The sequence below is a fragment of the Anser brachyrhynchus genome (assembly GCF_964034855.1).
Source record: "Anser brachyrhynchus genome assembly, chromosome: 1".
Lineage (NCBI taxonomy): Eukaryota > Metazoa > Chordata > Aves > Anseriformes > Anatidae > Anser > Anser brachyrhynchus.
In genome coordinates, this window is record NC_137694.1 from 26,391,105 (window position 1) to 26,459,065 (window position 67,961).

Here is a 67,961-nt window from a genome sequence, read left to right on the forward strand (position 1 = left end):
GATCCATAAAGATTGTTGCATCCTCTCAGTGAAAAACCTTTTCCCAACTCCCAGCCTGACCCTCCCCTGTCCCAGCTCCATGCCATTCCCTCGGGTCCTGTCACTGTCCCCAGAGAGCAGAGCTCAGCGCCTGCCCCTCCACTCCCCTTGTGAGGGAGATGCAGGCTTCCCCTCAGCCTCCCCTCCTCTCGTCTGAACAAACTAAGTGACTTCAGCCACTCCTCATACATCTTCCTCTCTGGACCCTTTGCCATCTTTGTAGTCCTCCTTTCTACACTCTCTGATAGTTTTATGTCCTTCTTATATGGAGGTGCCCAAAGCTGCACACAGTGCTTGAGTTAAGTCCGCGCCAGCACAGAGCAGAGTGGAACAATCCCTTCCCTTGACCAGCTAGCAGTGCTGTGCCTGATGCACTCCACGGTACAGTTGGCTGCCAAGGCATACTGTTGGCTCATATGCAATTTGCTGTTGACCAAAACCCCCAATCTCTTTCTGTGGGGCTGCTCTCCAACCTATCATCTCCCAGTCTATACATATAGCCAGGGTTGCCCCTTCCCAGGTGCAGAATCCAGCCCATGCTCTTGTTAAACTTCTTATTGTTGGTGATTGCCAAGATGTCTAATTTGTCAAGATCTTTCTGCAAAGCCTCTCTACCCTAGACAATTATATTATATACTTGTCAAGATGGACCTTTTGCCCAAAATGAATGGTGAGAAACCATACCAAAATCTTTAATGGAATAAATATATAGATATATCAACTGGCTTCCTGTGATCAGTTAGGTGGGTGACCTTGTCATAAAAGGAAATAAAGTTAATTTTAAGAAGGACCTTTCCCTCATGAACCCCTGTTGACTGTGACCAGTGACCACATTGTCCTTCAGAAGTTTTTCAATAACTCACAAAATAGTTTTCTTCATAATTACCTGGCACTGAATTGAGACTGACAGGCCTGTAACTACCAGGATCTTCTTTCTTGCCCGTCTTGAAAACCGGAAAAACGTTTGCCATCTTCAGACAACTGGGACCTCTCCATATTCTGAAGACAGTTGAAAAATAATTGAGAGAACTCTCGCAATGACGTCGACCAGCTCTCTGAGTACCCTCAGATGAATCAATCGGGCCCCATGGGCTTATATGCATTTAGATGGCACAGCAAATTCCATGCAAGTTTGGAGTTGGCTGAGAGTTTATCGTTACCACAGTCATGGTCCTCCAACTCAGAGCCCATCACTGATGTTGAAGACAGAGGCAAAGAAGGCATTAAACAACTTTTTTACCTATGTCCCTCTTTGTAAGGTGACCACCCTCATCAAGTAAAGGACCAATGTTTTCTCAGGTCCTCCTCTTGCTGTTAACATATTAAAAAAAAAAAAAAACTTTTTTATTGTCTTCCATAGTACTGGCCAGCTTCACCTCTAATTGAGTTTTGGCTGCATGAATTTTCTTCCTACAAAGGCGAAGAGCATCTCTGTAGTCCTCCAGTGTCACCTGACCTCACTTCCTGCAGTCATACACTTTCTTTTTCCACCTAAGCTCTAGATGAAGATCCCTAATCAGCCTGCTTGACTTCCAACAATTTGGAATTGCCTGAACCTGTGCTCTTAAGAGGCGGTACTTGAGAAGTGACCAGTACTGATGGACCTTCAAAAACAGGTTTCTTGGAGACTTTACTAACTAGTTCCCTGAGTAGCCTGAAGTCTATTCTCCTCAGTGCATTGAATTTTTGGTGGCAGCTTTCCTGTTATCATTAAAGACTTTAAATTCAACTACTTCATGGTCACTATGGCCAAGATGGCCACCAATCACCATTTCACCCATGAGACCCTTTCTGTTCACAAGCAGAAGATCTAGGAGGGCTACAGTTTGTATTCTAATGCTAGTTAACACATTTTAAACAGCCTAACATTTTATATATACATGCTTATTCAACTATATATGTGCATATGTGTGTATATAAAGAAAGCAACAAATAGAATAATAGAATCATAGAATACTGCAAGGCATTTACAGAGGACCACTGTATTTTGAAATACATAGAAAAGAAGCTCCAATCTTTGAAATTGAGAAAAACATGACTGATTTGTGACTACTCCCTTAAAAACCTCCCTAGTGGAAACTAAACAGACAAAAAAGTAAATATATGGCATAGCAATGGTACCCAGAGATAGAACAAAGAAATGCAAACAATTATTTCATATAATTTAAATGTTATTATTCTTAGACTATTAATATTTTTATTACCAAAATTAATCCTTTCATTAGCTCATGTAAGATTCATACCCCATATTTTTTTTTCTTTCTTTAGCATAAGATTTTTCTGAGTTATCTGCAACTACAGAAATCAATACTTTTAAACACCTAATGCTGCAAAACAAATTTAACCTACACTTTCCAGTCTTTATATTGCATGGATGATTATTTGCTTACCTGCCTTTTAATTACATTAAAAATGCAATGACCAATGGCAATCCTGCATTTTAGGGAGATGTTGCAATTTCATTAAACACCTTAAAATTTATTGCTTATTTGCCTCTTACTGTAGTTACTGAAAAGATAGTTGTTCTTCAGTAATTACTGGTAGGCCAATAAAAGCCTGTTTTTCCTCTAGTTATGGGTCAAAGTTTTATACAGAAAATTAAAAAAAATAATAATAAAAAAAAGTTATATATGCAGTACAACTCTCCCTGCCTTTTGCAGAAAGATCTGTACAGACACTGCAAGCCAATTTGCTATTTAAATGTGAGATGAGAAACAAGTGCTTGTAACAACTGCCAGGTGCCAGAATAGGGAAGGGTGGTAAAAAAGAGCTAACTGCATTCAGCAAACTGTTCAATACCAACCCTATCCACTCACCACCACCACCCAAAAAAAAAAAAAAAAAAAAAAAGAGTAACTGGCTTGTTCTGTAAATAACAGATGCAGCCAGTCAACCACCAGCCGCAGAGAAAGTGTTACCTTACCATTTCTAGCTACTCATTTTAATTAGTTATAAAAAGGCCTCACTTGAAGAGAATAGTTTCTTTAGATCACTCTTCTTTATGTCACTCTTATAGCTACCTGGCAGTTTCTCAGCTTCTCTCAGATGTTTAAAGGACCATTATTATGGGCAATAGCAATAACAGAAGGCTGAGTCTTAAACCACTACAAGGCTTAATTATTAAATGAGCCTTTTACTTTCATTCTATGATATTAAAATTTTAAACTAAGCACACTGAAAATTATTTGTAAGGGAAGATGGTCTCAAGAGTACTGGAAACCACAACCCTTAGACCCAAGACACAACTGAATTTCAAACCTTCCCCCCACCCCCACTGCCAAATTAAAACAAAACAAACAAACAAACAAACAAAACCATTAGAGCATTGTTCCTTAATAATATTACACCACTTAAAGATAAGGAAAGGGTTCTCTCCCCAGCTTGGTACAGTACATAACCCTGTTCTACAGTAAAAAGCAGGTAAAATGGGGTTCATGAGATGTTGCAGGCAATCTGGCTTACTTGCTGGGACTACTTATGTGGGTTTACATATATCATTTATATTTGTTGGATTCATTATGTATTAGCAAATTAACTCTTCAATTTATTATGATTCTATGATTATGAAAGATTTAGTACCTCAGTAATAAAATATACATTCAGATTATCTTTGTTATTGGAATCCTTTTTCTTCCTCTCTTTTCTAGCTTTTTAAAAATTCAAATCCAGTTCTTGTCTTGGAGCAATAGATTTTTAAAAATAAAATGCATACCCCAAGAAGGAGCACAGAAAAGACACAAAATTCTTCATGTTGTATTGCATTCAGGCTATGACTATTCACTCCTCTTGGATTCTACTGGAGTGAAGACTTGCCACTTTCAAGTTCTGGTTACTGACTCTATCTCGGAATTACTATCCTACAGCTCCATGTAATCAGAGAGTACTTTTGCAAACAACAGCCAAGTATCTCCACCTAAAGTTATTACAGAGTATGTGAATTATTTTGTGTAGTGCTTCCTCATCAGCTTCAGGCAAAAAAAGCAGTTGATCACTTTAAAAGGCAAAGCCCATAGAGAATGCTTACATGAACCTCAGAAGTGAAAGCCAGCCCCTTTTAGTCTGAGTAGAAGGCAGTAACAAGCAGCTGGTGGCAAAATCATCCTAAATCACCACAGATGCTTACTAAATAAACATGTATCAACTAGACATCTGGAAGTGGTGTAACAATTGGGCAGCAGCCATTTGTGAAGTTTCCATGAGGGGAAAGCAATTTAGCAGGTTTCACACATGTTCCGTGAGAGAGGTGAGCCACTGGAGCTCAGTGGGAAAACTGCTCTGTAGACACAACAAATGAGGTGGGATTAAGGGTCTGTTCTTATGGCATATTTATGAATAGGGTGAAAATACTGCTAAACAAGCTCACTTCCTTATAAGAGCAAATCTAGCTATGGGAACATAATCTAATTGTGCTAAGAAAGCTGTACTACCATGCAAGGTAGTACCTTTGTTCGCTATCTCTGGTGCAGTGCTACTTTGAGCTGGGATTTTAATAGTGCCTCTGACTAGACTGTCTACTGCACAGTGCTTATATACCTTGGGAAACAAAACCTGCTATTTTCTTAGAAAAATGCATTATCGGAAAAGCCTGATTATCAAAGGTAAGCATTGCGTAGCATTTTATCAGATGCTATAACCTACTGGAAAATAGTTGGCTATTTCAGTGCTGTTCTGCAAGATTGCTCCTGAGGGTTGCTCCAGTAAAGCTGCTTTGATAAAAGTCTGCTCTGAGGTAACTTTTTCGGGAAATCAGGACATTTCTGAAACACTCCATGAACATATATACTTTATGGCATGTCTACTCCTGTGTGTGAAATCAGTCCCACTTAGGACGTGTGCTATAGCCTTTTAGCACATACCATCCATGCCGATACTTACTAATGGGAGGATCATAACATTTTTCAGATGTGAGGTGACCAACATCAGACATCTAATTTATGGATACAAAAAGACACTTATCATAGCCTCACAACAGAAACTAGAATAAGCCATCAACAAAGACAAAATAATTTCCAAGATATATATACTGTTTCAAAAGTGGGTGAAAGCTCAGGAAGGTGGCTACATATGATCCTCTAAAACTACCTGAAAGAAAGTTGTAGCAAGGTGGGTGTCTCTCTTATCAGGTGACAAGTGATAGGGTAGAAGGAAGTAGCCTCAAGTTGCACCAGGGGAGGATTAGATTGGGTATTAGGAAGAACTTCTTAATGGAAATGGTGGTTAGGCATTGGAATGGGCTGACCAGGGAAGTGGTGAAGTCCCTGTCTCTGCAGGTATTTAAGAGATGTGTAAATATGATGCTTAGGGGCATGGCATAGAGGTGGACTTGGTAGTGTTATGTGATGGTTTGAGTTGATGATTTTAGAGGTCTTTTCGAACCTAAATGATTCCATGCCAGGAGGACTGGAACTAGATGATCATTAAGGTCCCTTCCACCCCAAGCAATTTTTATGGATTTTATGAATCTCTTAAATTCTTGTAAAGCAATTTGGCATCAGTTCCCTGGAGCTGGTTTAGCTACCTGCACAACATAGGTGCTGCATTTCAGAGATGCAGCATGCCTAACTGTTCTGGGGCTCATCTATGGAATAAACAATGGAATTTTGAGTATCCCTGTGGTTTTGACAGAGGATATTTTCCCAGACTGACCGTTCAAGAAAACCTAGTCTCCTGAACCCTTCTTCACAGCAGTACGGTTAGTACCCTGAATGGATAGATGCACCTTGCTGCTTGATGAAGGACTCCAACAGCAAGGACAGATTATTTTTTATTGTATAAACAAGGTGTAATCTTTAGAGGCAAATGGTAAAGCAACATGCTGTGCCACTAGGTGGCAAAAAGTGCACATGGAAAGCAGCAACACGTTTCTGAGAGGACAGCTACTCTCTTTACTGAAAGGAATTCATTCCTTCTTGGGCAGCACAGGCTGAAAGGAAACAAGGCGGTGTGAAAGTCCTGTCCAAGCATGAACTGGTCTTTTGAAAAATCTCTGCCTAATTATGCACCTCTCTCTGCACAGAGCTGGGTTTCTCTTGACTAAGGACCTTGTTCTAATCTTAACAGAAACATTGAACATGGGAAGTATAAAACAACTCATGTTGTAAAACTATCTACCACAAAAGTTTAAAAAAGCCTGCAGGTGGACCTGCCACGGAGGTCATGGTGAAGCTTCAAAGACAGGGCACAGCAGAGATAGAGAAACTGTAAGAGACTGTGAAACTCTATGGAGGGAGCAAAAGAAGGGGGCAGGGGGAAGTTCTCATCCCCTGTGAAGGAGTTACTTTGCAAGACCCCTTGTTTGCCTATGGAGTGACTGTGGGACACACCTCTGTGGTGGTTTTACTCTGGTGGGCAGCTGAGCTCCATCACAACCGCTCACTCACTCCCACTCCTCAAAGGGAAAAGGGGGAGAAAATACGATGAAAAGGGCTCAAGGGTTGAGACAAGAACAGGGAGTTCACTCAACAGTTATTGTGAAGGGCAAAACAAACTCAGAGTATGGAAATTAGTAAAATCTATTGGCTATTACTAACAAGCCAGAGAAGTGAGAAACAAAGGAAAGAAACAAAACCAACTTCGTCCCACCCACCCTCTTCCACCTCCTCCCCCTGAGCGGCAGGGGGGAATGGGGGCTGCAATCAGTCCCTGATACTTCGTCTCTGCCGCTCCTTCACCGTCACTCTCTGCCCCTGCTCCATGCGGGGTCCCTCCCATGGGATGCCGTCCTTCTGTCCTGGTTTCAGTTAGAATAATTTTCCTCCTTGTACGTGGTATATTGCTGTGTTTTGGATTTAGGATGAGAATAATGTTGATAACACACTGATGTTTTAATTGTTGCAGAGCAGTGCTTACACTAAGCCAAGGACTTTTCAGCTTCTCGCTCTGTCCTGCCAGCGGGCAGGCTGGGGGTGCAGCAGGAGCTGGGAGGGGACAGACCCAGGACAGCTGACCCCAACTGGCCAAAGGGGTATTCCATACCATCTGATGTCATGCTAAACAATATATAGGGGTGGCTGGCCGGGGTGGGGGGACCAGCTGCTTGGGGATAGGCTGGGCATCGGTCAGTGGCTGGTGAGCAATTTCATTTGAATCACTTGTTTTGTATACATTAGTAGTACTACTACTATTACCATTACTATTTTCCTTTCTTTTCTGTCCTAATAAACTGTCTCAATCTCAACCCACAGGCTTCATTTTTTTCTGATTCTCTCCCCTATCCCATGGAGGGAAGGGCATAGGGTGAGTGAATGGCTGTGTGGTGCTTGGGTGCTGGCCAGGTTTCAACACAACACCTTCCCAAACTGAGGCCACAGCTTCCTCCAGGCCACATCCACCTGCTCCACCGGGGGCTCCTCCACCCATGGGCTACAGGGGGACAGCCTGCTCCGTCGGGGGCCTCTCCATAGGCCACAGGGGAACTTCAGCTCTGGCACCTGCAGCACCTCCTGCCCTCCTTCTGCACTGAGTTTGGTGTCTGCAGGGCTGGTTCTCACTCCTCCCTCTCCCAGCTGATGTTGTTCCACAGTTTTGTTTGTTTGTCTTCCCTTTCTTAAATATGCTTTCACAGATGCACAAACAGCAATTTTTGGCTCATCTCTGGCCAGCATCAGGTCCCTTTGGAGCCAACGGAATCTGGCCCTTATCTAACATGGGGCATCTTCTGGACTCTTCTCACAGAGGCTACCCCTGCAGCGCCCTGCAAATAAAACCTTGCTATGTAAACCCAATACTCCTATAGGAAGAGATCTTCTGCCATTCCTCTGGCAAATTCGGGGAGGGCCCTCTGCACCCAGACGGTCTGGAGCACGGGGACACCTTCAGCCGCTGTCACCAACCCAGCGACAGCACTGTGGCAGCACAAGTGAAGAATGGCCCCGCAGGAGCTGGACGTCAGGGGGCACCTGTCCCTGGATGTGGGTACGGTGCTGCCCTGTGCCCGGGAGAGTGTGGGGGTGAGCTAGGACAGCTGCCAGATCAACCACAGCCATGCGGAAGTAATGCTGTGCCCCTGCCAGCGGCGGGAATTAGAGGGAACGGTTAAATGAGTAGGGGAGGGGAGAAGCAAAGCCCCGAAGGGAGAAGAAGACAAAGACCTGCACTACATGACATGGTTTATTAAATACCAAGGAGGGTGACAGAACTTGGAATTAAAGGCAGGCTGTTATCTGCACAGAACCGCCGCATTCATGCCGGCATGGCGGGGCCAATGACTGCTCTTGCTCACTGCCTGGAAACTGCCCGAATTACGGGGCAGAAGGCAAGTGCTCGCAGTCTACTGCCATCTTGGTAGAACTATGGCTTGTTTTCTGGACTGGGACTTCGTCTGCTCCACCTTCATCTGATCAGTAATAATGTTCAGCTGTGAAAATAGGGAAACGCACAATAAGAGGGGAATGCTTAAGGAAGGAACACGTTTTCACCTCCAACTACAAGCATTTCAGAAGTTACTGAAAGAAATTCCACAGGCTACACACAGAACATCTAAAGGGAACCTGCAAAGGACTATTGCACACCAGTGTTAGACTTAGTCCTCTGCAGCCCTCTTCATCCTCAAGTGTCCCTACTCCCTAAACATTCAAACTAGGCATTTTTTTGAAAACTACTCCTAAAATACAGCTAAAACTACTCCTAAAATACAGAAGGCCCTGCAGAGTGACCTGGACAGGATGGTTCGATGGGCAGAGGCCGATGGGATGAGGTTCAACATGGCTAAGTGCCGGGTCCTGCATTTTGGCCACAACAACCCCATGCAGCACTACAGGCTTGGGGGAGAGTGGCTCAAGAGCTGTGCAGAGGAAAAGGATCTGGGGGTGTTGGTCGATGCTCGCCTGAACGTGAGCCAGCAGTGTGCCCAGGTGTCCAAGAAGGCCAACGGCATCCTGGCTTGTATCAGGAAAAGTGTAGCCAGCAGCACCAGGGAGGTGATTTTTCCCCTGTACTCTGCTCTGGTGAGGCTGCACCTTGAGTACTGTGTTCAGCTTTGGGCTCCTCAGTGCAAGAAGGACATCAAGGCCCTGGAACGTGTCCAGAAAAGGGCTATAAAGCTGGTGAGACCTCAGGGGAGACCTTATTGCTGTCTACAACTACCTGAAAGGAAGGTGTGGGGAGCTGGGGGTCCACCTCTTCTCCCAGGTAACTAGTGACAGGATTGGAGGGAATGGCCTCAAGTTGCACCAGGGGAGGATAAGGTTATAAATGAGGAGACATTTCTTCTCAGAAAGAGCAGTCAGACATTGGAGCTGGTTGCCCAGGGAGGTGGTGGCGTCACCGTCCCTGGAGGTGTTCAAGGCAAGGTTGGACCTGGCGCTTAGGGACGTGGGTTAGTGAGTGACATTGGTAGTAGGGTGATGGTTGGACCAGTGATCTTGAAGGTCTCTTCCAGCCTTAATGATTCTATGATTCTATGATTCTGTACCAGTGCAGAGAACAACACTATATGGGCTGCCGCAGGGAATGTTAACTCCATCCCAGACAGACCCAGTACAACTGGGGCAGGTGCCAGCTCAACCATGGCCACAGGGAAGTAATGCAGTGCCCCTGCCAGCCAAGCACGTTCTCGATGCCTGCTGAGGAGCCCTGCCCCATCGCATGGCCCGAGATCCCCATCCACGCTGCGGAAGAACGTCAACTGAGGCACAAAGAGCTCTTAAGGCAGGAGCCAGAAAGTGCCGCAGTCACTGCTGGACTGTGGGGGGGTGTGGCCCTCCAACTTAAGAGGACACTTGTGACGCCCCTGGTGATGCCCATTGTGACACAATGTGCCACCATCGCTGAGACGCAGTGTATGTGCACCCCTGCCAGCAGGAGTGCTCAGTGCTGTTGCCTCTGCTGTGGGAGCAACAGCGCTGCCCTGGCTGGGAGCCTCGGTGCGTCCCTGCCCTGCCTGGGAGCACCAGGCCACAGCCGCTGCTCGGGGCTCGGCTCCCCTGCCCCTGCGCCTGTCCGTGTCGGACCCAAGCAGGGCCCGCAGGGCTCTGGTGGCCCCAGGTGGGCTTGTGCCCACATCCTTGCTGCAGCATGCAGAGGCTCCTGGGGCTCCTCCACCGGGGCCAGGAGCATCCGATGCCCAGCAGCACTTCCCTGTCCAGAGACAGCGATGCCCACCAGCTGCCAGAGGAGGGCCTGCACGGGCTGCACCGCGCGGCCGCCCGTGGCGACCTGGCCCGGCTGAGGCGGCACTGGTGGCTGAGGAAACGAGGCAAAAACCGTCGAGACCAGGCAAAGCGGTGAGGGGCTGGGGGGTGCGCTTAAAGGCTTGGGGTGGGATCGCTCTCCCGTGGCGTGCGAGCTTCAGCCTGGTGCCGCTGCGTACGCGGCTCTGGCACCAACCCTCCTTCTGCAGCAGGTGTCAGCAAGAGCTGAGGCGATGGAGGGCTGAGGCTGGGCGTTGTCCGGCCAGGCAGCCTCTCGCCCTGAAGTCACTGGCACTGGACATAGTCGGGAGCACATGCTCCTACCAGCCCTTGGCAAAGCCTTCAGCCCCGTGCAGAGAGACGGCTGAAGCCCAGGGCAGAGTCAGGAGCACGGCAGCAAGGGCACCGCCTCCTCTGGAACCCTGGGTCAGAGCTTATGGGTGTGACCCGTTCAGTGACAAACTGGATCTGATTGATACAGCAGTGCGCGACGGGTTAAGAAGAAGGTTACTCAGAGGCATAGAGTGGTAACCAGGCTAGAGTAAGAGAAAGTGGGAACCACTAAGGAGGAGTTGTTAGGCTCGGACGGGCCTATAGAGGGCTACGCGTGATCAAAAGGAATGCACCAACCAGAAGTCTGTAACTATGTTTGCCAGCCACGTGCAGCGCGTGGAGGGGCTCAGAAAAACTATGTAAGATCTGGCATTGGGACAATAAAGGGTCTCCATTTCTCGACTATCTTGGAGCCCGTGTCGTCATTCCCTTCAAGAGCTGATCACTGAGAGGGCTTTTCCCTCTCAGCTGGCAGAGGGGAACAATCCAGCTTTGCTTGGAATTGCTGGGGCGGCTCGAGCGCTGCTTGAAGGGTGTGCTGCCGACCGCCACTGCCCTGTCCTCTCCCTGTGGGGTTGTTTAGCAGCCGCTCGGGCATTAGCAGTTCTCTCCTGTCCTGTGGGTGATCAGCGTCAGGGCATTCACCGCCCTTCTGCCGCTCGAGTGATTGTGGAAAAACTTGGAGACTTACACTGACTTCGCACTCTTCATGGAGTTCCACAGCCTCCAAAGCTTACGTTCTGCTTGGCATTGGCAAGTGGAGACTTGTGGCCCTGCGCGTGTTCCACAGCCAGAAGTGATTTGGGGCATTGCCTGCCTGTGGAAAGCTAATTTATTTTGGTTTTAGGACACCGCTGCACCTTGCTTGTGCGAACGGCCATGCAGACGTTGTTCGATTCCTGGTGCAAGAGAAGTGCCTGCTGAACCTTTGTGACAACACTGGCAGATCGCCACTCATGATGGTATGTGGAACACGTTACTCTGCTCTAAGTGGGGCTTTATCAATTGTGCTTCCAATGACAAGTGTCTTGCCGCATTCTTCACACCGACCTGTAGAGAAACATGAAAGTTGTAATCGGCACGTAATAGGCATACACTAGCTCATCTCGGAAGACGCTCTTATCTTCCAGCACTGGGAAGCTGCTGTAGCTGTGACAGAGTGAAACATGGCACAAGTCCTTCCTTTTCTTTGTGTTGTTTGCAGGCAGTGGAGAGCCAGCATGAAGAATGCGTGGCGATTCTGCTAGAGCACCGTGCCGACCCAAACCTGGAAGGTTACAGAGGCAAGTCTGCCCTTCACCTGGCTGCCGCAGCTCCTAACACGTCTCTAGCAGAGATGTTAGTTGAGCATGGTGCACACCTTGAAGCAAAGGACTGGGTAAGTTTTGAATTTGGGCAGCACTGCTCTTTGGGAAAGGCACTTAATTCGTCTGGGTTGTTCTGACGGGCATTCTTTATCCTTTCAGGAGGGAAATACCCCGCTTCTTCTTGCCATCTCCAGCCATCATAAAGAGATGGTAAAGTTTCTTCTTCAAAAAGGAGCGAAGTCGTGTGATAAAAATGAGTTTGGAAGGTGAGGCATTGCTCCAAAGTGCATGTGGCTCTCCTTAGCATTGTCACTGGAATGAACAGGAGAAGGAGAGTCAGTGTTGTCCAAGAGACAATGGGCATCAAGTGAAACAAGAGGCCTTCCCACAGCTGCTTAGGAGAAACCCTCTCAGCATGAGGAAGGTTAATCAGGGGAGCAGGTGGCACCAGGGGTTTGAGCAGCCTCCATCCTATGAGGCTTTGAAGAGCAGAGTGGAAGAAGCCTTGAGCAACGTGCTCTGGCCTCGTGGCTGAGTCTGCTCTGGGGAGGCGGTTGGCCAGGAGGCGTCTGGAGGTGTCTTCCAGCCTCAGTCCTCCAGCACTCCCCTGTGTGTGGCTTTGCTTTCCCTGTGCCTGTAGGAATCGGGGAGGGAATTGTTTGGGGAGGAAACAGGGATTAGAATAACAACAACACAGAGCCTGCAAATGCTGCTATGTTTCATACCATCTTTTGGATGCTTTAGGACTGCTCTTATGCTTGCCGCTTCTGCTGGGGAAATGGATGTAATAGAGCTACTTCTTTCCTACGGTGCCAACATTACTTGCAAAGATATCGCTGGCTACACGGCGGTGGATTATGCTCTCCAGTCAGGACACGTTGGGTGAGTGTTTTGTCTTTCGCTGTTAGAGCGGCTGAGTTGTCAGAGTGTCCGTGCTGATTTGTCACCCTCTGCGGTAGCTGCAGAAATTTTAATGAAAAGAAAATTAGAAATCCTGCTTGTGTTACTACACCCAGTTCCACACCACTGAAAAGGAAAGAGGCACTTTTTCTTTCAGTGTTACGTCACTGTTAGAGCGGCTGAGTTGTCACAGTGTCCGTGCTGATTTGTCACCCTTTGTGATAGATGCACAAAGGCTTAACGATATCTTCAGACCTTTCTTGAAGCTGGGCTCGGTGATGTCTTCTCATAAATCACCTTCCCAAGTCAAGAGAGGATTTGGAAGTAGAGGAGAACTTCCACCCACAAGGCTTTCTTAGAAATCCCGCTTGTGTTGCTAAGCCCGATTCCGCTCCACTGACCAGGAAAGAGGCACCTTTTCTTTCAGTGGGGATCTTACCAGTGTCCCTTTAGATAAACCCTCAAAGAGATCCTGGTGGTGTAGCAGGTCCACCATCATGGGGAGACTGACACCGCACACAGACAGTTCTGAACTGGTTCCAAGTCAGTTGCTGTCCTAGGCAAGAGCAAGGATACTAGGCAAGGATGTTTTGGATCTGACTGCCTGTATGTTCTCTCTTTCTGCGTGTAGCCTTTGCAAGAAACTGGTAGAACATGCACGCTGTGAAAAGACGGGAGAAGCTTCTGCTGGCGCTGCACAAGACACAGCAGTCCCCAGCAGATTCTGCTCTCCGAGGACTGAGCGCTTTGCACTGGCCACACTTGCTTTGGATGGAGAAGGTAGGATCCTGAAGTGTGGAAGAGCTGATGAAGACAACTAATGTGGCCTGATGTCAGACCGCTTCCCGTATTTGGGGGCAGGGCTTGACTGGCAGGGAAAAGCAGAGTGCCAGGAATGCTCACACTGTCTCGCTTCGTCCATCCCTTGTAGGTGCCCTGCCAGCTGTAGGAGCAGAGCAGGAGGAAGAGGCTGAATTGCCCTGGGATCGCAAGGTACTTTCTGTGAAGGACCCACTGGGCTCCCATTTGGCTCGCTTACTTTGGGGCAAGTTTACCTCTGGGCTCGCTTACCTCTGTTGCTGCCTCTGCCACTTGTTTGTGACTGGGGCCCTTGAACTACTTGTGCTCCAGCCCAGCTGCTCAGTTTGCACTGGGTTGGTGAAACTGCTGGGAGAACTGGGTCTCGCTGCAGCTGGCCTTTCAGTTAGAGTTCCAGTCTAGGGAAAGCATATTCTACATAATGAAGCAGCAAAGATTATTCCTGCTGCTTAAAATCTTCTGAGCTTCTCAAAGGAACTGGCCTTGAGTGGATTATTGCTTTTGACCATATGCCACCAGCCTTCCAATAACCTTTAGATGGACGATTTTTAGGCCAACAACCAAGGGATACTAGAGAATAGCTCATACAAAGAGCTGCTGATAGTTGAAGCTAAGAAAGATGGGGAGGGTTTCCCAGCTGTGCAGATGCCTGGTACTGGTGTGCTTCCGACCCTTCATTTCACTCAGAAGACTAACCTAATAGTAGAACGAAAACTAAAAGCATGGCTCATATTCTCATGTTCTCACTGACTTTTTTACACCCACGGAACCCCCTTTCTTTAGGATCAAGACAGACAGCTGCAGCTAGAGCTTCCTGATGTTCTTCAGAGACTATTCATGTCAGAAGCCACACCTGAATATCCTGAGAGCCAGCACAGTGATATGGAGAAAGGCATACAATGCTTGCGAGCGCAACTGAACAGACTTAAAGCTGAGGTATGGAAAGACTGCACTATAGGGATAAATCTCAGCGTGGTTGCCCTTTCTCTTCCCTTCTTCCCCTCTCTGCTGGTGACCAACACAATGGGCTCTTTGGGGAGCTTTTCACAAGCAGGAGGGGCAAGGCCGTGCATTAGGAGCCACCTTCTGGTGGGTAGGTATGACCAGAGTAGTTTACTGTCTGTAAAAACTGGCTTCTAACAAAGGTTGGTCAAGCTCCTAGGAGACCTGGGCCTCGCTGCAGCTGGCCTTTCAGTTAGAGTTCCAGTCTAGGGGAAGCATATTCTACATAATGAAGCAGCAAAGATTATTCCTGCTGCTTAAAATCTTCTGAGCTTCTCAAAAGGGCTGGCCGGGAGTGGACTGTTGCTTTTCACCATACTTCACCAGTGCTCCGGTAACCTTTATGTGGCAATTTTTAACGCCAACAACGAAGAGATACCAGAGAATAGCATTGAGGGCTTGCAGCTCTGCTTTCAGCGTGCATTCCTTGGCCGCGAGCATGTTCTCAGAAGCAGCAGGGAGATTCCAGGCCATGCTTAAGCTCTGGCAGAACGAAGTCTGGCTTCTGCTTTACAACTGCTGAAATGCCATTGGAGGCAACAATAGTTCTGCAGATTCCATTCTCCACTGCCCGCCTTTTTGCGTAGGTAGAAAGCCCCTGCCCAGTCTCTCAGGCTATGTTCCAAGAAGAGAAAAAACGTTAAGCCTTCCCTCTGTTTTAAGAAACAGAAACCCTCACAAAGAGCTGCTGATAGTTGAGGCTAAGAAAGATGGAGAGAGGTCCCCAGCTGTGCCTGGTGGTGGTGCACTTCCAATCCTTTGTTTCAGTCAGAAGACTGACCTAGTTGTAGAACCTAATGAGTAAAAGCACAGCTCATATTCCCATGTTCTCACTGACTTTGTCATGCTCGACCACTCTCTTGGTGAAGAACCTTTTCCTGATAGGTGTTTTCCTGATAGACAGCCTGAACCACCCCTGTCGCAGCCTCAGGTCCAATCGCTGGTCACCACAGACAAGAGATCGGCGCCTGGCTCTTTGCTCCCCCTCATGAGGAAGTTGTAGACCATGATGAGATATCCCCTCAGTTTCCTCTTCTCCAGGCTGAACAATCCAAGTGACTTCAGCCACTTCTCATACGTCTTCCCCTCTCGACCCTTTACCGTCTTTGTTGCCCTCCATTGGACACTAACAGCTTTATATCTTTCTTATACTGTGGCGCGCAAAACTGCACACAGTGCTCAACATGAGGCCTCGCCAGCGCAGAGCAGAGCAGGACAATCAGTTCCCTTGACTGGCTAGCAAGGCCGTTCTTGATGTGCCCCAGGATGCGGTTGGCCTTCCTGGCCACCAAGGCACACTGCTGGCTCATGTTCAGCTTGCTGTCGATCAAAACCCCGATATGCCTTTCTGCGGGGCTGCCATCCAGCATCTTTTCCCCGGTCTGTATGTATAGCCAGGGTTGCCCCTGCCCAGGTGCATAATCCAATGCTTGCTCTTGTTGAACTTCACATTCTTGATGATTGCCCAGCTCTCTAATTTCTCCAGATCTCTCTGCAAGGCCTCACCTCTCTTGACAGTCAACAGTTCCACCTGATTTGGTATCATCCGTGAACTTGCTCAAAAGAACTTCAAGTCCTTAATCCAAGTCATTTATAAAAAAATTGAAGAGGACTGGTCCTAAAATGGAGCCTTGGGGAACTTCACTAGTAACAGATCTCCAGCCTGATTATGCAATGTATCTCTTCTGTTTTGAAAGTGTCAGTGTGAGAGATCGGAAGAGAAGAAGCTGGTCGAGTTGAAATGCCCAGTCGAAGTGCGCCTCGAGCAGGAAATGAAAAGAAACAGCGAACTGCAGAGAGAATGTCACAGGTATGGCATGTTAGCACTTTAAAGAGAGATCCCATAGAGTAGAAATCAAGCTTCATGGAGGCTGAATGTAAAAATAGGTGAGGGTAACTGTCTGTGAGCAAATTCAAGCCTCACGCTAGGTCTTACAAGGCTCTTCTGTACACGTGCCTATGGTTTTACAGAGCTGCCAAAAGAACTTCAAGTGCAGGTTGCCCTGCAATTCTCCTGGGAGGGCAGGAAGTCCCTTCTCCATTTATTCCTCCATTCAGGTGCAAGGTGGACCCTCCAAGTGATCTGTGGCACTGAAATGCTGTTTTTTCTCATTAACTCCTGGTCTGTCAAGCGTGTTAAAGAAGAAGCAAGGCTTCTCTATGCTGTTTATGTCTGAGAATGTGAAACAGGCTGGTAGTTCCTTCACCTCCTACCTCATTGTTTTCTTGACTAATTTGCTGCACAGGTTAAGGAGGCTTCTGAACGGAGCTCTGCAGAAACTAAGAGAATATGAGGCCAGAGAAAGAGAGCCCCAGTTCACTACTGCAAGAGACATGATGAGCAGCTGCTCTGAAGGGGCCAGTGAAGCTGATAAATTAACAGCAAAGGTGAGCTCTGGATTCTGCAGGATTTTGTGGTTTCTTTTTTTGTCTGTTAATGTCCATACCTCTGTTGTTCTTTTCTATGGTCCTTCTTGTATTGTGAGATGTCTGTTCTCTACTTGATGCTCCTTCTGTTGTCATACATAGCAGGTATTGTAGAAGGAGTCAAGTGCCCTTGTGGTGGCTCATTCTTAGTCCAAAGGCTCGTAGCATTCTCGTGGCTTCACTGCCATTAGAAGAGTTCTCTTAAATGACAGGGAATGGCATTGTGTTTAGGCAGTGTAAAATGAAGATTAAGTTTCCGGGTTTTTGTTTGTTTTTATTTTTTGTTTGTGTTTGTTTTGAGGGATTTTTGTTTGTTCGTTTTCTATCTATTTATAAAAGGCAGGAACCTCCCGAGTGTATTTTTAGAAGGTGTAGAAAAGGTGTATTTCTGGGGGAGAAGAGTAAGACAGCATCGCAGCTGGCCTTTGGGACTTAATGGGACATCTGCTATATCCTCCGTATCCTTGCAACTAAACATCAGCTTTGACCTAGAGAGAAAATGCCTTCCTCCAGCAGTTCTGTCAAAGTGGCCTCCTGAGGCACTGTTTCCAAAGCTTTCAGAGTAAGGGCAGGAAGAGTATTTGTTGCTCGTGCCTAGTCCATTCTGCACTGCAGCGCTTCCCTCCACACACAATAGGCATTCTTTCTGGTGTCTGGTAGAGGTGTGTTTGATGTCCCATGAGCAGAGGAGCATTTTGGGCAAGAGCGTCCCTAGCAAAAGAACCGAGGAAGGATGGAAACTTGGGGAATCCTGTCAGCAAAGATCTTAAAGCTGTTCTTCTCTTGAAAGACGAGCCTGCCTTTACTTTGCTTTTAATACCGAGTCAGAAGGTGACAAAGACCATCTTGACGCCCTACCCCTTTATGCATTGCTCTCCACAGCTCAATGAACTTTCGCAGCAGCTGGAGATGGAGTCTGGAAAACGCAGGCAGCTAGAAGCACAAAATTGCGACCTGCAAGAAGAGCTGTCTGCTCTGCGTGGGTCTCAGGAAAAACTGGAGAAGAGCAATGGCCAGCTGCAAGAAGAGGTGGCATGCATCAAAGCTCTTCTGAAGACTTACAAGGTGGGTCACAGGCAAAAGCAACAGCATGAGACAGAGATAAGAAAGAGCCTGACAAGGAACAAGTGCTCGGACCAGAAGTCGCAGGTGATGTTTGTATTTGGGGTCTTGCCCCTCATTCTTTCTGTGAGGCGTTGTTCTCCACAGGCACAGAAGTCCCTGTGAATTGTGTATGGAGCCTTTGGAAAAGGCTTACAAGCAGAGGACTGTCTTACAGAGACAGAAGTGTCTTAGCACTAACTCTGAAGTAAGAACAGAGTGCTGAGAACTGGTGTCCTCCAGACTAAAATGAATGGTTGACCTGTGGGAGTTTCCGGCTTCTGCCTTCACTGCTGGTGGTAGTGAGGAGGCAAGTGGCCTCCCCTTAGTGAGGCTGGGCCCTTGAAACTGGCTATGCGAAAGGTAAAGGTGAGCTCTGGATTCTGCACGCTTTTGTGATTTCTTTTTTTGTCTATTCATGTCCATACCTCTGTTGTTCTTTTCTATGGTCCTTCTTGTATTGTGAGTTGTCTGTTCTCTCCTTGATGCTCCTTCTGTTGTCATACATAGCAGGTGAACGCAGAGCAGTTGTCATTGTGGGTCAAAATGAACGTGCAGAGCAGTATCTGCAAGGGCACACTGAGGGCAGGCTGCTCTGTGGAGGAAGGACGAGCTGAGAGTCACAGCAAGGATGGCGGGCTCAGTGGCTTCACAGGCCATGGCACAGGTCCACAGCATTTTCCGGGTCTGGCAGGTGGAACTCCACCTGTCTGAAGTTGGCTTTGCCCAAGATCACTTCCAGAGCCCTGTCTTAGGAGTTGAGCCAGTGATGCTTTTGTAACTTACCGCTCACCAGCAGCTGTCTCAACCCGTCTTTCCCTAGCCATGGGCACCCTGAAGTAGAGGTCCAAGAAGTGCTTTTGAGCTGCCGTGGGTGTCTTGTTCAGGTGCATGGAACCCTTGATCTAGATTTCCCCTGGTTACTGAGAGGTGCTGCTAAGGCACACGTGTGCTTTAGAAGGTATTGCAGAAGGAGTCAAGTGCCCTTGTGGTGGCTCATTCTTAGTCCAAAGGCTCGTAGCATTCTCGTGGCTTCACTGCCATTAGAAGAGTTCTCTTAAATGACAGGGAATGGCATTGTGTTTAGGCAGTGTAAAATGAAGATTAAGTTTCCGGGTTTTTGTTTGTTTTTTATTTTTTGTTTGTGTTTGTTTTGAGGGATTTTTGTTTGTTCGGTTTCTATCTATTTATAAAAGGCAGGAACCTCCCGAGTGTATTTTTAGAAGGTATAGAAAAGGTGTATTTCTGGGGGAGAAGAGTAAGACAGCATCGCAGCTGGCCTTTGGGACTTAATGGGACATCTGCTATATCCTCCGTATCCTTGCAACCAAACATCAGCTTTGACCTAGAGAGAAAATGCCTTCCTCCAGCAGTTCTGTCAAAGTGGCCTCCTGAGGCACTGTTTCCAAAGCTTTCAGAGTAAGGGCAGGAAGAGTATTTGTTGCTCGTGCCTAGTCCGTTCTGCACTGCAGCGCTTCCCCCCACACACAATAGGCATTCTTTCTGGTGTCTGGGTAGAGGTGTGTTTGATGTCCCATGAGCAGAGGAGCATTTTGGGCAAGAGCGTCCCTAGCAAAAGAACCGAGGAAGGATGGAAACTTGGGGAATCCTGTCAGCAAAGATCTTAAAGCTGTTCTTCTCTTGAAAGACGAGCCTGCCTTTACTTTGCTTTTAATACCGAGTCAGAAGGTGACAAAGACCATCTTGACGCCCTACCCCTTTATGCATTGCTCTCCACAGCTCAATGAACTTTCGCAGCAGCTGGAGATGGAGTCTGGAAAATGCAGGCAGCTAGAAGCACAAAATTGCGACCTGCAAGAAGAGCTGTCTGCTCTGCGTGGGTCTCAGGAAAAACTGGAGAAGAGCAATGGCCAGCTGCAAGAAGAGGTGGCATGCATCAAAGCTCTTCTGAAGACTTACAAGGTGGGTCACAGGCAAAAGCAACAGCATGAGACAGAGATAAGAAAGAGCCTGACAAGGAACAAGTGCTCGGACCAGAAGTCGCAGGTGATGGGGGGGGTCTTGCCCCTCATTCTTTCTGTGAGGCGTTGTTCTCCACAGGCACAGAAGTCCCTGTGAATTGTGTATGGAGCCTTTGGAAAAGGCTTACAAGCAGAGGACTGTCTTACAGAGACAGAAGTGTCTTAGCACTAACTCTGAAGTAAGAACAGAGTGCTGAGAACTGGTGTCCTCCAGACTAAAATGAATGGTTGACCTGTGGGAGTTTCCGGCTTCTGCCTTCACTGCTGGTGGTAGTGAGGAGGCAAGTGGCCTCCCCTTAGTGAGGCTGGGCCCTTGAAACTGGGTATGTGTGACTGATGGGGGGATGGTTCTCTTCTTCTTTGTGGTGATGGAAATTCCATTATCTGCTTCAGACACGGGCAGCCTCTCCAGACATGCAAGAACTGACAAGATCCCCTCCTTGTGCTTCTCTGAGAAAGAACCTAAAGCACAGAAGCAGAGATGCTGACTCTGAAGAGGAGGATGGAGGGAGAAAGACACCACAAGAGCATACTTTTCCAGATGAGTCCATTCAGGCAAAACTGGAAAGGTACAAGCGCTACTATCTGGAGGAACAAAAGCTCAGAGAAGGTCTAGAAAATGACCTGCAAAGGTATGTCCAGACTGGGTTTTGGAGTGAAAGCAAGATGCTGCTTTTTCCTTGTACGTTCTCCTCCTAAAATCCCTCTTGTATACCTGACCAACATTACGTCAGTAAATATGCCTATAGTCACTCTCATAGTCACTCTCTGCCTGGGGCCTGCTCCTGCGGGGGCTCTCCATGGGCCGCAGCCTCCTCCAGGCCACATCCACCTGCTCCACCGGGGGCTCCTCCACAGGCTGCAGCATGGAGATCCTGGACTCTTCTCACAGAGGCCAACCCTGCAGCCCATTACAGCCAAAACCTTGCCACGTACACCCAGTACAGCGATGTAAGGCAGAAAAGAGGAACTGCATGTCCTATTGTCATGACAACAAACTAAGAATGCTTAAAGAAGTAGGAGCCTTCTAGATAGTAGAATCTGATTCTGTGAAGTCTACGGCTTTGGCTGCCATTTCAGCAGCATGTCTGAGATTTGAGATTTCCTTAGGCAGGGGAGGATATCCCTGACTCTTTATGCAGGTGATGCATCTTCCAGAAGAAGCCACATAAATACACAGCATTGGCGGTACTTTTCCACAATGGATGCAAGCTCTCCAAAAACCTCAAATCAAATGATGTTTTTGTGTTTAGATGCCATTAATCCCTTCCACTCTCAGAAGTCGAATGTTGGTCAAAGACCTGGAGAGTAGCTTTGCCAAACTGTAACCAAATATAATTCTTGCATGCATCTGACTTTTTCAGAGCTCGTCAGCGTCTAGACGAAAACAACGCTAAGCTCCACCGGAAGCACCACTGAAGCCTGCGTGGCTAAGGTCAGCATTCATAAATGTTATTCTCAACCCCTCTTAAAGCATATCTGTGAGCAAGCTTACGCTTCTGAGCCTCAAGTTAGAATCCCTTTGTGGTTCCAAAACACACCTTCTTTATGCTAAAACAACTGCTAAGCATCAGAAGAGTACACAACTGTATGGGGGCGGGCTGAAGACCTCTGGTCATTGCGGGGTGTGCAAAATACAGAGTGCCCTTCTTCTTCTGCAAAGCCGTAAGGGAAAGAGTGAAGGGAAAGAAAGGGAGAATAGACAAAATAACCGTACAAATGGTAATAGGAGAACAGGCACCAGACAAAGACATGCCACACTGAAGGCTGCGTTAGGGCCAGGTTGCAGCAGGAAGATGTTTGCCTTTTCAAAGGCAGATCCTTTTCAACGTTTTCAAGGTGAATGCAGAAGCTGTATTTTAGGAGTAGTGTTCCAAAGAATGCCCAGTTTGAATGCTTAGAGAGTAGGGACACTTGAGGATGAAGAGGGCTGCAGAGGACTAGAGTCTAACACTGATGAGCAAGAGTCATTTGCAGGTTCCCTCACAACGTTCTGTGTGTAGCCTGTGGTATTTCCTTCACTAACTTCTGGAATACTGGTAATTGGAGGTGAAAAGGTGTTCCTGCCTTGTGCATTTTCTTCTTATTGTGTGTTTCCCTGTTTTCACAGCTGGATATCATTACTGATCAGATGAAGGCGGAGCAGACAAAGTCCCAGTCCAGAAAACAAGCCATAGTTCTACCAAGATGGAAGATGACTGCCAACACTTGCCTTCTGCCCCATAATTCGGGCAGTTTCCAGGCCGTGAGCAAAAGCAGCCATTGCCCCCACCACGCTGGCAAGAACGCAGCGGTTCTGTGCAGATAACAGCCTGCCTTTAATTCCAAGTTCTGTCGCCCGCCTTGGCATTTAATAAACCATGTCACGTAGTGTGGGTCTTTGTCTGTTCCCTTCTCCCTTACGGACTTTGCTTCTCCTCTCCCATGCCCATGTGACTGTTCCCTCTGATTCCTTCTGCTCGTCTCTCTTACTGACCAGGAGCATCCTGTGAACATCAAATGTATTATTTCCGTTGTGGGAAGCAGACCAACCCTCTTGCAGATGTGTCCTGTGAGTTACACAGTACCAAGGGAAACTCCTGGGTGAACTAGGGACAAGGGCTTGGGATGGAAAAAGGGAGAAAACACAAAGACAGAGGTGTCATTTGTCTCTTGTGGCTGGAAATGGTTCCCTTGCAAAAGGGATAGCCCACGACAAGCGGGGGACCTCAACCACACTGTCCATGAGGCTGGCAGAGAGCTTTAATGCTGCGGCCAGATTTCTGAATGCAGGGGAAATGATTTGTAGGCTTCAAACCAGCATCCTCTGAGACCCGGGCTCCCCCATATAAAGAGATCTTCTGCCACTCATCTGGCAAATTCAGGGAGGGCTGAAGGCAGAGGAAAACACCACCTGTGCACCCACTCCATCCAGCAATTGCCCCAATCCCCTGAAGTCCCTTTTGATAGTCTCCAGGCTTCTCTCAGCAGTTTCATCACTGCCACCCTGAATTCTCACTAATGGGTAATAATCGGAGGGGGGCTAACGAGGTCAGGAAGTTTCCTGGTAATGTCCTTGACCCGAGCCCCAGGTAGGCTGCAGACTTCCCTACGGGTAGGGTCTAGCTGACATATGGGGCCCTCTGTTCCCTTCAGAAGGGAGTCGCCTACAACCATTACCCTTCTTTCCTTCTTGTTGGAGGAAGTCTTGAGGCGTGGAGTCAACTTGCTGGGTCCTTGCGGCTCCCTTGACTGCCTCCAGCGGCCTCGATGCGGAAAATCGCCTGCCCGCCGCGATCCACTCTCCGCAACAGCACGCGACTGCCTTGGACTGCAAACCTCTACGGAGGGAGCAAAAGAAGGGGGCAGGGGGAAGTTCTCATTCCCTGTGAAGGAGTTACTTTGCAAGACCCCTTGTTTGCCTATGGAGTGACTGTGGGACACACCTCTGTGGTGGTTTTACTCAGGTGGGCAGCTGAGCTCCATCACAACCGCTCACTCACTCCCACTCCTCAAAGGGAAAAGGGGGAGAAAATACGATGAAAAGGGCTCAAGGGTTGAGACAAGAACAGGGAGTTCACTCAACAGTTATTGTGAAGGGCAAAACAAACTCAGAGTATGGAAATTAGTAAAATCTATTGGCTGTTACTTACTAACAAACCAGAGAAGTGAGAAACAAAGGAAAGAAACCAAAGCCAACTTCGTCCCACCCACCCTCTTCCACCTCCTCCCCCTGAGCGGCACGGGGGAATGGGGGCTGCGGTCAGTCTGAAGCCAGGGATAGAAGAATGGGGGCTTGCTTAATCATATTAATGATTAGTGATTAAAGGATTTATCTGTGAAAGCAACACAATTGACGCTCAGGACGTATGTCTTGACACTGAGCAAGGTGTTTTCCACTTTGAAATTCATCCAAATACTAGTCAAAAGACTGTGCTTATATATTGGTCAAGGCTGTGTGTGTTTAAGAACTGCTTGTGCTTTTGCAGAAGTAGATAAGGAGAATATTACTCTCCCTAGCAAAAATCATTCTAACTTTTGTATTTGTAACTTTGTTAGAATTGTCGGGTGTGATTTTTATATTTGGCACCAGTGGTATCCCACCAGTTGATCAAGTCTAACAATACAATATAAACAAGGTGCTGGTCATCACTGGTGGGACACAATCTTCGGGTGGTCACCAACGGCAAATGGCATTCTCAATACATTGTGTCACCCGATCATAGTCATATTGACCTTAGTTGGTATGAGTCTTGTATTGTATGTAATTATACTACTCTGGAACTGGAGAATGTTATACCGCATAGCCATGCTGACTTCTTTGTTGCACGTCCATGGTATGGCATTAAGTGATCAGTACCAAGTTGGGAATCTTTGCTGCGAGTAAAAGAATTTACTAATCTTCTAGAAAGGGGGGACTGAAGCCAGGGATAGAAGAACGCGGGCTTGCTTAATCGTATTAATGATTTCTAAATAAAACAATTGTAATAATTAAAGCCAGGAATGAAAGAAAGGGGGCTTGCTTAATTGCTTTAAAATAGATATTGCTGCGTGTCTTTGCTTACTGCTGTGCAAATTAATCGAAACAAGGAGTCTTGGGGCCCCTCACAGAAGATGTTTCCTGACAAAAATGGGGAACCTGTCTCAAAAACCAGCTGAGACCGACCTTGTGGTTTGGACAAGAGCCAAGGGGCAGCTGAGTCTGTACAAAGGCACGGGGTCAACTAGTGGTGATGAAGAGGAGTTACCGGACTTCATCCCCACGACCCCCCGACGACCACCACCAGAAGGCACTGCGCAGGCGCAGATGGGAGGGGTTTATGGAAATGACTTCTTGGAGCTAATTTTAATACAAAGCGGGGATAGGTTAGGCATACGCATAAGCGTATTGGGAAACTTCATGCATATGTAACTTTTTACTGCATATAACCAAGGCAAGTTGCCGCGTTAAGGTGCGCGTGCCTTTGGGGGCTATCCCGCATGTGACCGGCGCCAAAATAAACCACATACCTGCTTTATAACTTATTTGTGTTGAGTTATAGTCTTCTTCCATGAACCAAGTCCCTGATGCTTTGTCTCCACCGCTCCTTCACGGTCACTCTCTGCCCCAGCTCCATGTGGGGTCCCTCCCATGAGATGCCATCCTTCCAGAACTGAGCAGGACTGCTGCCCACAGGCAGCAACTCTTCAAGAACTGCTCCAACGTTGGTCCGTATCATGGGGTCCATCCCCCAGAAGCAAACTGCTCCAACCTCAGTCCCCCACGGGCGGCAGCTCCCCCCAGACCCCCTGCTCCTGCGTGGGCTCCTCTCCACGGGCTGCAGCTCCGGCCCGGGGCCTGCTCCTGCGGGGGCTCTCCACGGGCCGCAGCCTCCTCCAGGCCACATCCACCTGCTCCACCGGGGGCTCCTCCACGGGCTGCAGCGTGGAGATCTGCTCCATGTGGGACCCATGGGCTGCAAGGGGACAGCCTGCTCCACCAGGGGCCTCTCCATAGGCCACAGGGGAACTTCAGCTCTGGCACCTGCAGCACCTCCTGCCCTCCTTCTGCACTGAGCTTGGTGTCTGCAGGGCTGGTTCTCACTCCTCCCTCTCCCAGCTGATGTTGTTCCACAGTTTTGTTTGTTTGTCTTCCCTTTCTTAAATATGCTTTCACAGATGCACAAACAGCAATTTTTGGCTCATCTCTGGCCAGCATCAGGTCCCTTTGGAGCCAACGGAATCTGGCCCTTATCTAACATGGGCATCTTCTGGACTCTTCTCACAGAGGCTACCCCTGCAGCGCCCTGCAAATAAAACCTTGCTATGTAAACCCAATACTCCTATAGGAAGAGATCTTCTGCCATTCCTCTGGCAAATTCGGGGAGGGCCCTCTGCACCCAGACGGTCTGGAGCACGAGGACACCTTCAGCCGCTGTCACCAACCCAGCGACAGCACTGTGGCAGCACAAGTGAAGAATGGCCCCGCAGGAGCTGGACGTTGTGGTGTTTGAAGCATGTTTGTTCATTATTTCCCATGGCTGTATTACGGCTATAACATTGGCAACGTTAATAATTTTGGGAGGCACCAGGGTGGGCACTGGAATGGCCTCTCTGGTCAGACAGAGTCAGGAGTTTACCTCCCTACGTGTGGCTGTAGATGAGGACTTAACTCGAATTGAACAGTCAATTACTGCCCTGGAAAAATCGGTACGGTCACTATCAGAAGTTGTTTTGCAAAATCGTAGAGGATTGGATCTGGTGTATTTACAACATGATGGATTATGTGCCGCCTTGAAAGAAGAATGCTGTGTATATGCAGACCACACTGGAGTAGTGAGGGATACAATGATGAAGCTCATTGAAGGCTTAGAGAAAAGAAGACGAGAAAATGAGGCTAAGCAGAATTGGTACGAATCTTGGTTTAATTATTCACCCTGGCTTACAACCTTACTGTCGACAATAGCGGGACCTTTGTTGTTACTAATATTGAGTCTAACTTTTGGACCATGTATTCTTAATCGAGTAATCACGATTGTAAAAAAACGTTTGGAGGCAGCACATCTGATGCATATCAGTGCCAAATACGAACCCATAACCACGAGTGAGGATGCTGAATCTCTAAGGCTCAGCAGTCAGGCATACCAGGAATTAATGAACAAAATAACTAACTAAAAGAAAGAGGAGGGATTGTGGTGTATGAAGCATGTTTGTTCATTATTTCCCATGGCTATATTAAGAAGGAACAAAGGGAGTCACCAGGTGGCTGTAAGGACCTTGAGGCTCCCTGCCTGTTGCTGTCTCGGACGGAAAGTTGAGAGAACTTTGTGTAAATACTATAACTGCAAAATTGATAACCCACTGTCCTATCTTAAGACAAACCAGCATGACCGGTTAAGGAGGGAAAAACACCACATACCAAGCGGAGGAAGACTACGGCCTTCATCCGTGCGACCACCAGAGGGACCGAAGACGACCCCCTAGCAACAGTCGACGCAGCTGCAGTAGCAGAAAGGGGCGCTACGTAACCCTGGAAGAACTCAGTGATATAAGGGACTGTGAAAGGGGGCGGGCACGCGCCATTTGAGGAGCATGGACTCCCCGGCCGCCCAGAGCTGTTTTGCTTGTTGATCACTTACTCAATAAACTAATTCTATCTGGCTAAAGGAGTAATTTTTAACAGACGTCAGGGGGGACCTGTCCCTGGATGTGGGTACGGTGCTGCCCTGTGCCCGGGAGAGTGTGGGGGTGAGCTAGGACAGCTGCCAGATCAACCACAGCCATGCGGAAGTATTGCTGTGCCCCTGCCAGCGGCAGGAATTAGAGGGAACGGTCAAATGAGTAGGGGAGGGGAGAAGCAAACCCCGGAAGGGAGAAGAAGACAAAGACCCGCACTACATGACATGGTTTATTAAATACCAAGGAGGGTGACAGAACTTGGAATTAAAGGCAGGCTGTTATGTGCACAGAACCGCCGCATTCTTGCCGGCATGGCGGGGCCAATGACTGCTCTTGCTCACTGCCTGGAAACTGCCCGAATTACGGGGCAGAAGGCAAGTGCTCGCAGTCTACTTCCATCTTGGTAGAACTATGGCTTGTTTTCTGGACTGGGACTTCGTCTGCTCCACCTTCATCTGATCACTAATGATATCCAGCTGTGAAAATAGGGAAACGCACAATAAGAGGGGAATGCTTAAGGAAGGAACACGTTTTCACCTCCAACTACAAGCATTTCAGAAGTTACTGAAAGAAATTCCACAGGCTACACACAGAACATCTAAAGGGAACCTGCAAAGGACTATTGCACACCAGTGTTAGACTTAGTCCTCTGCAGCCCTCTTCATCCTCAAGTGTCCCTACTCCCTAAACATTCAAACTAGGCATTTTTTTGAAAACTACTCCTAAAATACAGCTAAAACTACTCCTAAAATACAGAAGGCCCTGCAGAGTGACCTGGACAGGATGGTTCGATGGGCAGAGGCCGATGGGATGAGGTTCAACATGGCTAAGTGCCGGGTCCTGCATTTTGGCCACAACAACCCCATGCAGCACTACAGGCTTGGGGGAGAGTGGCTCAAGAGCTGTGCAGAGGAAAAGGATCTGGGGGTGTTGGTCGATGCTCGCCTGAACGTGAGCCAGCAGTGTGCCCAGGTGTCCAAGAAGGCCAACGGCATCCTGGCTTGTATCAGGAAAAGTGTAGCCAGCAGCACCAGGGAGGTGATTTTTCCCCTGTACTCTGCTCTGGTGAGGCTGCACCTTGAGTACTGTGTTCAGCTTTGGGCTCCTCAGTGCAAGAAGGACATCAAGGCCCTGGAACGTGTCCAGAAAAGGGCTATAAAGCTGGTGAGACCTCAGGGGAGACCTTATTGCTGTCTACAACTACCTGAAAGGAAGGTGTGGGGAGCTGGGGGTCCACCTCTTCTCTCAGGTAACTAGTGACAGGATTGGAGGGAATGGCCTCAAGTTGCACCAGGGGAGGATAAGGTTATAAATGAGGAGACATTTCTTCTCAGAAAGAGCAGTCAGACATTGGAGCTGGTTGCCCAGGGAGGTGGTGGCGTCACCGTCCCTGGAGGTGTTCAAGGCAAGGTTGGACCTGGCGCTTAGGGACGTGGGTTAGTGAGTGACATTGGTAGTAGGGTGATGGTTGGACCAGTGATCTTGAAGGTCTCTTCCAGCCTTAATGATTCTATGATTCTATGATTCTGTACCAGTGCAGAGAACAACACTATATGGGCTGCCGCAGGGAATGTTAACTCCATCCCAGACAGACCCAGTACAACTGGGGCAGGTGCCAGCTCAACCATGGCCACAGGGAAGTAATGCAGTGCCCCTGCCAGCCAGGCACGTTCTCGATGCCTCCTGAGGAGCCCTGCCCCATCGCATGGCCCGAGATCCCCATCCACGCTGCGGAAGAACGTCAACTGAGGCACAAAGAGCTCTTAAGGCAGGAGCCAGAAAGTGCCGCAGTCACTGCTGGACTGTGGGGGGGTGTGGCCCTCCAACTTAAGAGGACACTTGTGACGCCCCTGGTGATGCCCATTGTGACACAATGTGCCACCATCGCTGAGACGCAGTGTATGTGCACCCCTGCCAGCAGGAGTGCTCAGTGCTGTTGCCTCTGCTGTGGGAGCAACAGCGCTGCCCTGGCTGGGAGCCTCGGTGCGTCCCTGCCCTGCCTGGGAGCACCAGGCCACAGCCGCTGCTCGGGGCTCGGCTCCCCTGCCCCTGCGCCTGTCCGTGTCGGACCCAAGCAGGGCCCGCAGGGCTCTGGTGGCCCCAGGTGGGCTTGTGCCCACATCCTTGCTGCAGCATGCAGAGGCTCCTGGGGCTCCTCCACCGGGGCCAGGAGCATCCGATGCCCAGCAGCACTTCCCTGTCCAGAGACAGCGATGCCCACCAGCTGCCAGAGGAGGGCCTGCACGGGCTGCACCGCGCGGCCGCCCGTGGCGACCTGGCCCGGCTGAGGCGGCACTGGTGGCTGAGGAAACGAGGCAAAAACCGTCGAGACCAGGCAAAGCGGTGAGGGGCTGGGGGGTGCGCTTAAAGGCTTGGGGTGGGATCGCTCTCCCGTGGCGTGCGAGCTTCAGCCTGGTGCCGCTGCGTACGCGGCTCTGGCACCAACCCTCCTTCTGCAGCAGGTGTCAGCAAGAGCTGAGGCGATGGAGGGCTGAGGCTGGGCGTTGTCCGGCCAGGCAGCCTCTCGCCCTGAAGTCACTGGCACTGGACATAGTCGGGAGCACATGCTCCTACCAGCCCTTGGCAAAGCCTTCAGCCCCGTGCAGAGAGACGGCTGAAGCCCAGGGCAGAGTCAGGAGCACGGCAGCAAGGGCACCGCCTCCTCTGGAACCCTGGGTCAGAGCTTATGGGTGTGACCCGTTCAGTGACAAACTGGATCTGATTGATACAGCAGTGCGCGACGGGTTAAGAAGAAGGTTACTCAGAGGCATAGAGTGGTAACCAGGCTAGAGTAAGAGAAAGTGGGAACCACTAAGGAGGAGTTGTTAGGCTCGGACGGGCCTATAGAGGGCTACGCGTGATCAAAAGGAATGCACCAACCAGAAGTCTGTAACTATGTTTGCCAGCCACGTGCAGCGCGTGGAGGGGCTCAGAAAAACTATGTAAGATCTGGCATTGGGACAATAAAGGGTCTCCATTTCTCGACTATCTTGGAGCCCGTGTCGTCATTCCCTTCAAGAGCTGGTCACTGAGAGGGCTTTTCCCTCTCAGCTGGCAGAGGGGAACAATCCAGCTTTGCTTGGAATTGCTGGGGCGGCTCGAGCGCTGCTTGAAGGGTGTGCTGCCGACCGCCACTGCCCTGTCCTCTCCCTGTGGGGTTGTTTAGCAGCCGCTCGGGCATTAGCAGTTCTCTCCTGTCCTGTGGGTGATCAGCGTCAGGGCATTCACCGCCCTTCTGCCGCTCGAGTGATTGTGGAAAAACTTGGAGACTTACACTGACTTCGCACTCTTCATGGAGTTCCACAGCCTCCAAAGCTTACGTTCTGCTTGGCATTGGCAAGTGGAGACTTGTGGCCCTGCGCGTGTTCCACAGCCAGAAGTGATTTGGGGCATTGCCTGCCTGTGGAAAGCTAATTTATTTTGGTTTTAGGACACCGCTGCACCTTGCTTGTGCGAACGGCCATGCAGACGTTGTTCGATTCCTGGTTCAAGAGAAGTGCCTGCTGAACCTTTGTGACAACACTGGCAGATCGCCACTCATGATGGTATGTGGAACACGTTACTCTGCTCTAAGTGGGGTTTTATCAATTGTGCTTCAGATGACAAGTGTCTTGCCGCATTCTTCACACCGACCTTTAGAGAAACATGAAAGTTGTAATCGGCACATAATAGGCATACACTAGCTCATCTCGGAAGACGCTCTTATCTTCCAGCACTGGGAAGCTGCTGTAGCTGTGACAGAGTGAAACATGGCACAAGTCCTTCCTTTTCTTTGTGTTGTTTGCAGGCAGTGGAGAGCCAGCATGAAGAATGCGTGGCGATTCTGCTAGAGCACCGTGCCGACCCAAACCTCAAAGTTTACAGAGGCAAGTCTGCCCTTCACCTGGCTGCCGCAGCTCCTAACACGTCTCTAGCAGAGATGTTAGTTGAGCATGGTGCACACCTTGAAGCAAAGGACTGGGTAAGTTTTGAATTTGGGCAGCACTGCTCTTTGGGAAAGGCACTTAATTCGTCTGGGTTGTTCTGACGGGCATTCTTTATCCTTTCAGGAGGGAAATACCCCGCTTCTTCTTGCCATCTCCAGCCATCATAAAGAGATGGTAAAGTTTCTTCTTCAAAAAGGAGCGAATGTGTGTGCTCAAAGTTTCTTTGGAAGGTGAGGCATTGCTCCAAAGTGCATGTGGCTCTCCTTAGCATTGTCACTGGAATGAGCAGGAGAAAGAGAGTCAGTGTTGTCAGAGACAGTGGGCATCAAGTGAAACAAGAGGCCTTCCCACAGCTGCTTAGGAGAAACCCTCTCAGCATGAGGAAGGTTAATCAGGGGAGCAGGTGGCACCAGGGGTTTGAGCAGCCTCCATCCTTGGAGGCTTTGAAGAGCAGAGTGGAAGAAGCCTTGAGCAACGTGCTCTGGCCTCGTGGCTGAGTCTGCTCTGGGGAGGCGGTTGGCCAGGAGGCGTCTGGAGGTGTCTTCCAGCCTCAGTCCTCCAGCACTCCCCTGTGTGTGGCTTTGCTTTCCCTGTGCTTGTAGGAATCGGGGAGGGAATTGTTTGGGGAGGAAACAGGGATTAGAATAAAAACAACACAGAGCCTGCAAATGCTGCTATGTTTCATACCATCTTTTGGATGCTTTAGGACTGCTCTTATGCTTGCCGCTTCTGCTGGGGAAACGGATGTAATAGAGCTACTTCTTTCCTACGGTGCCAACGTTACTTGCAAGGATATTGTTTGCGATACGGCTGTGGATTATGCTCTCCGGTCGGGACATTTTGAGTAAGTGTTTTGTACGTCACTTTTAGAGCGGCTGAGTTGTCAGAGTGTCCGTGCTGATTTGTCACCCTTTGTGATAGATGCACAAAGGCTTAACGATATCTTCAGACCTTTCTTGAAGCTGGGCTCGGTGATGTCTTCTCATAAATCACCTTCCCAAGTCAAGAGAGGATTTGGAAGTAGAGGAGAACTTCCACCCACAAGGCTTTCTTAGAAATCCCGCTTGTGTTGCTAAGCCCAATTCCGCTCCACTGACCAGGAAAGAGGCACCTTTTCTTTCAGCGGGGATCTTACCAGTGTCCCTTTAGATAAACCCTCAAAGAGATCCCTGGTGGTGTAGCAGGTCCACCATCATGGGGAGACTGACACCGCACACAGACAGTTCTGAACTGGTTTCAAGTCAGTTGCTGTCCTAGGCAAGAGCAAGGATACTAGGCAAGGATGTTTTGGATCTGACTGCCTGTATGTTCTCTCTTTCTGCGTGTAGCCTTTGCAAGAAACTGGTAGAACATGCACGCTGTGTAAAGACGGGAGAAGCTTCTGCTGGCGCTGCACAAGACACAGCAGTCCCCAGCAGATTCTGCTCTCCGAGGACTGAGCGTTTTTTATTGAGCGCACTTGCTTTGGATGGAGAAGGTAGGATCCTGAAGTGTGGAAGAGCTGATGAGGACAACTAATGTGGCCTGATGTCAGACCGCTTCCCGTATTTGGGGGCAGGGCTTGACTGGCAGGGAAAAGCAGAGTGCCAGGAATGCTCACACTGTCTCGCTTCGTCCATCCCTTGTAGGTGCCCTGCCAGCTGTAGGAGCAGAGCAGGAGGAAGAGGCTGAATTGCCCTGGGATCGCAAGGTACTTTCTGTGAAGGACCCACTGGGCTCCCATTTGGCTCGCTTACTTTGGGGCAAGTTTACCTCTGGGCTCGCTTACCTCTGTTGCTGCCTCTGCCACTTGTTTGTGACTGGGGCCCTTGAACTACTTGTGCTCCAGCCCAGCTGTTCAGTTTGCGCTGGGTTGGTGAAACTGCTGGGAGAACTGGGTCTCGCTGCAGCTGGCCTTTCAGTTAGAGTTCCAGTCTAGGGAAAGCATGTTCTACATAATGAAGCAGCAAAGATTATTCCTGCTGCTTAAAATCTTCTGAGCTTCTCAAAGGGGCTGGCCGGGAGTGGACTGTTGCTTTTCACCATACTTCACCAGTGCTCTGGTAACCTTTATGTGGCAATTTTTAACGCCAACAACGAAGAGATACCAGAGAATAGCATTGAGGGCTTGCAGTTCTGCTTTCAGCGTGCATTCCTTGGCCGCGAGCATGTTCTCAGAAGCAGCAGGGAGATTCCAGGCCATGCTTAAGCTCTGGCAGAACGAAGTCTGGCTTCTGCTTTACAACTTCTGAAATGCCATTGGAGGCAACAATAGTTCTGCAGATTCCATTCTCCACTGCCCGCCTTTTTGCGTAGGTAGAAAGCCCCTGCCCAGTCTCTCAGGCTATGTTCCAAGAAGAGAAAAAACGTTAAGCCTTCCCTCTGTTTTAAGAAACAGAAACCCTCACAAAGAGCTGCTGATAGTTGAGGCTAAGAAAGATGGAGAGAGGTCCCCAGCTGTGCCTGGTGGTGGTGCACTTCCAATCCTTTGTTTCAGTCAGAAGACTGACCTAGTTGTAGAACCTAATGAGTAAAAGCACAGCTCATATTCCCATGTTCTCACTGACTTTGTCATGCTCACGGAACCCCATTTCTTTAGGATCAAGACAGACAGCTGCAGCTTGAGCTTCCTGGTGCTCCTGAAAGTCTGTCCGTGTCAGAAGCCCCACCTGAAGCTACTGAGAGCCAGCTCAGTGACATTGAGAAAGATGCAGAGCGCTTGCGAGAGGAATTGGAGATGGTTAAAGCTAAGGTATGAAAAGGCTGCACTATAGGGATAAATCCAAGGGTGGTTGTCCTTTCTCTTCCCTTCTTCCCCCTCTCTGCTGGTGACCAACACAATGGGCCTTTTCAGCTTTAAATAAGCTGGAGGTGCAAGGCAGTGTGTAAGGAGCCACCTCGTTGCGGGTAGATAGAAGCATAGAATGATAGAATTTCTGAGTTGTTGTGGATCCACAAGAGATCTCCCCTCATTTTACTCTTCTCCAGGCTGAACAATCCAAGTGACTTCAGCCACTTCTCATACGTCTCATACGTCTTCCCCTCTCGACCCTTTACCGTCTTTGTTGCCCTCCATTGGACACTAACAGCTTTATATCTTTCTTATACTGTGGCGCGCAAAACTGCACACAGTGCTCAACATGAGGCCTCGCCAGCGCAGAGCAGAGCAGGACAATCAGTTCCCTTGACTGGCTAGCAAGGCCGTTCTTGATGTGCCCCAGGATGCGGTTGGCCTTCCTGGCCACCAAGGCACACTGCTGGCTCATGTTCAGCTTGCTGTCGATCAAAACCCCGATATGCCTTTCTGCGGGGCTGCCATCCAGCATCTTTTCCCCGGTCTGTATGTATAGCCAGGGTTGCCCCTTCCCAGGTGCATAATCCAATGCTTGCTCTTGTTGAACTTCACATTCTTGATGATTGCCCAGCTCTCTAATTTCTCCAGATCTCTCTGCAAGGCCTCACCTCTCTTGACAGTCAACAGTTCCACCTGATTTGGTATCATCCGTGAACTTGCTCAAAAGAACTTCAAGTCCTTAATCCAAGTCATTTATAAAAAAATTGAAGAGGACTGGTCCTAAAATGGAGCCTTGGGGAACTTCACTAGTAACAGATCTCCAGCCTGATTATGCAATGTATCTCTTCTGTTTTGAAAGTGTCAGTGTGAGAGATCGGAAGAGAAGAAGCTGGTCGAGTTGAAATGCCCAGTCGAAGTGCGCCTCGAGCAGGAAATGAAAAGAAACAGCGAACTGCAGAGAGAATGTCACAGGTATGGCATGTTAGAATGTGAGAGAATGTGAAACAGGCTGGTAGTTCCTTCACCTCCTACCTCATTGTTTTCTTGACTAATTTGCTGCACAGGTTAAGGAGGCTTCTGAACGGAGCTCTGCAGAAACTAAGAGAATATGAGGCCAGAGAAAGAGAGCCCCAGTTCACTACTGCAAGAGACATGATGAGCAGCTGCTCTGAAGGGGCCAGTGAAGCTGATAAATTAACAGCAAAGGTGAGCTCTGGATTCTGCAGGATTTTGTGGTTTCTTTTTTTGTCTGTTAATGTTCACACCTCTGTTGTTCTTTTCTATGCTCCTGCTTGTATTGTGAGATGTCTGTTCTCTACTTGATGCTCCTTCTGTTGTCATACATAGCAGGTATTGCAGAAAGAGTCAAGTGCCCTTGTGGTGGCTCATTCTTAGTCCAAAGGCTCGTAGCATTCTCGTGGCTTCACTGCCATTAGAAGAGTTCTCTTAAATGACAGGGAATGGCATTGTGTTTAGGCAGTGTAAAATGAAGATTAAGTTTCCGGGTTTTTGTTTGTTTTTATTTTTTGTTTGTGTTTGTTTTGAGGGATTTTTGTTGGTCTGTTTCCTATCTATTTATAAAAGGCAGGAACGTCGCGAGTGTATTTTTAGAAGGTGTAGAAAAGGTGTATTTCTGGGGGAGAAGAGTAAGACAGCATCGCAGCTGGCCTTTGGGACTTAATGGGACATCTGCTATATCCTCCGTATCCTTGCAACCAAACATCAGCTTTGACCTAGAGAGAAAATGCCTTCCTCCAGCAGTTCTGTCAAAGTGGCCTCCTGAGGCACTGTTTCCAAAGCTTTCAGAGTAAGGGCAGGAAGAGTATTTGTTGCTCGTGCCTAGTCCATTCTGCACTGCAGCGCTTCCCTCCACACACAATAGGCATTCTTTCTGGTGTCTGGGTAGAGGTGTGTTTGATGTCCCATGAGCAGAGGAGCATTTTGGGCAAGAGCGTCCCTAGCAAAAGAACCGAGGAAGGATGGAAACTTGGGGAATCCTGTCAGCAAAGATCTTAAAGCTGTTCTTCTCTTGAAAGACGAGCCTGCCTTTACTTTGCTTTTAATACCGAGTCAGAAGGTGACAAAGACCATCTTGACGCCCTACCCCTTTATGCATTGCTCTCCACAGCTCAATGAACTTTCGCAGCAGCTGGAGATGGAGTCTGGAAAATGCAGGCAGCTAGAAGCACAAAATTGTGACCTGCAAGAAGAGCTGTCTGCTCTGCGTGGGTCTCAGGAAAAAATGGAGAAGAGCAATGGCCAGCTGCAAGAAGAGGTGGCATGCATCAAAGCTCTTCTGAAGACTTACAAGGTGGGTCACAGGCAAAAGCAACAGCATGAGACAGAGATAAGAAAGAGCCTGACAAGGAACAAGTGCTCGGACCAGAAGTCGCAGGTGATGTTTGTATTTGGGGTCTTGCCCCTCATTCTTTCTGTGAGGCGTTGTTCTCCACAGGCACAGAAGTCCCTGTGAATTGTGTATGGAGCCTTTGGAAAAGGCTTACAAGCAGAGGACTGTCTTACAGAGACAGAAGTGTCTTAGCACTAATTCTGAAGTAAGAACAGAGTGCTGAGAACTGGTGTCCTCCAGACTAAAATGAATGGTTGACCTGTGGGAGTTTCCGGCTTCTGCCTTCACTGCTGGTGGTAGTGAGGAGGCAAGTGGCCTCCCCTGAGTGAGGCTGGGCCCTTGAAACTGGCTATGCGAAAGGTAAAGGTGAGCTCTGGATTCTGCACGCTTTTGTGATTTCTTTTTTTGTCTATTCATGTCCATACCTCTGTTGTTCTTTTCTATGCTCCTTCTTGTATTGTGAGATGTCTGTTCTCTACTTGATGCTCCTTCTGTTGTCATACATAGCAGGTATTGCAGAAGGAGTCAAGTGCCCTTGTGGTGGCTCATTCTTAGTCCAAAGGCTCGTAGCATTCTCGTGGCTTCACTGCCATTAGAAGAGTTCTCTTAAATGACAGGGAATGGCATTGTGTTTAGGCAGTGTAAAATGAAGATTAAGTTTCCGGGTTTTTGTTTGTTTTTATTTTTTGTTTGTGTTTGTTTTGAGGGATTTTTGTTGGTCTGTTTCCTATCTATTTATAAAAGGCAGGAACGTCGCGAGTGTATTTTTAGAAGGTATAGAAAAGGTGTATTTCTGGGGGAGAAGAGTAAGACAGCATCGCAGCTGGCCTTTGGGACTTAATGGGACATCTGCTATATCCTCCGTATCCTTGCAACCAAACATCAGCTTTGACCTAGAGAGAAAATGCCTTCCTCCAGCAGTTCTGTCAAAGTGGCCTCCTGAGGCACTGTTTCCAAAGCTTTCAGAGTAAGGGCAGGAAGAGTATTTGTTGCTCGTGCCTAGTCCGTTCTGCACTGCAGCGCTTCCCCCCACACACAATAGGCATTCTTTCTGGTGTCTGGGTAGAGGTGTGTTTGATGTCCCATGAGCAGAGGAGCATTTTGGGCAAGAGCGTCCCTAGCAAAAGAACCGAGGAAGGATGGAAACTTGGGGAATCCTGTCAGCAAAGATCTTAAAGCTGTTCTTCTCTTGAAAGACGAGCCTGCCTTTACTTTGCTTTTAATACCGAGTCAGAAGGTGACAAAGACCATCTTGACGCCCTACCCCTTTATGCATTGCTCTCCACAGCTCAATGAACTTTCGCAGCAGCTGGAGATGGAGTCTGGAAAACGCAGGCAGCTAGAAGCACAAAATTGCGACCTGCAAGAAGAGCTGTCTGCTCTGCGTGGGTCTCAGGAAAAAATGGAGAAGAGCAATGGCCAGCTGCAAGAAGAGGTGGCATGCATCAAAGCTCTTCTGAAGACTTACAAGGTGGGTCACAGGCAAAAGCAACAGCATGAGACAGAGATAAGAAAGAGCCTGACAAGGAACAAGTGCTCGGACCAGAAGTCGCAGGTGATGTTTGTATTTGGGGTCTTGCCCCTCATTCTTTCTGTGAGGCGTTGTTCTCCACAGGCACAGAAGTCCCTGTGAATTGTGTATGGAGCCTTTGGAAAAGGCTTACAAGCAGAGGACTGTCTTACAGAGACAGAAGTGTCTTAGCACTAACTCTGAAGTAAGAACAGAGTGCTGAGAACTGGTGTCCTCCAGACTAAAATGAATGGTTGACCTGTGGGAGTTTCCGGCTTCTGCCTTCACTGCTGGTGGTAGTGAGGAGGCAAGTGGCCTCCCCTGAGTGAGGCTGGGCCCTTGAAACTGGGTATGTGTGACTGATGGGGGGATGGTTCTCTTCTTCTTTGTGGTGATGGAAATTTCATTATCTGCTTCAGACACGGGCAGCCTCTCCAGACATGCAAGAACTGACGAGATCCCCTCCTTGTGCTTCTCTGAGAAAGAACCTAAAGCACAGAAGCAGAGATGCTGACTCTGAAGAGGAGGACGGAGGGAGAAAGACACCACAAGAGCACACTTTTCCAGATGAGTCCATTCAGGCAAAACTGGAAAGGTACAAGCGCTACTATCTGGAGGAACAAAAGCTCAGAGAAGGTCTAGAAAATGACCTGCAAAGGTATGTCCAGACTGGGTTTTGGAGTGAAAGCAAGATGCTGCTTTTTCCTTGTACGTTCTCCTCCTAAAATCCCTCTTGTATACCTGACCAACATTACGTCAGTAAATATGCCTATAGTCACTCTCATAGTCACTCTCTGCCTGGGGCCTGCTCCTGCGGGGGCTCTCCATGGGCCGCAGCCTCCTCCAGGCCACATCCACCTGCTCCACCGGGGGCTCCTCCACAGGCTGCAGCATGGAGATCCTGGACTCTTCTCACAGAGGCCAACCCTGCAGCCCGTTACAGCCAAAACCTTGCCACGTACACCCAGTACAGCGATGTAAGGCAGAAAAGAGGAACTGCATGTCCTATTGTCATGACAACAAACTAAGAATGCTTAAAGAAGTAGGAGCCTTCTAGATAGTAGAATCTGATTCTGTGAAGTCTACGGCTTTGGCTGCCATTTCAGCAGCATGTCTGAGATTTGAGATTTCCTTAGGCAGGGGAGGATATCCCTGACTCTTTATGCAGGTGATGCATCTTCCAGAAGAAGCCACATAAATACACAGCATTGGCGGTACTTTTCCACAATGGATGCAAGCTCTCCAAAAACCTCAAATCAAATGATGTTTTTGTGTTTAGATGCCATTAATCCCTTCCACTCTCAGAAGTCGAATGTTGGTCAAAGACCTGGAGAGTAGCTTTGCCAAACTGTAACCAAATATAATTCTTGCATGCATCTGACTTTTTCAGAGCTCGTCAGCGTCTAGACGAAAACAACGCTAAGCTCCACCGGAAGCACCACTGAAGCCTGCGTGGCTAAGGTCAGCATTCATAAATGTTATTCTCAACCCCTCTTAAAGCATATCTGTGAGCAAGCTTACGCTTCTGAGCCTCAAGTTAGAATCCCTTTGTGGTTCCAAAACACACCTTCTTTATGCTAAAACAACTGCTAAGCATCAGAAGAGTACACAACTGTATTGGGGCGGGCTGAAGACCTCTGATCATTGCGGGGTGTGCAAAATACAGAGTGCCCTTCTTCTTCTGCAAAGCCGTAAGGGAAAGAGTGAAGGGAAAGAAAGGGAGAATAGACAAAATAACCGTACAAATGGTAATAGGAGAACAGGCACCAGACAAAGACATGCCGCACTGAAGGCTGCGTTAGGGCCTGGTTGCAGCAAGAAGATGTTTGCCTTTTCAAAGGCAGATCCTTTTCAACGTTTTCAAGGTGAATGCGGAAGCTGTATTTTAGGAGTAGTGTTCCAAAGAATGCCCAGTTTGAATGCTTAGAGAGTAGGGACACTTGAGGATGAAGAGGGCTGCAGAGGACTAAGTCTAACACTGATGAGCAAGAGTCATTTGCAGGTTCCCTCACAACGTTCTGTGTGTAGCCTGTGGTATTTCCTTCACTAACTTCTGGAATACTGGTAATTGGAGGTGAAAAGGTGTTCCTGCCTTGTGCATTTTCTTCTTATTGTGTGTTTCCCTGTTTTTACAGCTGGATATCATTACTGATCAGATGAAGGCAGAGCAGACAAAGTCCCAGTCCAGAAAACAAGCCATAGTTCTACCAAGATGGAAGATGACTGCCAACACTTGCCTTCTGCCCCGTAATTCGGGCAGTTTCCAGGCCGTGAGCAAAAGCAGCCATTGCCCCCACCACGCTGGCAAGAACGCAGCGGTTCTGTGCAGATAACAGCCTGCCTTTAATTCCAAGTTCTGTCGCCCGCCTTGGCATTTAATAAACCATGTCACGTAGTGTGGGTCTTTGTCTGTTCCCTTCTCCCTTACGGACTTTGCTTCTCCTCTCCCATGCCCATGTGACTGTTCCCTCTGATTCCTTCTGCTCGTCTCTCTTACTGACCAGGAGCATCCTGTGAACATCAAATGTATTTTTTCCGTTGTGGGAAGCAGACCAACTGTCCTGGTTCCAGTTAGGACAGAGTTAATTTTTCCTCACAGTAGCTGGTAGGATGCTATGTTTTGGATTAGGATGAGAAGAGCGCTGATAACATGCTGATGTTTTAATTGTTGCAGAGCAGTGTTTACACCAGGCCAAGGACTTTTCGGCTTCTCGCTCTGTCCTGCCAGCGAGCAGGCTGGGGGTGCAGCAGGAGCTGGGAGGGGACAGACCCAGGACAGCTGCACTGTGACTGCGGCACATTCTGGCTCCTGCCTTAAGAGCTCTTTGTGCCTCAGTTGACGTTCTTCCGCAGCGTGGATGGGGATCTCGGGCCATGCGATGGGGCAGGGCTCCTCAGGAGGCATCGAGAACGTGCCTGGCTGGCAGGGGCACTGCATTACTTCCCTGTGGCCATGGTTGAGCTGGCACCTGCCCCAGTTGTACTGGGTCTGTCTGGGATGGAGTTAACATTCCCTGCGGCAGCCCATATAGTGTTGTTCTCTGCACTGGTACAGAATCATAGAATCATAGAATCATTAAGGCTGGAAGAGACCTTCAAGATCACTGGTCCAACCATCACCCTACTACCAATGTCACTCACTAACCCACATCCCTAAGCGCCAGGTCCAACCTTGCCTTGAACACCTCCAGGGACGGTGACGCCACCACCTCCCTGGGCAACCAGCTCCAATGTCTGACTGCTCTTTCTGAGAAGAAATGTCTCCTCATTTATAACCTTATCCTCCCCTGGTGCAACTTGAGGCCATTCCCTCCAATCCTGTCACTAGTTACCTGAGAGAAGAGGTGGACCCCCAGCTCCCCACACCTTCCTTTCAGGTAGTTGTAGACAGCAATAAGGTCTCCCCTGAGGTCTCTCCAGCTTTATAGCCCTTTTCTGGACACGTTCCAGGGCCTTGATGTCCTTCTTGCACTGAGGAGCCCAAAGCCGAACACAGTACTCAAGGTGCAGCCTCACCAGAGCAGAGTACAGGGGAAAAATCACCTCCCTGGTGCTGCTGGCTACACTTTTCCTGATACAAGCCAGGATGCCGTTGGCCTTCTTGGACGCCTGGGCACACTGCTGGCTCACGTTCAGGCGAGCATCGACCAACACCCCCAGATCCTTTTCCTCTGCACAGCTCTTGAGCCACTCTCCCCCAAGCCTGTAGCAAGAGTCTTTTTGTAGCAAGAGTCACTGATGAGCAAGAGTCATTTGCAGGTTCCCTTTAGATGTTCTGTGTGTAGCCTGTGGTATTTCTTTCAGTAACTTCTGAAATGCTTGTAGTTGGAGGTGAAAACGTGTTCCTTCCTTAAGCATTCCCCTCTTATTGTGCGTTTCCCTGTTTTCACAGCTGAACATTATTACTGATCAGATGAAGGTGGAGCAGACGAAGTCCCAGTCCAGAAAACAAGCCATAGTTCTACCAAGATGGCAGTGGACTGCGAGCACTTGCCTTCTGCCCCGTAATTCGGGCAGTTTCCAGGCAGTGAGCAAGAGCAGTCATTGGCCCCGCCATGCCGGCAAGAATGCGGCGGTTCTGTGCACATAACAGCCTGCCTTTAATTCCAAGTTCTGTCACCCTCCTTGGTATTTAATAAACCATGTCATGTAGTGCAGGTCTTTGTCTTCTTCTCCCTTCCGGGCTTTGCTTCTCCCCTCCCCTACTCATTTGACCGTTCCCTCTAATTCCCGCCGCTGGCAGGGGCACAGCATTACTTCCGCATGGCTGTGGTTGATCTGGCAGCTGTCCTAGCTCACCCCCACACTCTCCCGGGCACAGGGCAGCACCGTACCCACATCCAGGGACAGGTCCCCCCTGACGTCCAGCTCCTGCGGGGCCATTCTTCATTTGTGCTGCCACAGTGCTGTCGCTGGGTTGGTGACAGCGGCTGAAGGTGTCCCCGTGCTCCAGACCGTCTGGGTGCAGAGGGCCCTCCCCGAATTTGCCAGAGGAATGGCAGAAGATCTCTTCCTATAGGAGTATTGGGTTTGCATAGCAAGGTTTTATCTGCAGGGCGCTGCAGGGGTAGCCTCTGTGAGAAGAGTCCAGAAGATGCCCCATGTTAGATAAGGGCCAGATTCCGCTGGCTCCAAAGGGACCTGATGCTGGCCAGAGATGAGCCAAAAATTGCTGTTTGTGCATCTGTGAAAGCATATTTAAGAAAGGGAAGACAAACAAACAAAACTGTGGAACAACAGCAGCTGGGATAGTAAGAAGAAAAGGTTAAAAAGTTCTACTCTGATGAAGACAACTTACTTCATCCCGACGGCCACCCGGACGACCACCAGAGAGTAATACGCAAGCGCAGAAGGACTGATAAGATAATTAGCATACAAGGCGGGGCTAGGTGGAGCTAGAAAATGAATATGCATAGCTCTGTTGTGAAACTTAATGCATATGTAATATTTTAGGAGATAAAAAAGAACTGAGTGAACAAATCGGACGAAGTTAGATTTGGGCAGGCATGCCCTTAACTTCCGGCGGCTAATAAAAGCACCTTCACATAATCACTTTGTGGATTATGTGTCTTTATGAAAGCTAACGTGCAGACACCAAGATCAGTGCAGAAGGAGGGCAGGAGGTACTCCAGGTGCCAGAGCTGAAGTTCCCCTGTGGCCTATGGAGAGGCCCCTGGTGGAGCAGGCTGTCCCCCTGCAGCCCATGGGTCCCACACGGAGCAGATCTCCACGCTGCAGCCCGTGGAGGAGCCCCCGGTGGAGCAGGTGGATGTGGCCTGGAAGAGGCTGCGGCCCATGGAGAGCCCCCGCAGGAGCAGGCCCCGGGCCGGAGCTGCAGCCCGTGGAGAGGAGCCCACGCAGGAGCAGGGGGTCTGGGGGGAGCTGCCGCCCGTGGGGGACCCGTGCTGGAGCAGTTTGCTCCTGGGGGATGGACCCCGTGGTACGGACCCACGTTGGAGCAGTTCTTGAAGAGCTGCTGCCTGTGGCAGCCCCCGCAGGCTCATTTTGGGAAGGACGGCATCCCGTGGGAGGGACCCCACATGGAGCAAAGGCAGAGAGTGACTATGCAATTATAGGCATATTTACTGACGTAATGTTGACCAGGTATACAAGAGGGATTTTAGGAGGAGAACGTACAAGGAAAAAGCAGCATCTTGCTCTCACTCCAAAACCCAGTCTGGACATACCTTTGCAGGTCATTTTCTAGAGCTCTTCTAAGCTTTTGTTCCTCCAGATAGTAGCGCATGTACCTTTCCAGTTTTGCCTGAATGGACTCATTTGGAAAAGTATGCTCTTGTGGTGTCTTTTTCCCTCCATCCTCCTCTTCAGAGTCAGCATCTCTGCTTCTGTGCTTTAGCTTCCTTCTTAGCAAAGCACAAGGAGTGGATCTCGTCAGTTCTTGCATGTCTGGGGAGGCTGCCCGTGTCTGAAGCAAATAATGGAATTTCCTTTGGGAATTGAAATCAGTTCTCAACACATTACAATCCCACTTTTAGCAAACATTTTTCACTTTCTTATGGTTTATAATTTGTGAACAGTTGAAGTTTTTTTTTTTTTTTATAAGCTAAAAATGTAGCTAAACTTAACAAATCCAATTATGATGTACTTGGATCCACAATAACACCCTTAAGAGTCCTTTTTGATAATTGTATATAGATGTAATATGCACAGGCCTACCTGAGTTTTTTCTAAACTGTTGTTAATACAATGAATCTATGTGGTTCTGAATATGCTAGGGTCTTCTCTTACACAAAAATCTCTTACTGTATTGAAAGCAAAGAAACATTTCTTGTTCCTCACTTAGAGGAAGCTTAAAGACATCCATTCTGCTTTGTCAACAGAAAGGTAGCTGTTAATCTTGCTGAGGATTAACAGACTGTGTGCATGGGATACAGTGCCATGGTGTTAGAGTGGACTGGGAACAAGCAAAACCGCTGCTGCACTCAGCATATCCACGGGCTACACAGGGTTCTCTCTATGAGTGGCACACCAGGAGCACCACCACAGCTCCAGCTCTCCACCTAGACAGAGCTGAAGCTGTTACAGTCTCTACCTGCAGCATGCATGTAACTACCTCATTCTCTTCAAAGACCCAGGGCATGCAATGCAGAAAAACACAAACTGCCCAGATAGCTTTTCTGAGTTGTACCCCCCCCCCCATAAACGCAGGAGTTGCAAAGCAGGTGTAGCAAATCACCAGATGATGAGCAGCACATAGTTATCAGCCCAGCAAGTCTTTACTGCAGTTTTTACTTGTTGGTAAACAAAATACACGCTGTCATTGTGTACTGGGGGAGGATAAAGACTGGAAACAGAGAATTTGACTGCCATTATGTACCTCAGATCTACGCAAGACTGTGAGCTAAATTAGCTAGCTGTAGCGAATCACGTCAAAGGAAAGTTAGTCATTCAATGGACTAACTCAAACGCCAAAGCTTACACAACACTTAAGCCCTATTTGGAAATCTTCCTGTGGTACATGCATCTTGTACTGGGTATCAGAACAGGAATGAATCGCCTCATGCAGCCACGAATAGAAACAGCATTTACTAGATGGTGCTCAGAGAAAGCTACAGATTAGCTAAGTAGAACGCATTGAGAGGATGAAGAAATACATCATGAAATACCAGTATCTAATAAATAAATAAATATAATTATCTAAAAGAAATTAAAAACAGAAATGGATTGAAACTAATTTTAAATTTAGTATCTTCAGCATCATCCATAAAAAGAGACTAAAGACATAATATTAACAAAAAGGGGAAAAAAACACAAATACAGAAACCTGATAGTTGGTTGAGTAACAGCTTCTAGTAATTCATTTTGCAACCTTTTCAGCTAATAATGAACTGTTCCTGTTGTGCCTAAATGGCTATCTGTATTCACAGGCCCCATCAGAAGACCCTAACTTCAAAGCATAAAACTGTAAATTTCAGCCCAACTACCTACCACAGTCCTTACCCATTAGAGCTGCCTCTGCAATCAGTTTTTATTGATCCCATTCTGAAACACGCGATATTTGGCAGGGAGCATAGTGCCTCTGTCTCTGCTGGGGACTATGCTGCAAACCAGATGCTTTTATGGCTGAGCATGCTGCCACTTGAAAAAGAACTTGAGAAAAAACACTTCCTCCAGGGAAGAGCACTGGGATGGATTGTGTTTACTCTATATTACCATCTCATAAATAAAATTCTACCAATTCTTCTAAGGTATCTGGAAGAAAACAGATACACCTAGCTAAAAATGCATTTTGTTCTCCATTTCTCCATTAAATGGTTGTGCTAATTAAGGAGATGCTCTCAAAATAGCTGCTCATAGAATTATGTTTTACAAGCTGGATTTACTTGGCTGAAGTTTCAACAAAAGTTTTTTTTTTTTTAATTATTATTATTTTAGCTCTTCCTTCTACAGATCAGGTCTGAAACAACAGAGCACTGCTAATAAGCAACTGATAGAAGTGGCTGGTACATCAACCAGTTTGGTCAAAGAGAGCAATACTGCCAGAAGCAAATACGCTTGATAAAACCGTGAAGACTCATCCTAGAAAGGAAAATTAAGGCTTTAATAGCTATACTGTTATTAGTGATGAAAGAGAAGAAAGTATTTCAGAGGGCTGTATCTCCTCCCCTGGAAGTGGTACTATACTAAATATTTTCACTGCTAACGATAAGAAAATATGCACGCTATAATTAGGTTTTGATTGCCATCTCTTCACTTTTCACACACTCAGACGCACGAAGCAGCTCGTAAGCACAGGGAGGAGTGCTGCCAGGCTTGGCCACCTTGGGTAACGTCCCCCGAGACAGATGACGTCGCACCAACCGTACCACGGCACTACTCACAACTTACACTTTCTTACTGCAAGGTTTCGCCACTCTTCCCTACCTATTACTGAAGAAGATCCCCCAACCCCCTCTCCTTACACTGAGACATGCTCATTAAGCTCATCAGCGGCCCCACAATTAACCCCCTCCGCACGCCGCTGCCGCAGCAGCCGTTGAGCGGAGCCCCCGCGGCGCTATCACAAAGTGGAGGCGGCCGCGGCCGGGCTGCGCATGCGGAGAGCCGCCCCGCGGCGGGCGGGCAGGGCGCGGAGCCGGGGGAAGCGCCGCCGGTTGCCTGTCCCTAACTGCCGCCCCCCCACCTCGGCATGAAGAAGATTTTCGGCTTCGGGAGGAAGAGGAAGGGGCAGCCGCCGCCTCCCGGCGGCGCCGACGCCTCGCCCTGTCCCGCCGGTGCCTACGAGCTCCGCCAGAAGGAGCTGGGCAAGCTGCACCGCGCTGCCGCCGGCGGCGACCTGGCCCAGGTGCGGCAGGGGCTGAAGAAACACGGCATCGACGAGCGGGACAAGGCGCAGCGGTAAGGGTGGAGCGGGGCTGGGGCTGGGGCTGGGGCTGGGAGGGGGTCCTTGTAACCCCCCAGGACCCCCCCACTCTCCAGAAACACGCCCCTGGGGAACGCTGTGCTGAAGGAGAGGGGTGAAGGTAGTACAGCCAGCGTCAGTAGTGCCCTGGGGGCGGTCAGCGTAGGGTGGTGGCAGGAGGAGCAGAGGCTGGGTCACCCGGGCCTTTGGGGACAGGAGCGGCTTTGCTGGCACTGGAGGCATTGCGTTGCTGCGGTGGGCAACGCTGAGAGCTCCCATGCTCGCTGCCAGCACGCATCCTGCAGACGGTCTTCTTCCAGCAGAGACCTCTCCATTCGTTGCAGCAGGGTTATCAGGACAGGGTTTAGGAGGGCGACAACAGGGCTGCAGCTTTTCCGAAGGCTTTCTTGTTTGTGAAGCTAATGGTGGCTTCTTTAGGATCGTCACGTTTCCTAGTGCTTGGTCCTAGCAGCTTTAAGGTGATCACAGACTCCCTCAGAGTTGCATTGGTTGTGGTTATCGGTTGCCCACCTGAGGTCTGTATAGTCAGCTGCCATCATGCTGTGCCGGTTGGCTTTCAGGTGATCACAGTCAGACCTTCAGAGGTGAAGGATCCTGCGCGCTCCTATGGGAGTTTCTCCAAAAAGTGGAAATAGTCGCTCTCGAGTGACTGCTGCCGTTCCCTGTCTGTAGCAAGACATGACAGGTTCTCTGAACTTTTGTGCGATTTACTTGTCTTCATCCTTTTTGCCTTGGCAGAAGCTTTTTTTTGTATACGTGGTTCATTAGCTGCCCTGCGATGGGAAGAGAAGTATCTGCATTAAAAACTGCTGTATTTCTGCATCATGTCACGGCATTTGCGCACCTCTCCTTTTCTGTTCCCACCTAGCTCGAGAGCAGTTGTGCTCCAGTCTCTCAACAAAATACCCCAACAGTTGTTTTTTTCCAAGGTTACTTGAGGCTTCCTAAATGCAGAGAAGGATCCTACCCACAGTGATGCAGTTCAAAAAACAGTGGACTCTTTCTCTCTCATTTCTTGAGGAATTTCAGGATTTTTGTTGCACGACCTTCTTCTGTGGTTTTCCATTTGTATGATAGTTATAAATGTCAGGATGGTGACATACTACTTTCCTGTAGTCAGGATTACGGTGTTGTGTCTGTTTTGCTAGATGTTATCAGAGGTGCTTTGATGCATATGTGTGTTTCATGTTTGCAGTAGTAACCAGGCTAGCAAAAAGAAAAAGCAGGTGTTTTCAAAAAGCAAAGCAAAACATCAATATTCTTGCTATAAAACCCATCTCCTACATCTCTGATATGTTTCTGGCGTGTGAATGATCCTGTGAGAACTTAGAGGTTTACTTGCTCTAGACCTCAGATTCCCAGGCCTTGGTCTTTTGTGCTGTGTCATGGGTGCAGTTGTGCTGGAGGCAGTGACCAGAGTCTGGACACAGGAATCTGTTTGTGCAGATTCAGTTCTAAAGCGGAAAAAATGTCATCTTACTAAGCATATGTTGGGGGGGGAGGGGGTGGGGTTCCTAGCCATCTTAAGGCTTTGGGTGTGCAACTGCTGTTGCTGGCAATGGAATGAGCTTGGGTATTTGTTCTGTTTCGGTATTTTGAGACATGAAATTTGCCCTAACTGTGTACCACAGACTGAAATAATTTCTTCGTCTGTCAGTGTGAATTTAATACATTTATTTTTTAGGACACCGCTGCATCTTGCTTGCGCAAATGGACACGTGGATGTCGTTACATACCTAGTAGAAAACAAGTGTAAGCTAAATCTTTTTGACAATGATAACAGATCGCCACTGATGAAGGTATGTGGAATGTGTTATCCTACACAAAGTGGGGCTTATTGATTACGTGTTAAATGATGGCTATCTTGCTGAATTCTTTACATAAATCTGTGTAGAAACAGGTATATGATAGCTAGTCTTGGAAGAGGCTTCCCAGCATTGGGAAGTTGCAGTATTCGTTGGTAGAGTGAAACATGACTGTTGCAATTTTTTTCCTTTTTTTGTGTATTGTTTCCAGGCAGTACAATGCCAGCAAGAAAAATGTGTGGCTATTTTGCTAGAGCATGGTGCTGATCTGAACCTGGCAGATGCTAGTGGCAACACTGCCCTTCACCTGGCTGCCGCAGCTCCGAATACATCTCTAGCAGGGATGTTACTTGAGCATAATGCCCATATTGATGCTCAAAATAAGGTAAATTTTGAGATTTGTTAGGGAAGTTCTTTCAAAAAGTTGCATTAATATTTCTGTTGAAGGGTTTTTTGGTTTTGATTTTTAACTTGAATGATTTATCTGCCCTTTCAGGAGGGATATACCCCCCTTATTCTTGCTGTCTTGGAACATCATGAAGAGATGGTAGAATTTCTCCTTAAAAAAGGAGCTGATGTGCATGCTCGAGATCAGTGTGAAAGGTGAGGTGCTGGTCAAAACTCTATATGGATTGCCTTAGTTGTCTTCAGGTTGGACTGATGAGAGGCACAGGAAAATGAGCACTGAAATAGAAAGAGCCACACAGAAGGAGTTCCCTGTGTGACTGCTGGAAGCAGGTCTACAGAAGGCCTCTGTCATGGGTCATTGCATGTTTTCTGCATTGAAGATTGCAGGAAAGCATTGTTTGTGGTGGCCACCGTGGCAGAGACTTGTTAGGAGCATTGCTGTTATGAAGGAGATGCTTTTTCAAATTGAGGAATAGTTCATATGTAAGCATTGTCAATGTAGGAGCTTTGTCTGAGGATCAAACGCTTAATTTTTTTATTCCCTTTCACATTTTATTGTTGCTCTTAATAAGTAGTTAAAAAATACGTTTTCTCCTGTTCATTGTAAACTAATGGGGATTTTTTTTTTGAGAGAGAGTAAGCAAATAGGGATTAAAATAATTGCAATGTCTGTGTAAAATGATTCATTTCATATTATATTTTGGATGCTTCAGAACCCCACTTATGACTGCTGCATCTGGTGGGGAGCTTAACTTGATAAAAGTTCTTCTTCGCTATGGTGCTGATCTTTCCCATAAGGACACTAAAGGATGGACAGCTGAGGATTATGCTATTATTCATGGATATTCTAGGTAAACTTTTAACTTTATTCTTAGAATTGCTAAGTTGTCAGTTATCAATGTTGGCTTTGGACTTTTCTGCTAACAGTACCAAGGTTTAATGGTATCTTGGGATAAGTCTCACTGAGCACAGCTTCAGACAAACAAACAAACAAAACTGTGGAACAACATCAGCTGGGAGAGGGAGGAGTGAGAACCAGCCCTACAGACACCAAGCTCAGTGGACAAGGAGGGAAGGAGGTGCTCCAGGTGCCAGAGCTGAAGTTCCCCTGTGGCCTATGGAGAGGCCCCCGATGGAGCAGGCTGTTCCCCTGCAGCCCATGGGTCCCACATGGAGCAGATCTCCACGCTGCAGCCCGTGGAGGAGCCCCCAGAGGAGCAGGTGGATGTGGCCTGGAGGAGGCTGCGGCCCATGGAGAGCCCCCGCAGGAGCAGGCCCTGGGCTGGAGCTGCAGCCCGTGGAGAGGAGCCCACGCAGGAGCAGGGGGTCTGGGGGGAGCTGCCGCCCGTGGGCGACTCGTGCTGGAGCAGTTTGCTCCTGACGGACAGACCCCATGGTACGGAGCCATGTGGCAGCAGTTCTTGAAGAGTTGCTGCCTGTGGGCAGCAGTCCTGCTCAGTTCTGGAAGGATGGCATCTCATGGGAGGGACCCCACGTGGAGCTGGGGCAGAGAGTGACCGTGAAGGAGCGGTGGAGACAAAGCATCAGGGACTTGGTTCATGGAAGAAGACTATAACTCAACACAAATAAGTTATAAAGTAGGCATGTGGTTTATTTTGGCGCCGGTCACATGCGGGATAGCCCCCAAAGGCACGCGCACCTTAACGCGGCAACTTGCTTTGGTTATATGCAGTAAAAAGTTACATATGCATGAAGTTTCCCAATACGCTTATGCGTATGCCTAACCTATCCCCGCTTTGTATTAAAATTAGCTCCAAGAAGTCATTTCCATAAACTCCTCCCATCTGCGCCTGCGCAGTGCCTTCTGGTGGTGGTCGTCGGGGGGTCGTGGGGATGAAGTCCGATAACTCCTCTTCATCACCACTAGTTGACCCCATGCCTTTGTACAGACTCAGCTGCCCCTTGGCTCTTGTCCAAACCACAAGGTCGGTCTCAGCTGGTTTTTGAGACAGGTTCCCCATTTTTGTCAGGAAACATCTTCTGTGAGGGGCCCCAAGACTCCTTGTTTCGATTAATTTGCACAGCAGTAAGCAAAGACACGCAGCAATATCTATTTCAAAGCGATTAAGCAAGCCCCCTTTCTTTCATTCCTGGCTTTAATAATTACAATTGTTTTATTTAGAAATCATTAATACGATCAAGCAAGCCCGCGTTCTTCTATCCCTGGCTTCAGTCCCCCCTTTCTAGAAGATTAGTAAATTCTTTTACTCGCAGCAAAGATTCCCAACTTGGTACTGATCACTTAATGCCATACCATGGACGTGCAACAAAGAAGTCAGCATGGCTATGCGGTATAACATTCTCCAGTTCCAGAGTAGTATAATTACATACAATACAAGACTCATACCAACTAAGGTCAATATGACTATGATCGGGTGACACAATGTATTGAGAATGCCATTTGCCGTTGGTGACCACCCGAAGATTGTGTCCCACCAGTGATGACCAGCACCTTGTTTATATTGTATTGTTAGACTTGATCAACTGGTGGGATACCACTGGTGCCAAATATAAAAATCACACCCGACAATTCTAACAAAGTTACAGATACAAAAGCTAGAATGATTTTTGCTAGGGAGAGTAATATTCTCCTTATCTACTTCTGCAAAAGCACAAGCAGTTCTTAAACACACACAGCCTTGACCAATATATAAGCACAGTCTTCTGACTAGTATTTGGATGAATTTCAAAGTGGAAAACACCTTGCTCAGTGTCAAGACATACGTCCTGAGCGTCAATTGTGTTGCTTTCACAGATAAATCCTTTAATCATTAATCATTAACATGATTAAGCAAGCCCCCATTCTTCTATCCCTGGCTTCAGACTGACCGCAGCCCCCATTCCCCCGTGCCGCTCAGGGGGAGGAGGTGGAAGAGGGTGGGTGGGACGAAGTTGGCTTTGGTTTCTTTCCTTTGTTTCTCACTTCTCTGGCTTGTTAGTAAGTAATAGCCAATAGATTTTACTAATTTCCATACTCTGAGTTTGTTTTGCCCTTCACAATAATTGTTGAGTGAACTCCCTGTTCTTGTCTCAACCCTTGAGCCCTTTTCATCGTATTTTCTCCCCCTTTTCCCTTTGAGGAGTGGGAGTGAGTGAGCGGTTGTGATGGAGCTCAGCTGCCCACCTGAGTAAAACCACCACAGAGGTGTGTCCCACAGTCACTCCACAGGCAAACAAGGGGTCTTGCAAAGTAACTCCTTCACAGGGAATGAGAACTTCCCCCTGCCCCCTTCTTTTGCTCCCTCCGTAGAGGTTTGCAGTCCAAGGCAGTCGAGTGCTGTTGCGGAGAGTGGATCGTGGCGGGCAGGTGATTTTCCGCATCGAGGCCGCTGGAGGCAGTCAAGGGAGCCGCAAGGACCCAGCAAGTTGACTCCACGCCTCAAGACTTCCTCCAACAAGAAGGAAAGAAGGGTAATGGTTGTAGGCGACTCCCTTCTGAAGGGAACAGAGGGCCCCATATGTCAGCTCGACCCTACCCGTAGGGAAGTCTGCAGCCTACCTGGGGCTCAGGTCAAGGACGTTACCAGGAAACTTCCTGACCTCGTTAGCCCCCCTCCGATTATTACCCATTAGTGAGAATTCAGGGTGGCAGTGATGAAATTGCTGAGAGAAGCCTGGAGACTATCAAAAGGGACTCCAGGGGATTGGGGCAATTGCTGGATGGAGTGGGTGCGCAGGTGGTGTTTTCCTCTGCCTTCAGCCCTCCCTGAATTTGCCAGAAGATCTCCTCTTTATATGGGGGAGCCCGGGTCTTCTTCCCAGGAGAACATCTTGCTCAGAGGATGATGGTTTGAAGCCTACAAATCATTTCCCCTGCATTCAGAAATCTGGCCGCAGCATTAAAGCTCTCTGCCAGCCTCATGGACACTGTGGTTGAGGTCCTCCGCTTGTCGTGGGCTATCCCTTTTGCAAGGGAACCATTTCCAGCCACAAGAGGCACATGACACCTCTGTCTTTGTGTATTCTCCCTTTTTCCATCCCAAGCCCTTGTCCCTAGTTCACCCAGGAGTTTCCCTTGGTACTGTGTAACTCACAGGACACATCTGCAAGAGGGTTGGTCTGCTTCCCACAACGGAAAAAATACATTTGATGTTCACAGGATGCTCCTGGTCAGTAAGAGAGACGAGCAGAAGGAATCAGAGGGAACAGTCACATGGGCATGGGAGAGGAGAAGCAAAGTCCGTAAGGGAGAAGGGAACAGACAAAGACCCACACTACGTGACATGGTTTATTAAATGCCAAGGCGGGCGACAGAACTTGGAATTAAAGGCAGGCTGTTATCTGCACAGAACCGCTGCGTTCTTGCCAGCGTGGTGGGGGCAATGGCTGCTTTTGCTCACGGCCTGGAAACTGCCCGAATTACGGGGCAGAAGGCAAGTGTTGGCAGTCATCTTCCATCTTGGTAGAACTATGGCTTGTTTTCTGGACTGGGACTTTGTCTGCTCCGCCTTCATCTGATCAGTAATGATATCCAACTGTGAAAACAGGGAAACACACAATAAGAAGAAAATGCACAAGGCAGGAACACCTTTTCACCTCCAATTACCAGTATTCCAGAAGTTAGTGAAGGAAATACCACAGGCTACACACAGAACGTTGTGAGGGAACCTGCAAATGACTCTTGCTCATCAGTGTTAGACTTAGTCCTCTGCAGCCCTCTTCATCCTCAAGTGTCCCTACTCTCTAAGCATTCAAACTGGGCATTCTTTGGAACGCTAATCCTAAAATACAGCTTCTGCATTCACCTTGAAAACGTTGAAAAGGATCTGCCTTTGAAAAGGCAAACATCTTCCTGCTGCAACCAGGCCCTAACGCAGCCTTCAGTGCGGCATGTCTTTGTCTGGTGCCTGTTCTCCTATTACCATTTGTACGGTTATTTTGTCTATTCTCCCTTTCTTTCCCTTCACTCTTTCCCTTACGGCTTTGCAGAAGAAGAAGGGCACTCTGTATTTTGCACACCCCCCAATGACCAGAGGTCTTCAGCCCGCCCCCATACAGTTGTGTACTCTTCTGATGCTTAGCAGTTGTTTTAGCATAAAGAAGGTGTGTTTTGGAACCACAAAGGGATTCTAACTTGAGGCTCAGAAGCGTAAGCTTGCTCACAGATATGCTTTAAGAGGGGTTGAGAATAACATTTATGAATGCTGACCTTAGCCACGCAGGCTTCAGTGGTGCTTCTGGTGGAGCTGAGCTTTGACTTCAGCTAGTTTCTGACGAGTTCTGAAAAATTCAGAGAGATTGAATCAGCAGATTCAGAGATTCTGCTCTCTAGAAGGCCCATATTATTCAAGCATTCATGTTTGCAGACAGGACAATAGGACAGGCAATTTCGCTTCTCTGCCTTATATCGCAGAGAACGTTACAATGAGGAACACATTATCAGAGTGGCCAGAAGACCACATGTTAAGACGATGCCAACTTCAAAAATGCTTTTGTAATGCCATGACCAGTGATGGTACTGCGGGAACACTGAAGCATTATGAAGGCAGTTCTAAAAAAGAGGAAGGTTTGCAGAGGAGTCTTTTATCAATATGCCTTTTAAGACATATTTACTGACATAATGCTGACCAGACAAAAAAAAGGGATGTTGGGAAGAAAACGTACAGGGAAAAAGCAGCATCTTGCTCTCACTCCAAAAAACGTCCAGACATACCTTTTGAGGTCCTTTTGTAGGCATCTTCTGAGGTTTACTTCCTCCAGATAGTAGTACCTGTAATTTTCCAGTCTTTCCTGCATGGACTCATATGGAAAAGTATGATCTTGTGGTGTCTTTTCCCTAACATCCTCCTCTTCAGAGTCAGCATCTCTGCTTCTGTGCTTTGGGCTCTTTCCCAGCGAAGTGCAAGGAGGGGATCTTGTCAGTTCTTGCACGTCTGGAGAGGCTGCCTGTGTCTGAAGCAGATAATGAAATTTCCATCACCACAAAGAAGAAGAGAACCATCCCCCCATCAGTCACACATACCCAGTTTCAAGGGCCCAGCCTCACTAAGGGGAGGCCACTTGCCTCCTCACTACCACCAGCAGTGAAGGCAGAAGCCGGAAACTCCCACAGGTCAACCATTCATTTTAGTCTGGAGGAGAAAGTAAGCCTTTTCCAAAGGCTCCATACACAATTCACAGGGACTTCTGTGCCTGTGGAGAACAACGCCTCACAGAAAGAATGAGGGGCAAGACCCCAAATACAAACATCACCTGCGACTTCTGGTCCGAGCACTTGTTCCTTGTCAGGCTCTTTCTTATCTCTGTCTCATGCTGTTGCTTTTGCCTGTGACCCACCTTGTAAGTCTTCAGAAGAGCTTTGATGCATGCCACCTCTTCTTGCAGCTGGCCATTGCTCTTCTCCATTTTTTCCTGAGACCCACGCAGAGCAGACAGCTCTTCTTGCAGGTCGCAATTTTGTGCTTCTAGCTGCCTGCATTTTCCAGACTCCATCTCCAGCTGCTGCGAAAGTTCATTGAGCTGTGGAGAGCAATGCATAAAGGGGTAGGGCGTCAAGATGGTCTTTGTCACCTTCTGACTCGGTATTAAAAGCAAAGTAAAGGCAGGCTCGTCTTTTAAGAGAAGAACAGCTTTAAGATCTTTGCTGACAGGATTCCCCAAGTTTCCATCCTTCCTCGGTTCTTTTGCTAGGGACGCTCTTGCCCAAAATGCTCCTCTGCTCATGGGACATCAAACACACCTCTACCCAGACACCAGAAAGAATGCCTATTGTGTGTGTGGGGAAGCGCTGCAGTGCAGAACGGACTAGGCACGAGCAACAAATACTCTTCCTGCCCTTACTCTGAAAGCTTTGGAAACAGTGCCTCAGGAAGCCACTTTGACAGAACTGCTGGAGGAAGGCATTTTCTCTCTAGGTCAAAGCTGATGTTTGGTTGCAAGGATACGGAGGGTACGGAGGATATAGCAGATGTCCCATTAAGTCCCAAAGGCAAGCTGCGATGCTGTCTTACTCTTCTCCCCCAGAAATACACCTTTTCTATACCTTCTAAAAATACACTCGGGAGGTTCCTGCCTTTTATAAATAGATAGAAAACGAACAAACAAAAATCCCTCAAAACAAACACAAACAAAAAATAAAAACAAACAAAAACCCGGAAACTTAATCTTCATTTTACACTGCCTAAACACAATGCCATTCCCTGTCATTTAAGAGAACTCTTCTAATGGCAGTGAAGCCACGAGAATGCTACGAGCCTTTGGACTAAGAATGAGCCACCACAAGGGCACTTGACTCCTTCTACAATACCTTCTAAAGCACACGTGTGCCTTAGCAGCACCTCTCAGTAACCAGGGGAAATCTAGATCAAGGGTTCCATGCACCTGAACAAGACACCCACGGCAGCTCAAAAGCACTTCTTGGACCTCTACTTCAGGGTGCCCATGGCTAGGGAAAGACGGGTTGAGACGGCTGCTGGTGAGCGGTAAGTTACAAAAGCATCACTGGCTCAACTCCTAAGACAGGGCTCTCGAAGTGATCTTGGGCAAAGCCAACTTCAGACAGGTGGAGTTCCACCTGCCAGACCCGGAAAATGCTGTGGACCTGTGCCATGGCCTGTGAAGCCACTGAGCCCGCCATCCTTGCTGTGACTCTCGGCTCGTCCTTCCTCCACAGAGCAGCCTGCCCTCCGTGTGCCCTTGCAGATACTGCTCTGCACGTTCATTTTGACCCACAATGACAACTGCTCTGCGTTCACCTGCTATGTATGACAACAGAAGGAGCATCAAGGAGAGAACAGACAACTCACAATACAAGAAGGACCATAGAAAAGAACAACAGAGGTATGGACATGAATAGACAAAAAAAGAAATCACAAAAGCGTGCAGAATCCAGAGCTCACCTTTACCTTTCGCATAGCCAGTTTCAAGGGCCCAGCCTCACTCATGGGAGGCCACTTGCCTCCTCACTACCACCAGCAGTGAAGGCAGAAGCCGGAAACTCCCACAGGTCAACCATTCATTTTAGTCTGGAGGACACCAGTTCTCAGCACTCTGTTCTTACTTCAGAGTCAGTGCTAAGACACTTCTGTCTCTGTAAGACAGTCCTCTGCTTGTAAGCCTTTTCCAAAGGCTCCATACACAATTCACAGGGACTTCTGTGCCTGTGGAGAACAACGCCTCACAGAAAGAATGAGGGGCAAGACCCCAAATACAAACATCACCTGCGACTTCTGGTCCGAGCACTTGTTCCTTGTCAGGCTCTTTCTTATCTCTGTCTCATGCTGTTGCTTTTGCCTGTGACCCACCTTGTAAGTCTTCAGAAGAGCTTTGATGCATGCCACCTCTTCTTGCAGCTGGCCATTGCTCTTCTCCATTTTTTCCTGAGACCCACGCAGAGCAGACAGCTCTTCTTGCAGGTCGCAATTTTGTGCTTCTAGCTGCCTGCATTTTCCAGACTCCATCTCCAGCTGCTGCGAAAGTTCATTGAGCTGTGGAGAGCAATGCATAAAGGGGTAGGGCGTCAAGATGGTCTTTGTCACCTTCTGACTCGGTATTAAAAGCAAAGTAAAGGCAGGCTCGTCTTTCAAGAGAAGAACAGCTTTAAGATCTTTGCTGACAGGATTCCCCAAGTTTCCATCCTTCCTCGGTTCTTTTGCTAGGGACGCTCTTGCCCAAAATGCTCCTCTGCTCATGGGACATCAAACACACCTCTACCCAGACACCAGAAAGAATGCCTATTGTGTGTGGGGGGAAGCGCTGCAGTGCAGAACGGACTAGGCACGAGCAACAAATACTCTTCCTGCCCTTACTCTGAAAGCTTTGGAAACAGTGCCTCAGGAGGCCACTTTGACAGAACTGCTGGAGGAACGCATTTTCTCTCTAGGTCAAAGCTGATGTTTGGTTGCAAGGATACGGAGGATATAGCAGATGTCCCATTAAGTCCCAAACGCCAGCTGCGATGCTGTCTTACTCTTCTCCCCCAGAAATACACCTTTTCTACACCTTCTAAAAATACACTCGGGAGGTTCCTGCCTTTTATAAATAGATAGAAAACGAACAAACAAAAATCCCTCAAAACAAACACAAACAAAAAAGAAAAACAAACAAAAACCCAGAAACTTAATCTTCATTTTACACTGCCTAAACACAATGCCATTCCCTGTCATTTAAGAGAACTCTTCTAATGGCAGTGAAGCCACGAGAATGCTACGAGCCTTTGGACTAAGAATGAGCCACCACAAGGGCACTTGACTCCTTCTGCAATACCTTCTAAAGCACACGTGTGCCTTAGCAGCACCTCTCAGTAACCAGGGGAAATCTAGATCAAGGGTTCCATGCACCTGAACAAGACACCCACGGCAGCTCAAAAGCACTTCTTGGACCTCTACTTCAGGGTGCCCATGGCTAGGGAAAGACGGGTTGAGACAGCTGCTGGTGAGCGGTAAGTTACAAAAGCATCACTGGCTCAACTCCTAAGACAGGGCTCTCGAAGTGATCTTGGGCAAAGCCAACTTCAGACAGGTGGAGTTCCACCTGCCAGACCCGGAAAATGCTGTGGACCTGTGCCATGGCCTGTGAAGCCACTGAGCCCGCCATCCTTGCTGTGACTCTCAGCTCGTCCTTCCTCCACAGAGCAGCCTGCCCTCAGTGTGCCCTTGCAGATACTGCTCTGCACGTTCATTTTGACCCACAATGACAACTGCTCTGCGTTCACCTGCTATGTATGACAACAGAAGGAGCATCAAGGAGAGAACAGACAACTCACAATACAAGAAGGACCATAGAAAAGAACAACAGAGGTATGGACATGAATAGACAAAAAAAGAAATCACAAAAGCGTGCAGAATCCAGAGCTCACCTTTACCTTTCGCATAGCCAGTTTCAAGGGCCCAGCCTCACTAAGGGGAGGCCACTTGCCTCCTCACTACCACCAGCAGTGAAGGCAGAAGCCAGAAACTCCCACAGGTCAACCATTCATTTTAGTCTGGAGGACACCAGTTCTCAGCACTCTGTTCTTACTTCAGAGTCAGTGCTAAGACACTTCTGTCTCTGTAAGACAGTCCTCTGCTTGTAAGCCTTTTCCAAAGGCTCCATACACAATTCACAGGGACTTCTGTGCCTGTGGAGAACAACGCCTCACAGAAAGAATGAGGGGCAAGACCCCAAATACAAACATCACCTGCGACTTCTGGTCCGAGCACTTGTTCCTTGTCAGGCTCTTTCTTATCTCTGTCTCATGCTGTTGCTTTTGCCTGTGACCCACCTTGTAAGTCTTCAGAAGAGCTTTGATGCATGCCACCTCTTCTTGCAGCTGGCCATTGCTCTTCTCCATTTTTTCCTGAGACCCACGCAGAGCAGACAGCTCTTCTTGCAGGTCGCAATTTTGTGCTTCTAGCTGCCTGCATTTTCCAGACTCCATCTCCAGCTGCTGCGAAAGTTCATTGAGCTGTGGAGAGCAATGCATAAAGGGGTAGGGCGTCAAGATGGTCTTTGTCACCTTCTGACTCGGTATTAAAAGCAAAGTAAAGGCAGGCTCGTCTTTCAAGAGAAGAACAGCTTTAAGATCTTTGCTGACAGGATTCCCCAAGTTTCCATCCTTCCTCGGTTCTTTTGCTAGGGACGCTCTTGCCCAAAATGCTCCTCTGCTCATGGGACATCAAACACACCTCTACCCAGACACCAGAAAGAATGCCTATTGTGTGTGGGGGGAAGCGCTGCAGTGCAGAACGGACTAGGCACGAGCAACAAATACTCTTCCTGCCCTTACTCTGAAAGCTTTGGAAACAGTGCCTCAGGAGGCCACTTTGACAGAACTGCTGGAGGAAGGCATTTTCTCTCTAGGTCAAAGCTGATGTTTGGTTGCAAGGATACGGAGGATATAGCAGATGTCGCATTAAGTCCCAAAGGCCAGCTGCGATGCTGTCTTACTCTTCTCCTCCAGAAATACACCTTTTCTACACCTTCTAAAAATACACTCGGGAGGTTCCTGCCTTTTATAAATAGATAGAAAACGAACAAACAAAAATCCCTCAAAACAAACACAAACAAAAAATAAAAACAAACAAAAACCCAGAAACTTAATCTTCATTTTACACTGCCTAAACACAATGCCATTCCCTGTCATTTAAGAGAACTCTTCTAATGGCAGTGAAGCCACGAGAATGCTACGAGCCTTTGGACTAAGAATGAGCCACCACAAGGGCACTTGACTCCTTCTGCAATACCTTCTAAAGCACACGTGTGCCTTAGCAGCACCTCTCAGTAACCAGGGGAAATCTAGATCAAGGGTTCCATGCACCTGAACAAGACACCCACGGCAGCTCAAAAGCACTTCTTGGACCTCTACTTCAGGGTGCCCATGGCTAGGGAAAGACGGGTTGAGACGGCTGCTGGTGAGCGGTAAGTTACAAAAGCATCACTGGCTCAACTCCTAAGACAGGGCTCTGGAAGTGATCTTGGGCAAAGCCAACTTCAGACAGGTGGAGTTCCACCTGCCAGACCCGGAAAATGCTGTGGACCTGTGCCATGGCCTGTGAAGCCACTGAGCCCGCCATCCTTGCTGTGACTCTCAGCTCGTCCTTCCTCCACAGAGCAGCCTGCCCTCAGTGTGCCCTTGCAGATACTGCTCTGCACGTTCATTTTGACCCACAATGACAACTGCTCTGCGTTCACCTGCTATGTATGACAACAGAAGGAGCATCAAGGAGAGAACAGACAACTCACAATACAAGAAGGACCATAGAAAAGAACAACAGAGGTATGGACATGAATAGACAAAAAAAGAAATCACAAAAGCGTGCAGAATCCAGAGCTCACCTTTACCTTTCGCATAGCCAGTTTCAAGGGCCCAGCCTCACTCATGGGAGGCCACTTGCCTCCTCACTACCACCAGCAGTGAAGGCAGAAGCCGGAAACTCCCACAGGTCAACCATTCATTTTAGTCTGGAGGACACCAGTTCTCAGCACTCTGTTCTTACTTCAGAGTCAGTGCTAAGACACTTCTGTCTCTGTAAGACAGTCCTCTGCTTGTAAGCCTTTTCCAAAGGCTCCATACACAATTCACAGGGACTTCTGTGCCTGTGGAGAACAACGCCTCACAGAAAGAATGAGGGGCAAGACCCCAAATACAAACATCACCTGCGACTTCTGGTCCGAGCACTTGTTCCTTGTCAGGCTCTTTCTTATCTCTGTCTCATGCTGTTGCTTTTGCCTGTGACCCACCTTGTAAGTCTTCAGAAGAGCTTTGATGCATGCCACCTCTTCTTGCAGCTGGCCATTGCTCTTCTCCATTTTTTCCTGAGACCCACGCAGAGCAGACAGCTCTTCTTGCAGGTCGCAATTTTGTGCTTCTAGCTGCCTGCATTTTCCAGACTCCATCTCCAGCTGCTGCGAAAGTTCATTGAGCTGTGGAGAGCAATGCATAAAGGGGTAGGGCGTCAAGATGGTCTTTGTCACCTTCTGACTCGGTATTAAAAGCAAAGTAAAGGCAGGCTCGTCTTTCAAGAGAAGAACAGCTTTAAGATCTTTGCTGACAGGATTCCCCAAGTTTCCATCCTTCCTCGGTTCTTTTGCTAGGGACGCTCTTGCCCAAAATGCTCCTCTGCTCATGGGACATCAAACACACCTCTACCCAGACACCAGAAAGAATGCCTATTGTGTGTGGGGGGAAGCGCTGCAGTGCAGAACGGACTAGGCACGAGCAACAAATACTCTTCCTGCCCTTACTCTGAAAGCTTTGGAAACGGTGCCTCAGGAGGCCACTTTGACAGAACTGCTGGAGGAAGGCATTTTCTCTCTAGGTCAAAGCTGATGTTTGGTTGCAAGGATACGGAGGATATAGCAGATGTCCCATTAAGTCCCAAACGCCAGCTGCGATGCTGTCTTACTCTTCTCCCCCAGAAATACACCTTTTCTATACCTTCTAAAAATACACTCGGGAGGTTCCTGCCTTTTATAAATAGATAGAAAACGAACAAACAAAAATCCCTCAAAACAAACACAAACAAAAAATAAAAACAAACAAAAACCCGGAAACTTAATCTTCATTTTACACTGCCTAAACACAATGCCATTCCCTGTCATTTAAGAGAACTCTTCTAATGGCAGTGAAGCCACGAGAATGCTACGAGCCTTTGGACTAAGAATGAGCCACCACAAGGGCACTTGACTCCTTCTACAATACGTTCTAAAGCACACGTGTGCCTTAGCAGCACCTCTCAGTAACCAGGGGAAATCTAGATCAAGGGTTCCATGCACCTGAACAAGACACCCACGGCAGCTCAAAAGCACTTCTTGGACCTCTACTTCAGGGTGCCCATGGCTAGGGAAAGACGGGTTGAGACAGCTGCTGGTGAGCGGTAAGTTACAAAAGCATCACTGGCTCAACTCCTAAGACAGGGCTCTCGAAGTGATCTTGGGCAAAGCCAACTTCAGACAGGTGGAGTTCCACCTGCCAGACCCGGAAAATGCTGTGGACCTATGCCATGGCCTGTGAAGCCACTGAGCCCGCCATCCTTGCTGTGACTCTCAGCTCGTCCTTCCTCCACAGAGCAGCCTGCCCTCAGTGTGCCCTTGCAGATACTGCTCTGCACGTTCATTTTGACCCACAATGACAACTGCTCTGCGTTCACCTGCTATGTATGACAACAGAAGGAGCATCAAGGAGAGAACAGACAACTCACAATACAAGAAGGACCATAGAAAAGAACAACAGAGGTATGGACATGAATAGACAAAAAAAGAAATCACAAAAGCGTGCAGAATCCAGAGCTCACCTTTACCTTTCGCATAGCCAGTTTCAAGGGCCCAGCCTCACTCAGGGGAGGCCACTTGCCTCCTCACTACCACCAGCAGTGAAGGCAGAAGCCGGAAACTCCCACAGGTCAACCATTCATTTTAGTCTGGAGGACACCAGTTCTCAGCACTCTGTTCTTACTTCAGAGTCAGTGCTAAGACACTTCTGTCTCTGTAAGACAGTCCTCTGCTTGTAAGCCTTTTCCAAAGGCTCCATACACAATTCACAGGGACTTCTGTGCCTGTGGAGAACAACGCCTCACAGAAAGAATGAGGGGCAAGACCCCAAATACAAACATCACCTGCGACTTCTGGTCCGAGCACTTGTTCCTTGTCAGGCTCTTTCTTATCTCTGTCTCATGCTGTTGCTTTTGCCTGTGACCCACCTTGTAAGTCTTCAGAAGAGCTTTGATGCATGCCACCTCTTCTTGCAGCTGGCCATTGCTCTTCTCCATTTTTTCCTGAGACCCACGCAGAGCAGACAGCTCTTCTTGCAGGTCGCAATCTTGTGCTTCTAGCTGCCTGCGTTTTCCAGACTCCATCTCCAGCTGCTGCAAAAGTTCATTGAGCTGTGGAGAGCAATGCATAAAGGGGTAGGGCGTCAAGATGGTCTTTGTCACCTTCTGACTCGGTATTAAAAGCAAAGTAAAGGCAGGCTCGTCTTTCAAGAGAAGAACAGCTTTAAGATCTTTGCTGACAGGATTCCCCAAGTTTCCATCCTTCCTCGGTTCTTTTGCTAGGGACGCTCTTGCCCAAAATGCTCCTCTGCTCATGGGACATCAAACACACCTCTACCCAGACACCAGAAAGAATGCCTATTGTGTGTGGGGGGAAGCGCTGCAGTGCAGAACGGACTAGGCATGAGCAACAAATACTCTTCCTGCCCTTACTCTGAAAGCTTTGGAAACAGTGCCTCAGGAGGCCACTTTGACAGAACTGCTGGAGGAAGGCATTTTCTCTCTAGGTCAAAGCTGATGTTTGGTTGCAAGGATACGGAGGATATAGCAGATGTCCCATTAAGTCCCAAACGCCAGCTGCGATGCTCTTACTCTTCTCCCCCAGAAATACACCTTTCCTACACCTTCTAAAAATACACTCGGGAGGTTCCTGCCTTTTATAAATAGATAGAAAACGAACAAACAAAAATCCCTCAAAACAAACACAAACAAAAAATAAAAACAAACAAAAACCCGGAAACTTAATCTTCATTTTACACTGCCTAAACACAATGCCATTCCCTGTCATTTAAGAGAACTCTTCTAATGGCAGTGAAGCCACGAGAATGCTACGAGCCTTTGGACTAAGAATGAGCCACCACAAGGGCACTTGACTCCTTCTACAATACCTTCTAAAGCACACGTGTGCCTTAGCAGCACCTCTCAGTAACCAGGGGAAATCTAGATCAAGGGTTCCATGCACCTGAACAAGACACCCACGGCAGCTCAAAAGCATTTCTTGGACCTCTACTTCAGGGTGCCCATGGCTAGGGAAAGACGGGTTGAGACGGCTGCTGGTGAGCGGTAAGTTACAAAAGCATCACTGGCTCAACTCCTAAGACAGGGCTCTGGAAGTGATCTTGGGCAAAGCCAACTTCAGACAGGTGGAGTTCCACCTGCCAGACCCGGAAAATGCTGTGGACCTGTGCCATGGCCTGTGAAGCCACTGAGCCCGCCATCCTTGCTGTGACTCTCAGCTCGTCCTTCCTCCACAGAGCAGCCTGCCCTCAGTGTGCCCTTGCAGATACTGCTCTGCACGTTCATTTTGACCCACAATGACAACTGCTCTGCGTTCACCTGCTATGTATGACAACAGAAGGAGCATCAAGGAGAGAACAGACAACTCACAATACAAGAAGGACCATAGAAAAGAACAACAGAGGTATGGACATGAATAGACAAAAAAAGAAATCACAAAAGCGTGCAGAATCCAGAGCTCACCTTTACCTTTCGCATAGCCAGTTTCAAGGGCCCAGCCTCACTCATGGGAGGCCACTTGCCTCCTCACTACCACCAGCAGTGAAGGCAGAAGCCGGAAACTCCCACAGGTCAACCATTCATTTTAGTCTGGAGGACACCAGTTCTCAGCACTCTGTTCTTACTTCAGAGTCAGTGCTAAGACACTTCTGTCTCTGTAAGACAGTCCTCTGCTTGTAAGCCTTTTCCAAAGGCTCCATACACAATTCACAGGGACTTCTGTGCCTGTGGAGAACAACGCCTCACAGAAAGAATGAGGGGCAAGACCCCAAATACAAACATCACCTGCGACTTCTGGTCCGAGCACTTGTTCCTTGTCAGGCTCTTTCTTATCTCTGTCTCATGCTGTTGCTTTTGCCTGTGACCCACCTTGTAAGTCTTCAGAAGAGCTTTGATGCATGCCACCTCTTCTTGCAGCTGGCCATTGCTCTTCTCCATTTTTTCCTGAGACCCACGCAGAGCAGACAGCTCTTCTTGCAGGTCACAATTTTGTGCTTCTAGCTGCCTGCGTTTTCCAGACTCCATCTCCAGCTGCTGCGAAAGTTCATTGAGCTGTGGAGAGCAATGCATAAAGGAGTAGGGCGTCAAGATGGTCTTTGTCACCTTCTGACTCGGTATTAAAAGCAAAGTAAAGGCAGGCTCGTCTTTTAAGAGAAGAACAGCTTTAAGATCTTTGCTGACAGGATTCCCCAAGTTTCCATCCTTCCTCGGTTCTTTTGCTAGGGACGCTCTTGCCCAAAATGCTCCTCTGCTCATGGGACATCAAACACACCTCTACCCAGACACCAGAAAGAATGCCTATTGTGTGTGGGGGGAAGCGCTGCAGTGCAGAACGGACTAGGCACGAGCAACAAATACTCTTCCTGCCCTTACTCTGAAAGCTTTGGAAACGGTGCCTCAGGAGGCCACTTTGACAGAACTGCTGGAGGAACGCATTTTCTCTCTAGGTCAAAGCTGATGTTTGGTTGCAAGGATACGGAGGATATAGCAGATGTCCCATTAAGTCCCAAACGCCAGCTGCGATGCTGTCTTACTCTTCTCCCCCAGAAATACACCTTTTCTATACCTTCTAAAAATACACTCGGGAGGTTCCTGCCTTTTATAAATAGATAGAAAACGAACAAACACAAATCCCTCAAAACAAACACAAACAAAAAATAAAAACAAACAAAAACCCGGAAACTTAATCTTCATTTTACACTGCCTAAACACAATGCCATTCCCTGTCATTTAAGAGAACTCTTCTAATGGCAGTGAAGCCACGAGAATGCTACGAGCCTTTGGACTAAGAATGAGCCACCACAAGGGCACTTGACTCCTTCTACAATACCTGCTATGTATGACAACAGAAGGAGCATCAAGTAGAGAACAGACATCTCACAATACAAGAAGGAGCATAGAAAAGAACAACAGAGGTATGGACATTAACAGACAAAAAAAGAAACCACAAAATCCTGCAGAATCCAGAGCTCACCTTTGCTGTTAATTTATCAGCTTCACTGGCCCCTTCAGAGCAGCTGCTCGTCATGTCTCTTGCAGTATTAATCATGAGCTTTCTTTCTCTGGCCTCAGATTCTCTTAGTTTCTGCAGAGCTCCGTTCAGAAGCCTCCTTAACCTGTGCAGCAAATTAGTCAAGAAAACATTGAGATAGGAGGTGAAGGAACTACCAGCCTGTTTCACATTCTCAGACATAAACAGCATAGAGAAGCCTTGCTTCTTCTTTAACACGCTTGACAGACCAGGAGTTACTGAGAAAAACCAGCATTCCAGTGCCGCAGATCACTTGGAGGGTCCACCTTGCACCTGAACGGAGGAATAAATGGAGAAGGGACTTCCTGCCCTCCCAGGAGAATTGCAGGGCAACCTGCACTTGAAGTTCTTTTGGCAGCTCTGTAAAACCATAGGCACGTGTACAGAAGAGCCTTGTAAGACCTAGCGTGAGGCTTGAATTTGCTCACAGACAGTTACCCTCACCTATTTTTACATTCAGCCTCCATGAAGCTTGATTTCTACTCTATGGGATCTCTTTTTAAAGTGCTAACAAGCCATACCTGAGACATTCTCTCCGCAGTTCGCTGTTGCTTTTCATTTCCTGCTCGAGGCGCACTTCGACTGGGCATTTCAACTCGACCAGCTTCTCTTCTGTTCTCTGACACTGATGCTTTCAAAACAGAAACGATACATGGTAGAACCAGCACAGGGACAGCATCTACATGTGGTATGTGCAGATAGCCTAGGCAGAACTCGGTAGCAGTACTGGGGAAGCAGGAGTAACAGGGCTTCCCCTTCCCTTGAACGTGCCCTGCCATAAAAGCAGGAGGGTTTCCCAGGGCTCCCCTGGTCTTTTCACCCACTACCTGCCCAACAGGTATTCAAAGACTAAAATAGTCATTCACAGAAAGCATTCCCATACCTGCTGGTGTGGATGCCCGTCTGCGGTTGTCTGTGCTGACTGAAAGGCAGTTACCAAGTCCTCCGGGTGATTACGAGCCTACAGAAGCACAAAAAGAAGCGAAAAGTCATGCTGCGTGCAACTTTCCTGCCTCACACCTCTCTGCCGCTCTTCCCCTCCTGCCAGTCTCAGTAGAGTACAGGGCTCATGTTCACCTCCCTCCTCCCCAGGCAGACAAGAAGAATCATTTGCTTCACAGAGGCCACAGATAAAAGCCCCTCCTTTGCGCCAAGAGGAACTGCTTTATTAGCGACAGCGCGGCATGTCAGGTCGGGGCTGTGCAGCATTGTGCAAACTTGACTACCACCTCTCACGCAGGAGGAATATCTCAAGTGCAGCCTGCGATCTTCAATATCACCACTGGTCTAAAGCAGAAAATACCTAGACCAGTGCATTCCAGTGAACCCTTATTTTTCTAGTGCTAAGAACTTCCTGGTGTTGTAGGACTTGCCGTAGTATCATGGGAAAACTCTCAAAACCAGAAAGCTGGGGAACAGACCGGCAGGATTTTCAGAGCAGCTTACAGTCAGCACAGCTGGTCAAGAACTCAGCTCCCCTAAGCTTGGCAGAAAAATCTCATCTTACTTTGTCCCCACAGAACTACTTAGCTAGGCGCAGGAGCTCACAGGGAAGAGGGAAGTTTATCACTGACTTACTGAGGCAGAGGCTTGCTGGTGTCTCTGAAGGGCTTCAATCAGTCTGCTTTGTTGCTGGATTGTGGCTTCCAATCTGTCACTTCCAGCTTTGAGTCTGAAAGAGAAATACAGGCCTTATTGGGGAACTCCACAAGAGCACACAGTTGGAAAGAACAGTGTGCAAGAACATAAGCTAAAGCAAAGGCTTCTTTCCAAATCCTGTATTAACTTTCTGTGATGTGACGAGGCAATTCCCCTGCGTTCACAGAGTCCCAGAAAGCAGCGTCTCGCCCCTCTGTCTTACTACCCTGCCTA

At 48.3% G+C, this 67,961-nt stretch overlaps 6 protein-coding genes across 21 annotated transcripts in view; 4 read left to right on the forward strand and 2 right to left on the reverse strand.

Moving 5' to 3' along the window:
* The first annotated feature begins 4,210 nt into the window (after window positions 1-4,210).
* On the forward strand, window positions 4,211-19,182 carry LOC308194729 (uncharacterized protein). The gene is made up of 12 exons (XM_080590959.1): window positions 4,211-4,282; window positions 7,224-7,275; window positions 11,350-11,464; window positions 11,707-11,880; window positions 11,969-12,075; window positions 12,554-12,691; window positions 13,341-13,489; window positions 13,641-13,702; window positions 14,312-14,464; window positions 16,228-16,340; window positions 16,777-16,918; window positions 17,840-19,182. Exons 3-12 carry the CDS (start codon window positions 11,459-11,461, stop codon window positions 18,182-18,184), a joined length of 1,389 nt encoding a protein of 462 aa, XP_080447085.1. The 5' UTR covers window positions 4,211-4,282; window positions 7,224-7,275; window positions 11,350-11,458; the 3' UTR covers window positions 18,185-19,182.
* Window positions 19,183-19,318: 136 nt separating this feature from the next.
* LOC308194738 (uncharacterized protein) lies at window positions 19,319-32,182 on the forward strand. 2 transcript variants are annotated; one of them, XR_013950821.1, is made up of 5 exons: window positions 19,319-19,981; window positions 20,434-20,672; window positions 30,608-30,722; window positions 30,965-31,333; window positions 31,810-32,182. XR_013950821.1 is itself a non-coding variant. In XM_080591007.1 (4 exons), the coding sequence occupies exons 1-4, from the start codon at window positions 19,595-19,597 to the stop codon at window positions 31,202-31,204; spliced, it is 981 nt and encodes a 326-aa protein (XP_080447133.1). In that variant the 5' UTR covers window positions 19,319-19,594; the 3' UTR covers window positions 31,205-31,379. The 2 variants fall into 2 exon arrangements, 1 of the variants encoding a protein (XP_080447133.1); XM_080591007.1 differs by lacking the exon at window positions 31,810-32,182 and having other exon boundaries at window positions 30,965-31,379.
* A 2,502-nt stretch (window positions 32,183-34,684) lies between these two features.
* Window positions 34,685-40,131, forward strand: LOC308194787 (uncharacterized protein). 3 transcript variants are annotated; one of them, XM_080591131.1, is made up of 6 exons: window positions 34,687-34,848; window positions 34,941-35,082; window positions 37,515-37,697; window positions 38,156-38,394; window positions 39,127-39,197; window positions 39,872-40,131. In XM_080591131.1, exons 1-5 carry the CDS (start codon window positions 34,811-34,813, stop codon window positions 39,179-39,181), a joined length of 657 nt encoding a protein of 218 aa, XP_080447257.1. In that variant the 5' UTR covers window positions 34,687-34,810; the 3' UTR covers window positions 39,182-39,197; window positions 39,872-40,131. The 3 variants fall into 3 exon arrangements, 2 of the variants coding, with proteins under 2 accessions (XP_080447256.1, XP_080447257.1); XR_013950870.1 differs by having other exon boundaries at window positions 34,685-34,848; window positions 38,156-39,197; XM_080591130.1 differs by lacking the exon at window positions 39,872-40,131 and having other exon boundaries at window positions 34,685-34,848; window positions 38,156-39,345.
* A 2,150-nt stretch (window positions 40,132-42,281) lies between these two features.
* Window positions 42,282-55,661, reverse strand: LOC308194776 (uncharacterized protein; the record flags this gene model as incomplete). Of its 7 annotated transcripts, none has more annotated exons than XR_013950857.1 (4): window positions 55,131-55,574; window positions 43,424-43,662; window positions 42,535-42,631; window positions 42,290-42,420 (listed from the first exon to the last, which is right to left on the reverse strand). XR_013950857.1 is itself a non-coding variant. In XM_080591091.1 (4 exons), exons 1-3 carry the CDS (start codon window positions 55,515-55,517, stop codon window positions 54,020-54,022), a joined length of 681 nt encoding a protein of 226 aa, XP_080447217.1. In that variant the 5' UTR covers window positions 55,518-55,661. The 7 variants fall into 7 exon arrangements, 2 of the variants coding, with proteins under 2 accessions (XP_080447216.1, XP_080447217.1); XM_080591091.1 differs by lacking the exons at window positions 42,290-42,420; window positions 42,535-42,631; window positions 43,424-43,662 and adding exons at window positions 53,070-53,329; window positions 54,004-54,074; window positions 54,508-54,746 and having other exon boundaries at window positions 55,131-55,661; XM_080591090.1 differs by lacking the exon at window positions 42,535-42,631 and having other exon boundaries at window positions 42,282-42,420; window positions 55,131-55,573.
* Window positions 46,245-67,961, forward strand: part of LOC308194756 (uncharacterized protein) — a 69,918-nt gene continuing 48,201 nt past the window's right edge. For 3 of the 6 annotated variants that reach the window (XM_080591041.1, XM_080591040.1, XM_080591042.1), the window contains exons 1-5: window positions 46,245-46,595; window positions 48,305-48,419; window positions 48,637-48,810; window positions 48,922-49,028; window positions 49,547-49,684. In XM_080591041.1, the coding sequence (XP_080447167.1) occupies window positions 46,387-46,595; window positions 48,305-48,419; window positions 48,637-48,810; window positions 48,922-49,028; window positions 49,547-49,684 (743 nt within the window). In that variant the 5' untranslated portion in view covers window positions 46,245-46,386. Of the gene's footprint in view, window positions 46,596-48,304; window positions 48,420-48,636; window positions 48,811-48,921; window positions 49,029-49,546; window positions 49,685-52,104; window positions 52,266-67,961 lie in introns of all 6 variants that reach the window. The other 3 variants (XR_013950837.1, XM_080591043.1, XM_080591044.1) reach the window with 3 other exon arrangements.
* LOC308194726 (uncharacterized protein) overlaps window positions 64,058-67,961 on the reverse strand; it is a 7,192-nt gene continuing 3,288 nt past the window's right edge. For both annotated transcript variants that reach the window (XM_080590933.1, XM_080590932.1), the window contains 5 exons: window positions 67,668-67,761; window positions 66,973-67,050; window positions 66,611-66,720; window positions 66,033-66,174; window positions 64,058-65,110 (listed from right to left, as the gene is read on the reverse strand). In XM_080590933.1, coding sequence (XP_080447059.1) covers window positions 64,766-65,110; window positions 66,033-66,174; window positions 66,611-66,720; window positions 66,973-67,050; window positions 67,668-67,761 — 769 coding nt within the window. In that variant the 3' untranslated portion in view covers window positions 64,058-64,765. The remainder of the gene's footprint in view (window positions 65,111-66,032; window positions 66,175-66,610; window positions 66,721-66,972; window positions 67,051-67,667; window positions 67,762-67,961) is intronic.

Bases quoted from the DNA above. Each gene is read 5' to 3' on its own strand.
- LOC308194738 (XM_080591007.1), top strand. From the start codon at position 19,595: ATGAGCAGAGGAGCATTTTGGGCAAGAGCGTCCCTAGCAAAAGAACCG. The intron at 19,982-20,433 runs GTGGGTCACAGG...TATCTGCTTCAG, and splicing joins CTCTTCTGAAGACTTACAAG to ACACGGGCAGCCTCTCCAGA. The intron at 30,723-30,964 runs GTATGTGGAACA...TGTTGTTTGCAG, and splicing joins GCAGATCGCCACTCATGATG to GCAGTGGAGAGCCAGCATGA.
- LOC308194787 (XM_080591130.1), top strand. From the start codon at position 34,811: ATGAAAAGAAACAGCGAACTGCAGAGAGAATGTCACAG. The intron at 34,849-34,940 runs GTATGGCATGTT...TTTGCTGCACAG, and splicing joins CTGCAGAGAGAATGTCACAG to GTTAAGGAGGCTTCTGAACG. The intron at 37,698-38,155 runs GTGGGTCACAGG...TATCTGCTTCAG, and splicing joins CTCTTCTGAAGACTTACAAG to ACACGGGCAGCCTCTCCAGA.
- LOC308194729 (XM_080590959.1), top strand. The intron at 12,076-12,553 runs GTGAGGCATTGC...TGGATGCTTTAG, and splicing joins GATAAAAATGAGTTTGGAAG to GACTGCTCTTATGCTTGCCG. The intron at 16,341-16,776 runs GTATGGCATGTT...TTTGCTGCACAG, and splicing joins CTGCAGAGAGAATGTCACAG to GTTAAGGAGGCTTCTGAACG.